Here is a 72,089-nt window from a genome sequence, read left to right as displayed (position 1 = left end):
TACTAATACCACGTGTATACTGTTATCTCGTTTTCTCTCAGCTGTTACGCCTCTTACATTGAACATTATGATGTAAATCAAGTATATAAGCTATGTATTGTCAATAAACGAGAGCGCGCTCATCTATCCCTTCTGACACCCTGTGTGGTGGTCAGAACATGATATCCTGATTCCTTTATGAGGAATAAAACCCTTAGAAACTCTTACACCACGGACTCTGTTTTCCTTCATTCTGATTGAGTTATTATTGATTAAGTACTTACCTGCATAGAAATTAAGAGAGTAAATTAATTATTTACGTCACTGCTACCTCCGCAATGCAAGCCTCCAAAGAACTATGTGATAATTTTGCAATCTTCTTTGAGGAAAAGATCAACAAGATCGAACTCTCACTAGACATCAACATCAATACCCTCAGCAAGATCCCTCCGCCCGAGATCAAGGATGCCCCATACAAACCTCCTTCAAAATCGTGGAAATCTTTCAGCCCTATACATGAAGACGAGATAGTCAACCTGATCTCCACATCTAAGCCTAGCTCACAAGCTCTTGATCCTCTGCCACTTCAATTGACCAAAAAGTTAAAACTCTCCCTTGCCCCGCTGTGGTGCAAGATCATTAACAGTTCACTCCGATCCGGCATCACCCCGGAATGCCTCAAACAGGGCCAGGTCACGCCACTGCTAAAAAAAACAGACCTAGACAAAAAAGATCAGAACAACTACAGACCAGTCTCAAACCTACCTCTTCTAGCCAAAACCCTAGAAAGATGCGTGCTCTTGCAACTTACCCAACACCCGGATAGCATCAACCTACTCAACACCAACCAATCGGGCTTTAGAAAGGTATGTAGCACGGAAACCGCGATACTCAACGTCATCGATGACATGCACAAATCATTGGATGCGGACAAATGCTGCCTTCTCATCCTCTTAGACCTATCTGCAGCTTTTGACACGGTTGATCACATCCTCCTCATTAAGGGTCTTCAAGAAAGGGCAGGTCTAGATGAGGTGGTCTTACAATGGTTCTCCTTCTTCCTCCACAACCACACTCAAAGAATAAAAATCAAAAACTGCTCGTCTGACCTACATCAAGTTGGCAAGGGAGTCCCCCAAGGATCAGTGCTCTCCCCACAACTTTTTAACATTTACAATGAACCACTCACCACCTTACTCAGAAAACCTAACATCCCCTTCCACCTTTATGCCAATGACACACAGATCTATCTGGAAACTACATCAATTGACGACATTCAGCGACTCAATGACACGCTTAGAGAAGTCCAACACTGGCTATCAAGGACCCACCTAAAACTCAATCAGGACAAGACTGAAATACTCCTCATCTCAAATAAAGAAAAGAACCCTCAAATTACAGAATGGCTATCTGTGATCGATACACTCGACGGAAACATCCCCCTGGCGGATTCTGTAAAATCATTAGGCATCACTTTAGACCCGAAACTTAATATGACCAAACACATTAAGATCTCTGCGAAGAGCGCCTTCCTGAACTTAAAGCTATTGAACAAAATAAAACCTTTCATCACAACCAAGGACCTTAAACAAGTTACCCAATCACTGGTGTTATCCAGATTAGATTTATGGGATCGAAACACTGTCAGGCTCAGCAAAGGCGCACCTGGCCCCCTTAAAACAACACTAAAGGCAGCAGCTAGAATGGTCACAAGAGTAAAGAAATTTGACCATATCTCACCCGCACTCAGAGAACTAAAATGGCTCCCAGTTGAAATGCGTGCCAGTTTCAGAACAGCCTGCCTCACCCACAAAGCCCTTCACACAGGCAAACCCGAATACTTGGCCTCTAAACTAAAAAAAGCCAGACAAACCAGGTCCCTCCGGAGCTCAAACACACTACTACTCATCCCAATGAAAGCACGCAAACAAAAAAACGCAGCCCGATCCTTCGCGGGAAACGCGCCCAAATCTGGAACGCTATCCCTCCTCATATAAGAACTATCTCCTCCTTCGCAAAATTCAAAGAGAAACTTAAAAATCTTTTCCTGGATCGGTCCCAAGCAAAGGGGCATGAGACGCAGAAGAGCTATTGACAATACCCACCGATGGGGGCAGGATACCCAGATTACGGTCATCCTGATAAGGTACTACGAGTACGTATTGACACTGGTGATTTATCCCTCTAATACGCAAAGTGTATACCCAATATTGTCTCGAGACTCTTGACACTTGTGCAGATATCTGCACTGTACTTACTGTGAACGTGTGTTTGGTCTATGCATTTGAACGGTTGTGAAGCGCTCTGATACTCCTGGGTCTGGCTAGCGCTATATAAAACTTCATAATACTACAAAAATAATAATAGGGCTCCCGAGGTTCTGCTGACAGCGTGGCAAAACAAAATTTGGTTTAATGGCGCCCTTCCTCACCCAATAACGCTGGTCCATTTAGGCCCTTCATCAATAGCTGGGGCAATGTGGCCCATTTTGGCTGGGTATACCCCACACCTGTGTTATCTAACAACTGCAATGATTGCAGAACTACTCCTATTACATACTTCTTTGATACGCGTGCATAGAGCTGTCATACAGTTCATTTCGCACAACTTCCCGGAGGGACCACCTGGCATTGCTGCGCAACCTGTGGGTCCTGGTGGTGTGACCATCAGTCCCCTTATGGTTAATTCAGTGATGGGCGGGCAAGCGTCCACAAAATAAGATGAGTTCCCTTATTGGCTTGCTGAAAAATATGGACAACTAGAGGCTGTTTTTCAAACACCACTTCTGTGGAGAAACACAGGATCTTAACTATAAGTTTGCCCAAAGACTTAATTTCGGAATTAGCTAATTGCGACACCTGGGGCAAGGTGTTTGCAGCGGTGTATTCACAGTGTTTCGGCACTCCCTCCATGACCGTACTTCCCTCTGTGATAAAACGAGTTCAAGATGAACACGGAGCTGAAGCGGCTGTAGAGTTGGAGATGAGACTGGTGGGAATGTTCGACGTGGTTGCTGACATGATCCTTGCTAATGTCAAGGGTGATGCTGTGAGCTTTCAAGTGGCAAACCGCTTGGAGGCTGTCGCGGATGCAGACAAGCCACGTGAATTGCCAAAGATTATTGCCAAGGCTTATAAATCATGGGCCACAATAGTCTGGGTGTTAAGCCTTTTACTCAAACGCAAAAGGCATGAGCTGATAAAGACAGTCGCCCGTTCTTTCCTGAAATCAACTGGAAAAATAAGAAACAAGGGCAACAGAAGCAAGGTTTGCTTGCTGGTTCACCGATACCCAAATCTTCTGAGAGTACTTATGACTTGCGCAACCGCGCAAAAATTAAGTCTCCTGATAGATTTCAAGTCCCTGATCAGCGCTCTCCTCGTTCTTTACAGGACACATCAGGCTCTCAAGCTGGTGAAGGAGAACACTAAGATCACGGCAAAGGTCCGGCCACACAACAGGGATCAGATCAACCTCGACAGTTTGACGTTAAAGCCAAACAGGAGGACCTGCCACGCTTTCGGCCCCCGTATCAAAAGAAGAAAGTTGTCGCTTTAACAGCGAGATATGCCTTAGACGGTGAGAACGCAACTCCCGGACTGGACATGGGCAGTGACTCTGCTTGATAGCGCAGCAGAGATTACCATAGTGCTGGAGGTGCTACAAACCTGTCTGGAGGCAACAGCAACTGATACATTAATTACAGTAGAAACAGCAGATATCCGGGTCCCCCCCCCGGATAGACTCTGAGATAGTCTTCCAAATTGAAGGTGATATACAGCGTACGTTCACAGCGTTATTTTGGGAGAATCTAACCTCTTCATATAACATTTTGTTAGCAGAGGCTGATTGGCCTACACCGTTTGTGCTAGCCGCTCCAAAAGGGGAAGACTTGATACTTCCGAGTTTTTCGTGTCATGTCCCTAAGCTACATGCAAAGGCTTTCGCAGCTGAGTGGGCTTTTGCCTTTGCCCCGGCGGTGTACCATAATCAGCTGGGCTGGAATAGATTCCCAGCACATGAAATCCCTTTACGGTCTATGCCACAGCCGCAGTATCCAATCAAATGAGAAGCTATGGCTCCTTTTTGTGATATTCTAACCCAGTTAGAGTATCAGGGTGTGATTGAATCCTGTGTATCCCTGATGAATAATCCTCTTTTTCCTGTATCAAAACCTGACGGATCGTATCCCATTGTCATAAATTATCGAAATTTGAATAGTCACACTGTCTTACATTTGCGGAACAAAATACGCACAGCTCTGCGTTAGTGAACACACTAATCCATAAAAAATACAAAACCACACTGGATATATCAAATGGTTTCTATAGTCACAACTTAGCTCCTGAGAGCAATGACCGGACAGCATTCACTGCCGTCCGAAATCAGAAAAGATTTACACGTTTTTCCTATGGGGTACTAGAATAGCCCCAGGGCTTCTGCAGCACGTATTTTGATCTTGCTACATAGCATGGCTCCTGATGAGTTCTTGTATGTTGATGACATTTATTTGACTGACGATGAACTGATGCCACATCTTGTCCGAGTCAACCGCAATATTTTGTCATTTGCCATCTATGGGTACAAATTCAATTTAGTAAATTCACGTATCGCACAATTTGCGACACTCTTTTTGGGCTACAAGATCAACAATGAAGGTAGGGGGTTAGCCCCCCACTTTCTGATGAAATGTGCACATTTGCGACCTCCTTCTACACTGAAAAAGCTCCAGTCTCTGCTGGGATTTTTTAATTTCGGGAGGACATACATTTCCGATTATGCCCAGCATATCAAACTGCTATATGCATTGATACAACCAAAATTCTTTACAGCCTGTTGGGTTGCGGAACATACCTCAATTCTACAGTCTTTGCAAATAGACTTACTTGCTACTAACTACTTGTTGGCACATGACAATGCCACAAACCTTGTGATATGTATAATACCAGGGACCGTGGGTTTCACATATTTGACTTTCAATGAGGGCAGGCCTGCCAAGTATCACGCATCAGGTGTGACTCTAACGCATTTCAGTGTGGTGTTCCGCATCACCGCACTGAAATGCATTTTCGTTTTTAATGCCACTCTGAAACTGGCTACCCCAGGGTGCTAGCGCGGGCTCCGGAGCCTGTGACACCTGTGCGCCAGCTCTGCTGCTCCCAGCAGACTTGCCAGCAGCTGGCTCAGTTACCAAACAGTTATAGATCTTTGCTGCTCAGCTCTGGCTGAGAGTGCTACAATGTTACAAATCTGCCCTGCTGCCTAGCTGCATATTTCCCACCCGCAGAGCGGCTGTCAGTCACTGACTGACACGGGCGGGGCCTGTCCTCAGCAGTGGTTGCTACTGACTGTGGCACCGTGGCGTGCAGGGAATTATCCGGCTGTGACCTCTGCCACCGTCACGTCCTGGAACACAGGAGGAAGGAAGTGAGGTTGGTCAGAAGCGGCAGGGGACTAGAATCTGAGAGTCGAGTCCTGGTGCGATGCTGTTTGTGCATAAATCTATACCTGATGTTGGACCGACGGGAGGCCAGCATCGACCAGTGACTCACTCTCTCAGCATGGCCGCCGCACATCATGCTGTCCTTGTTTTAATACACTTACAGAGTCTGACTCTGTTCAAACGAACTCTCTGCCCCACTGGTGAAAATCTCCCAAAGTTAAGGAGCCTACCAGGTGATGTGTCACAGTGTTCTGCTGTCAAACAAATTAATCCGATCCAGCATAAGGTGCATGCCCCCAACCTCTCATGGAACCAGGAGGTAGCGCTTTGCCTCCTTTCTGGAAAGGCCTCTACCCCACAGTGACCATGCGTGCGGTGCCCTGATTGGCCATAGACAGCCTGACAGGAAACATGAAGCTTTGATTTTCCTTGCTGAGCCAGCCGCCGCCTGCCAGAGTGGCACGTTTTAGTCAAACCAAGATAGGGTCCAGGCCCAATGGACAGGACCTAGGTAGGGCCATTTATGAATATGCAAACAAAAACAAAACCTGGGATCCTATTTCTTTTGAAAACAGTAACCACACTATATACTTTTTGTGGTTGGGTTATTTATTTACCCTATTTTTTCAGTACTTTTGTTACTCATTTTGTTAAGGAAATTCTCTTATTCTTAGAGCAACACATATATCAAACAAACGTTGTACTACATTTCACATTAATGACATTGACATATTCTGACAACATATAACATTTAAATCTTTTACCAACATCATTTGTAGCCAATATGTCAAGGACTCAAAAACAGTTATGATGCCCTACGAATATACATCACACATATATATATATATATATATATATATATATATATATATATATATATATATATATATATATATATATATATATATATATATATATATATATATATATATACATATATATATATACACACACACACACACATATGTATATATATATATATATATATATATATATATATATAGATAAGCATACGCCTCATCCTATTCGGGCAGATATATATGTACAAAAAGTTTTTGCTATCCTGATTAAATCAATTCACTTAGCCTGATTTGAAATTCAACTATTTAACATCATAGATTGATTATGCCATAGATTGATTATGCCGACGCGTTTCTAGCCTCGCTGTTTTCTTTACGGGCTTTCATCAGGGCTCCTTAGTAAAAATATATTGGACATATCTATAAAAACATAAAAAATAAACAATAAACCGTCACATTCTCAACCTCAACCTTCTAAATGACTACGGCATCTCCACCTTCTGGTATCTCATACCTTGTATTTATGTATTGAAGGCAATCCTGTAAGACCTCACAGCTCCCAAATATAATCAGCAATATGACCTGTGTACACCCTATAAACACAAAACCATTCAATTGGCTTCAGCGTATACTCATATGGATATTCCTCGCATATTCATAAAAAAATGCCCATTCTCACATACCTCAGTTCTGTGGGCTGAATGTTTATGCTGCCGGGAATTTTCTTGCCACAAGCGCGCTCTGACTTTAAGAAGTCGAATCTATTTAAAGGAAGCATTTCCATATTAAAACTTTCTTTCAACCAACTTTGTCTATAGATAGTAATTAGCTGCAAATGAAGGAACTCTCAAATTTCCCAGTTCAAATCATTTTTCCTCTGCATGTAAGATTTGTAGTTCTGTTTTTAAATAATTAGGAAAAAAATCTCATGTGTGGCAGGTTCTGGAAAACTTTGGAGCTTTCTGGCTGATAGCGTTAAAATGCTTTCAGCCGATCATGGCCTGTGCAACACATCATTTGAGTCTCTTTTTCATACTTTCTCTTTAAAAGGGGATATTTGAAAGTACACATTTAGGAAGACAATACTAGATGCTCTTTTACACTTACAAGAGGTGTCAGATATTTCCTTTATGAGAATTTAGGATTCCAGCATAAACCACACCTTTGCAGCTGGTGTGGACTGGAAGAAAAAACAAAAATTAATTTTTCCTTATGAAATGTAATTGGTGCTCGAGTAAAGCGCTCCAATAACTTAGTATCGAGTTCACAGTGTATTAAAAAATCTTGTAAAGAACAAAAAAGTGCTCCAGGCTAATTTTCGGTTGTCCCAGATGCATTGACATACTTTGTGTGGCTATTTAGAGTAAGAATTGAACTGCACGTGGGTTAGGTACCAGAACGTCCAGCTTACACTTGCTTCACCATTAAGTGCCTTCAGTCCTCATGGCGGGTTGTCCTGACTGAACCTGCCTGATGCTGTAGAAGGACAAAAGTAAAGGAATTTGCTGGCCTTATTTAGCAAGCCAGCTATGTTTTCAACTATGGTTTCAACTACTGAACAGGAAACTTTACACAATACCACCCATTCCACTATGATTTATATGCGGCGTGTTTAAGATTAAGATAAAATACTAGATGTAGACTAAGAAGAATGTAAATAAGCACATGCCAACCACACTTGGTAAAATGTAATTAATACAAGTGCAATACGTATATACACAGAAGAGCCTAATCATATTTAGCCAGTATTTGACATTGGCAGAAATGCACAGATCTTCCAACCAATGAGCCATGATATTCAGCTGCCGCATTGTGGTTGGCCTCAGTGCCATAGACTGTGCAAAAGGTTTCAGATAGAGCTTTAATTGTACAACCCATCTTGGAATACTCTTTGGATAAAGGAGCAGGTGCCAATTGGCTCTTGACCCGGCCTACTGGTGTCAGCAGTGTCATTAATAATAAGTTAGTGACCATTTCATTTGAGAAGTTTTTAACCAAAGAGGCATGTTTAAGATGTTTTTCTCTTTACATGAAAGCCATTGCTTGGTTCAACTCTTGTTAAAGTATCACACAGTCTGCTTCCGGTTAGTGCCTTTCCATTGCTGGTGCTTTACAGCAGTTTTAAGCTCTTTGAGATTCTCATTGCTCAAATGGGTGTAATTTCTGGTGTTTATATGTTTCGCTCATCTTCATTGCTTTATTTTGTTCACGAGAAAGTGTCACTCATAATCGATAAAAAGTCACTTATAATTACATTGAAATTATGAAAATGTCACACACAGCAATCTGAAACCTTAGCAGCTATGTGAGGGAAACACAGTACCTATGGCTTACAAATCACATTTAGACACATCGGCTGAAATGCGGTTTTCCAATACTGAAATTTTTTGACAGCGGTACAGATGGCGATTCTGAAAGACGCTGTCTGGTGCAAAGTAAACGCATTCTTATGGTCATGCCTCTCTATGCTTTAGAAGCAGTGACTAAGACGAGTGTACCAAACTCTAAGACTCTACATCCCCGTTGGATACAATGGGCTGCATCTTTGACATTGGCTGATGTCACGTTTATCTTTAATTTTTCTCTTCAGACACAGGAGTTCTTACAGTATGAACATGTTCATCCTCCTCTGTCCCTGCTCCCTTTGAATGAATACAAATGTATTATTTATACCGATGGCCAGCTGTCGGTTCTAAACACGCTTATTCAGCAGATTGCGCTATTGTGGCCAGTATGATTGTCAATGGAGAGTTTAAGTCTTCCATAGTGCATACCCAGGCACTTGGGGACTGTACAGCACAATTGGTGGAGCTGCATGCTCTTGCTCCTGCTCTCGAGTTTGCTGATCCAAATGTGAATACTCTTCTTGTATGCGATTCTTACTACTGTGTCCAGTCTTATAATGATAACTTATTCTTTTGGTCCCAAAATGACTATAGAAACTCTAAAGGCAGCGCAGTAAAACATAAAATGCTTTCGGTTTGATTGGCGGAACTTAAAAAACGTCTCCCACTCACACAGGTTATCCGTACTCTTGGCCATCAGCGTGTGGGAGCACAAGTAATTCTTTGGCTGATGAAGCTACCAAGTCTGCAGTAGACATGTGTTCCTTTGCAGCAGTTACAAGGTCCATGACTAAGATTGATAATGACATTTTGGCTGTTAGTGCTGCTACGAAGGATCGAACTGCTCCTCCGCAGGGCTTCCCTTCAAAGTGTTCTTGTCATTTATCTCCCGAACAAGTTCCTTATGCTATTATTCCAAATGTTGGGGATCGGCTAATTCCAAATATGGACCGCAGACCTGCTTTGATCATTGCTGCGCACAAGGGCGTGGCTTCTGCACATGCCGGAGTGTCTCCGACAGTTTCTATTATACAGCATTGTTACTGCTGGCGTGGTTTATATAAACAGACTCATAATTATGTATTTTCTTGTGACATTTGTCAACAAATTAAGCCTTTCCGGTCTCAGGTCCTCCACAAACACAGCTGTGTATATCGAAATCTTGATCATTGCGTACCTTTCTGTTCTGATACTGCATATAAATATATTTTGGTTGCAGTTGATTGATGCACCAGATTCTTTTTGGTTTGGCCACAACGCAGTGCTGACGCTCCAAATGTCACTAGAGATTTGCGTGTCTTTGCTAGGATGTTTACCTTTGGCACCTTCCACTCTAACCAAGGTCCAGCGTTCGCCTCTAAGGCGTACAAGGATGCAATGATGTCAATGGGGGTGCAGGTACAGTTTTCGTCTCCATATAGGCCTGAATGCAATTCAATTGCGGAGCGAATGAACCGTGACTTAAAGAAATCTTTGACAGCTAGAGTCTTAGGTACTGGCAGGAACTGGCTGGCCCACTTGTATAGGGTTCAACATGCACTTAATAATCTCCCTAGAAGATCTCTGGGTGGGCGGACCCCATACAAAATACTCGTTGGCATTAAAATGTTTGTGCCAGACCTTGATGGTCTAGACATTGTGAACGCTGCTGCAACCTTTGACGTAGATAATCATTCTACTATGTTGCAGGACCTACAAGAGACCCATGACAGCTACGCAACTGAACATGTGCCCTCTTCCAATGATGCAGCACTGCTGAATCCAGTAGCCGGCTAGCTTCTGAAGATTGGAGATCTGGTACGAGAAAAGCAAGAAAACAAAAAAAGAATTTGGTTCTTCTTATCATGCACCGTTTCCAGTGCTTGGATTGAAGGGTACTCGTACAGTCATTTTACCTCCTTTACCTGGTCGTAAAGAAAACCGATACATCTCAGTGGACAATGTCAAGTTACACCGTCTGGCCGATTCTGAATAGTGTCACCCCTGCCGTTTTGTGCAGTGCCATTTCTTTGAATCCACTGACTTCATCCTATTCCACTAATGCTTGTGTAGCTGAGGACCTGATGGATACTGTTATTGACCTTTCACCTGTCATGCCTCCATCTTCCAATACAGATGTCGAGTACACTTATCCTACAGATGAGTCCACTCGTGAGGTGCCGCTCAGTCCTCGACAACATCACGCTGATCTAGTACTACCACCTCTAATTAACAGATCTGCAAGCGGTTACTTTGGAGATCATGCCAGCTTCTCTTCTGACTCATCCTCTTTGTTTTCCAATTTGACACTTCCACCGACAAAGTTGTGCTTTTTTATCTCTTGGTTTAAAATGACTTACCTGGTCTCACCCTGGACCTACATATGGTTGGTGCTTATCCTGATTTTCGTCTTCATGTCGATTGGATTTGTGACTGTGTTTTTCTTACTGATCAATGGTCATTATTTGCCAGAACACTCTGCTGTGAAGTTCTGGCACCTCATACATCTTCTCAAATCGTGAAACGTGATCAAGCTCTTGTTAACATTTTGGCTTTCCCAGTTGCAGATGGCATCATATGGGATAAAGTAGATTTTGAAGTCCATGGTCCGACGGAAGTGCTTAAGATACCATACGTATTTTGCGTCTCCTTAGGACATACATTCTGATGATTGGGATGTGCAAGCTGTACATTCATTATTTTCTGATTTGAAATATTATGCTGCGTTTGATGCTGAAGATTTGTATTTAAATTCTGCTAATTATGCTGATTTATTTTGTTATCGACATTATGGGCATCATTACTTTTTTTTTTTTTTTTTTAAACCTTTAATGGGCATCATTACTTACATAAAACAAGCACAGTATGACCTGTTTTTAATTATACCTAATGGTAACATTGTCCAACTCCCATCCAAGGGAGTTCTAAAACACTTAGGGATAAGTTTGCATATTTTACGGATTTCAACACGTCTAATCCAGAGTCACATATTTTTAAATTGCATTCAACATTAAAGCCTAAATTTATTCTTACACACACTAAATTGATGTATTCCAAGTCCTTTAGAGCTGAATTGGTGAAACATGGTTATGATCACTGGAAAGATACCATTGATTTAAAATCAATTTGGGGTACTAAAGCTTGGCAGGTTCAGGGAACTGAAGCTCTGCATCGTCCATGCCTGATTCCGACTCAAATTTTATTTTTCCACTGCCTATATATAATGACATCCCCCTTCATATTCTATGGTATTGTAACAATGCTAACTGTGCAAGGTTTATGCATTTTGCTGCTGGTAGTGACGTGTATACTGCATTATAGAGCGCAATAGTTAAAAAAAACATTTTGAACTATGCAGTGACTCTGACTATCCTTATTGTGGACAAGTACGAGTGAGTGAGCGAAATGTTATGTCTTGCTCCCGTGATTCCTGAGAGAGTCAGGAGTGTTGTGTTCTGGGTTGTCTAATCATTTGTAGCTTCGTGATTTTGTCGGAGAATGAATGAGACACTATTGGTAGTCTCTTTTGGGATTTTGGGTGCTATGGTGGTAGGAAGGTAAAACCCCTATACACCTTGGTCCTTTTTCCTGAGCATAGTTCTGTGTATGTGCAGAATTCCCGCAACAATAGGACTTAGTGAAATAATGTTAAGATCGAGACTCTCCATAAATTCCATTAATTGATTCAGTAAAACATCTAATCTCAAGGCAGTTCGTGACATTAAGACAGTCTTTGCCAACTTTAATCAATGATTTTTCAAAGCTAATGATGTATGAAGTAAACAAAACCAGAGCAAAATGCAGCCATGGCGGACTCCACAATTAAGTTTAACACGGTCAGTTCATTCTCCACCATCCCCGAATCTCACTGATGGTGCCAAACTGCAGTGTAGATTACGGAAAAAAACTGCTAGGTGCTATTTTTTTTCCTGGCTTTTCAGCATTGAAGTCTGCACATTGACCTGGCTTGTGACAGCTTCATGTGTATGATATGTATTAGTAAGGCATAGAGACTTCTAGCCACAGATTCCTTACCTTAGAATTATCCCCAGGCATCAGACTGGATCCGGAATCTTTTTTGTGAGCAGTAGCCTGAGTGCCTGTAGGTAGCATTGTTTGGCTCCACGCAGCATTGTGAGGACATATTGTTTGGGGTCAAGGGCAACAAGTTTTCATGTGTATTTTGTCCTTGGGACAAAATAGGCTCAACTCTGACTGCACCACTGACAGTGGTTCCAGTATAAAAATATTTACACACAATTTCAAACTTTAGCAATATGAGGATATGTATAATGCTCCCAGAATGCTCTCTGATTTGATGCAAATATTTGCAGAAGCTTCAAAGCAAGATTGATGGTTTGTTGCTTTCAAAATACAATTTTCATTAAAAAAATGAAAGCAGGAAAAAAGCACTTCACTAAACTACTGTAAAATTTCAGGTACCATTTCTTTGCAGCATCATTTAGTAATGTGTTGATGCATTCTAGTATTTCCCAAACATATTCATAATGGAAAATTAGTGTAACCAGTTTCAATACGATTATGGGAAACAAAAATAAACAAGTATTGGCAAAGCCCGTAGGTCAGTTTTTTAGTTTTGTCAATGTGTGAATTGTTTTGGCGTGGTTTTTATAAAACCTTATTGATGTGGGAGCCGCTGGCCACTCACCATTAATATACTAATAACAAACATTGGCAAAAGCAAAAATAGTTTTTGGTCTCAAAAAGCACACACTGCTACAGGAGTTACTCTCAATGAACAAAACTACTTTGTGTGCCACTATGCTCCTTGTGAAAGAGCAGAATGCTGTCACTCAGTTCGGTTCATAAGCTTTATTCGATTATTCAATAAACAATCATAAAAGCACACAGAATTAAAAGTGTCACATTAAAATTGTTACAAGGTAAAGGAATTACAATGTATTACAAGAATTGGGACAACTCAAATGGGGCCAATACCATGGACCTAGCAGCAAATAATGATACAAAAGGCAATGTTAAAATTCCAGGCTTTTTCTAATGGACACTGATTTTAAAATAAAGGTTGCAGTAAAAAAACAGATATCCGAGGTAGCAAGTGCAAAAAGTAATCTCATGGCAGTAGCAGTTGTAAACACAGAGTATTTCTTAAAAAGAGGTTTGAGGTAACAAATACGAAGGTGCATATACAGTGGGCAAATTAGCATAAAGTGCAACGTGCTCTGTTTGGTGGTACCATCACACGGGCATGGAGTTGAAGTATAGGTTTTCATCCTTGGGAATGCCACCAGGTTATGAACAATGCTTATTCTCAGCCTTGTAAGAACAAACTGGTGTGACTGTTTGGTAATTACTTTTAAATACTTAGGCATGCCATAACCTTCCTCCTTGTTGGATAAATAAAAAACGTGAGTTGTAAAGTGGCTACATTGATCTTTACGCCTATTAGATTTGTTCCCCAAAAAAACACTTTTGACCTCCTGTTTGGGTATATTGATGGCACATAAGGGGTCACTGTGAACATCCAAATCAAAAATTTCCTTATAGGATTTTAAAACATATTTTAACCAGGGGATCTGGCGGACTTTGTCCAAGCGAAGACAGTCTTGAATTATTCGCCTGGTAAATCCAGTTTCGTCTTTAGCCCAGATTGACCTCCATGCCATAAGGGGTCTCAATCCTGTTAGGTCAGTCAAGTATTCCAGCCCCACCTCTTTATGGATTAGTTCTGTGGATGCTGAGGGAGGGAGACAGAGGAGTCTCTAAAGGAATAAGTTTTCAGCTACTTGCTGTTCCCCTTGGTTCCAATATCCCCACACTCCTGAGCCGTAGAGGGCAATTGAAGCACATCTGTGCCGGTAGACATTCGACATATCAGGGTTGCGGCGACTGCCTAGTTTAGAAGCAAAACAAATTACTCCTGAGGACCCCTTTCCCATCTTGGCCTTGACATTGAGTAGCTCCGGGGCCCACGACCCACTGTTACTAAAAGTTATACCTAGATAACAAAATTTGTCCACAACCTCAATTCGATGTTCCTTGAACTGGAATGATTTAAGTTGATTCACCTTTTTCCCACAAGCCATGATAAAAGTTTTAGAATTATTGATTTTTAATTTCCTCCCCTGAATAAAATCATAAAAGTGATTCATAAGTTTTTGAAGACCTATTGGAGTTCTCGAAAGTAGGACAGTATCGTCTGCATAAAGCAGTACCGGTACTGGTTGGCCCTCAACTTGAAGAGCGTCGGCTTGGACCCTTTTCAAGTCGGACTCCATAGAATTTATAAAAAGGGAGAAAAGTAGCGGGGCCAAGACGCAACCTTGCCTAATGCCGGATTTAACCTTGATCTTCTTCGTGCATTCCCCCGCTTGCCCATAGCAGATCTGTGCTGACAACTTGTTATAAAGTCTAGCCAGGAAATATATTATAGCTGCCGGGGCTCCCATTGCGAGTAAGGTGGACCACAAGAGAGTGTGATCCACCAGATCAAAGGCGCTGGAGAGGTCTGCAAAGCAAAGAAATAAAGAGCCCTGTTTAGCTTTGGTGTATTTCCCTATGATAAGATCTAAATGAATACTCTGCTCGATTGTGCCGAGACCCTTCCGGAAACCATATAAGGATATTATTGGCTTCAGCCCAATCCTCCAGTCGTAACAGTAGGACCCTACTCATAATTTTTAACGAGGAATCCAGAAGGGAGATAGGGCGGTAGTTCTTAGCCTCTCCTCTATCTTCCTTCTTATAAATCGGCAAAATTATGGATTCACTCCAGGTAGAGGGAGTACTATCGTTGACGGAGGCATTAAACACCTGGGTCAGGAGGGGGCTCCATAGTGCCAGATCAGTTTTATACAGGTCGACCGGAACTCCGTCCGGTCCTGGGGCCTTCCCCCCCTTGCTGTTACGGATGGCATTATCTACTTCTTGTAGTGTAATACCCAGGGGTTGTTTGAATCCTATAATATCAGCACTAAGACAAGCCTGATTCTCCCTGGCCGGATCAAAGATTCCTGTAAAATATTGGACCCAGCTATCTTCACTAACATGGGCAGTTAAAACTGGGAATTCCTCCTTTTGGAGGAATGGGCTGTTGACAGTACTCCAGAATAACTTACTGTCACGCAACTCGGCCGCTTTGGTCAGGTTGTCCCAGGCTTGCTCCCTAAGCTCCTATTTTCTACGGGTCATCTGGTGTTTATAGGTCGCCCTAAGAAGTGTAACGGCATCCCTGTCTCTAGGGTGGCTTGACAATACCCTCTTTAGTTCTTGTAACGAGTTTGTGCAGGCTGTGTCGAACCAACCTCTTAGATATAACCTTTGTAATAGTGAGGGACCTTTTAATTATATCGCTGAGATTCTCAAAATCGGCGATAATCAACCAGGGGGCTGCATCGTCGTCAAGACAGCGGAGTAGCTCTTCAGAACCTGCTCCCACTATTTTCCGCAGCAGTTTATCAGAATTGTCCCCACACCATTTAATCCTAATACCATTTTGCCTGCAAGGGGTGATCTCATCAACAATCCTGCACTTAGGACTAGACATAGTCCCCCAGATGGAAGTCGACATAGCAATGGCATTGCGATCACTAATACCAAAATCAACAATGATAGGGACCGTACAGAGTGGGGCAATATGTACCGATATCAGCAAGTGATCAATGACGGAGGCTGAATTCCTCCCAACAAAAGTCGGTGCAATATTACCCTCTTTATCCGCGGCAGGTTGGTGGATTAGCAAATCAATATTTAACAAAAGGGTATTAAGGGAGTCGCCATAAGGAGTGTGGATAAAATGGGCCCGGTTCTCCCCGTTATCCCCATCAAACCCACATACATTTGTAAAAGAGTAGGGACAAATCCGGATATTGAAATCACCTCCCCATATGATATCGCATGGCTTATGGGTCTCTCTACAGATCTTCTTAACAGCTGTCTCAAGTTCATCTACAACACGAGTACTCGTGGAATCAAACATATTGTTGTAGTGATTGATTAACAAAGTATCACGACCCCCTCTTTGTTCCAACCTTAGAATTTGTGAATGGAATCCTACAGTAGAATGGGATTTCACACGTACTGGGAAGTTCACAGACAGTAGAATTACAAGCCCACCTTTTGGCCTACCCATAGTGGACTCTTGCGCTAAACAGTTGTAGGACAAAAAGCCGTCAAAATGGATATCTGTCGCAGACCAGGTCTCCTGTAAACAGAGGATGTCAAACTTGGAGATGGATTCCATCCAGCCCAGAGACGACACCTTCTGTCGCCAACCAGCAATATTCCAGCTCACAATTTTGAAACCAGGTGGACAAGAGACAAGCTCTGCGAATCCAAGATCACTTGGTAGCACTGCGGTTGGTAGCGGCTCCTCTGATATATCCAAAGAGACTAATGTGAGGTGGGTATCCGCTGGGTCTGCTTCCAAGGGTAGCTCCAGGAGTTTAATAGTGGTAGGAGAAGGTAACTTCATAGGGGCTACAGCCATTAGCAAGCACTCTACGGGGGACATTTCATTTATCTCAACCTCTCCGGCCAATAAACCATTATCAGTGTCAGGGAGGAAAAATCTTGAGATAGTCAGTCAACTCCATCTAGACCATCTAGACAACTGAACCGATTAAAATCACAAAAGGGAGCATACTGGGGCGGCATAGCCGGTCTTACATCGTATCTTCTTTGTCTACCCCTCCGCTCAACCCTGGTCCAGTCATCTCTACCTCTACCATGATTCATGTAATTAGGTGGAAAGAAAAAGGACACTGGAAGGGTCTGGAAGGTGGAGTCAAAGGATCTATTAAAGCCCGCACAGATATGCGAGACGGTTCTGGGGTCTCTGAAACTGACCGTTATGCAATCTCCATTTATGGTCTTAACAGTTTTACCCAGCCAAGGCACCCTTCTTACCATAATAATTTCGTTGTGGAGGTGGGCCGGGAGCGGTCTATTCCAGTTGAGCCACCTAACAACTTTGCTTTTTAGGGAATTAAAGGTTTCGGCTTCTCCGGCTTCCAGGGTAGGAGCTCCTGCTAAGACTACCATAAAACGATTTACTTCAGGTGGAAGGTCTGGCAAACGTGGTCTAGGGGCTCTAAGTTCTTTGGATGGGGAACTTATTTGACCATCGACCGTTAACCCATTTGTATTAGCATTAATTGGTTGCAGCCCAGATGTTTGTTGCGAGGGTACATTATTAACCTGGTTGGGGTCCTGGGGGCCTACGGGAGGGCAGGTTAGATTTAAGGCCTCTTTAACTAGTGAGGGACCAGGGATAGTAAGGGTAGTTGGCAAGGTACTCGGGTTACTGGGCTTGTTGGAATTAGCCAGTATGGCCACTGTGACTTTCTCTATATTTGACAGTCTGAGTTCTATTCGCTCCATTTTGGCCTCTAGGGGGAATAGGATCGATTTGAATAGGGCACCCAAACTTTCAATTGATACCTCGTTGCTAAGCAGGGTTAGGGTTGAACTAGTTGGAGGGGGGATAGTGTCATGTTGTAACTTCGCTGTTTTAGACTTTCTACCGGCTTTCTTATTGTAGGTCCTCTTGCGTTTTGAGGATGCCCCTTCTTTAACCCCCTGTGACAGAGTGTTATTAATAATATCGTCAAGTTCAGAAGAAATGGATACATTATTATCAAGGACTAAATCAATTTCAGGAAGAATTTCATTAACCAAGATGTCCAAGTCCAGTGAAGCCTGTTTGTCAACTTCAGATATGGAAGCTTGGCCAGCCACGTCGCTGGTAACGGTATTGATGGGCCTTTCAGGGGTTTTGGCATTAGCTATTGTTCCCAGGGAGGATCTCTTGATAGCCGACAGTTCTTTGGACAGGCGTTTTTCAAGGACATTAATTTCAGTGTCTATGATTGTATTAGCTCTAATGAGAAATTTTTCCATACCTCCGACAGCAGAACCTCCGGCTAGCGCGGTTCTGCTCCTCGTTTCACGTCCAGCCATGTGAAGCCGATGAAGCTGGCAGGGGTTTGGGACAAATGCAAGAGGAGGGGCCCGGTCCGGTCAAGATCGGTCACGAACGGGCACAAACGGGCCCGCCCTTGGCCCGGGCTTCGCCTGGCGCACGCCCGCGCGCGTCCCGCTGTAGCTTTAAGGGCGTTCCTTATATGGAGGAAGAGGAGGAGGAGCGGGAAGAGGCACCAGGTGCGCGCGATGACACAAGCGCAAGGAAGCCTGGGCCTCGCAGTCCCGCACCCCAATGTCCTAAAATCAATTTGCACCTTCAATGCAGGGTCCGGTTTTCAGCTCACCAGCAATCCCACAGAAGACGGGAGTAACTTTTAAATGCCCGGTGCAGGAGGCACCTGGTGCGCGCGATGACACAAGCGCAAGGAAGCCTGGGCCTCGCAGTCCCGCACCCCAATGTCCTAAAACCAATTAGCACCTTCAATGCAGGGTCCGGTTTTCAGCACTGGCTGTCACTCACAGTGAAGCCAGCCAATACAGAGAGAGAGACAGAATTTTAATAAACGCAAAAGGTCATGGTCAACGCCAGACCAAATGAGAGGGCCAATTATTAAAGAAAGTCTCAAAAGTGTACCCATGGTTTATGTCCTTGCATTAAGTGCAGCTATATGATTTACATGAATTTCCAAGAATTTACAGAAGTAGGATAAGAAATAGTACCCCATGAAAATATTTGTGAGCTACATTTTAGCATGAGCAAATATGCATGTGTAGATTTGGTCATGTGAAAATCTGAGTGTTTGCATGTTCACTTTCCCTTCAACCACTACCAACTCTGGAAGAAGGTTTACGTCTGCTATTGTCAAGAGTAAATTTCCAACATTTCTCAATATGGGAAAGGGATTATAGAAGAGTTGTTGAAAATCTTTAAAACATGTAAGTTAGTAGGTTTGCACAGACTCAAAAGGGCATTCAACCCTGGAACTATTGCTTACCACTACCTTCAGCCCCAGTGTGTAGATCTGCAGAAGCATGGCAACATAAGGGGATTGCAAGTATTCAAACATTACTATGGTATGAGCCTGGGTATAATCAGAGAGCCTATATCAGAGCTCTTATATTATGAGATTGCTGCCATAATTTGTCGCTGCACCACATGGCACCAAATGATCAAGTGGATTTTGGTACAGGACAGGTAGATTTATGAAGCAATCTGCCCCATGGACAAGTAGATATTTTATTCAATTCCAGACCCCTGCACCCAAGTGCGCTGACATCACTGCTTTCTTTCCATGCCAGTCAGTGCAGATCCGGGAAGAGCTGCCGCTTAGTCCAGTTATGACTAACTTTTGATGCAGTTTTTGAGTTTTCCCCCCCCTGGTGTGGCAGGGATGTCAAAGAAGCCGGGCTTCAAACCTTGCTGCGCCTGTCATTGCTCGATGTCGGAGACAGACGTACACCCTGTTTGTGTTTGGTGCCTTGAGTGCGACTACAACCCAAAGGCCTGCTCCAATTGCTGCGCCATGCACCCGAAGGTCTTGATGGAGCGATTCCTCAAGCTCCTGGAAGCTTGATGTGCAATGAAGCAATGATCCAGATCCCAGTCGAGAGGAAGGTCCCGGTTACGCTTGAAGAGTCCAAGATCCTCGTCACTCTTGTAGTCGTTGGGCAATTCAGATAAGTCCCGCTCTCAAGAAGAAGAAGTTGAAGCATACTTCAACTTCACCTCGTCTGTCCGCCGATGAGGGAGGGTTTTTACTCGAAGCCTGGCCCTGTGGTTGAGCCAGCGCCTGGGCTGACTCTGCACCTTCCTGATTTTCTGGGAGCCGGAGCGACCCCTTCCCAGTTATGAGAATTTTATAAGGCTATGCTGCATACAGGGAAGCAATAGAAACCTACAAAAATGAAATTACAGCCTCTCAATCAACCTTCTACGTAGAAAAAATGAAAGCAGCCACTTTCATGCACAGTGAAATCTATCGAATTGCAAAAACGCTCCTCAAACTCCCTGAGAAACCGCCAAACCCTATTGACGCCCAAACTCACTGCAACAACATGACAGATTTCTTATTCAAGAAAATACAAACAATTTACACCTCCTTTCCCCCCATCCAGCCCTACACATTTTCTGCCAACTTCTCAAGCGCAGGACCCCGATCTCCGGCCACCCTGGATACCCTCCCCTCTCTCAATTGCACCACTTTAGAATCCATTATGCACCAGGTGAAATATGGCTCCCCCCAAGACCCGGTAACCCCACACACCCTGCTGCCAGCGATTGGCAACATTCTCCCTACCACACTGGACCTACTCAATGCCTCTATCTCCTCCTGCATTGTCCCTCCCCCTGGAAGAGCACCATGGTTAAGGCTCTTTTAAAAAAGCCTAACCTAGACCAAGACAATCCCAGCAATTACCAGCCAATTTCCCTGTTGCCATGGCTGCGCAAGATCCTGGAGAAATATGTAAACTCGTTACTAGTAGAGTTCCTGGAGAACAACCATTTACTTGATCTCTCCCAGACAGGATTCCGTCCCATGCATGGGACCGAAACCACTCTCCTCACAGTAACTGAGGAAGCCAGGAAGATCCTTTTTTTTAAGTTCAAAAAGAAATTTTATTGGTCAAAAAATAAGGCAACAATACATGGTATATAAGAGGAAGAGGGGAGATAGGGGAGGAGGGAGGGGAAGCAAAGAAAGAACAATCAGGATATACATTGCAAGGATTAAGTTACGAAAAATAATCATGGGCGATAAAATTAAATATTGGGGGTACAGTGGTTATACATTAAAGTCAGGTACGGAAAAGAACACATCAGGTAATAATGTAGAAGAGAATGGAAATGCAAAGGGTATCAGGGCGGTTTGGAGACCTCCTGCTGGGCAGGTTGCGGGCAAAACGAGCGAGTTGCACAGTTGTCTAGATACATTGTAATAGGAAGCCATTGTTCTGCGTGTTTTGCCACCAGTTGAGCAGGAAAGACAAAAGCATTACCAAGCCTATGGTTATGACAAACATTATACCACCACGATTTAAGAGAAATGTTTGATGAAGTCTTCCAATTGATGGTAATCTGTTGAAACGCAACAGCCGACAACAAATCAACAATACGTACGTTTAGGTCAGTACCCTCCCAACAAGGTGACAGACTCCATAGAAAGAGATGGGTATGAGACAAGGGGACATGTGTGTGGAAAATTACATTAATCTGAGCCCAAACCTGCAGCCTAAAATCATGTATGGGTTTGCAGAGAAATAACATGTGGAACAGGGTAGCGTGTGACAAGGAACAAGTCCAACAAGCGTCTGAAACAGTGGGAAACCGCTTGTTAAGGGTAAAGGGGGTGTATAACAGTATGTTGTAACTGAAAAACATGGATGGCGTCAAGGACGCTGCTCTAGACGTTTTGCGGACCTTTGTCCATATCTTGTCCCATAAGGATTCCGGCCACGATGTGGCAAGGTCATGTTCCTATTGCTCTTCCACCTTAGACTTTGGTCGAACGGATGTATTGGCATGAAGGTATTTGTAAATAGCAGAGGCTTTGAGAGTAGTGTGTAGAAGAGAGTGAAGTCGTGAGGCAGGGGTGAGAGGAGTGGGGGAAAGGTGTGTGTGGGAGAGTTGAGTGTAGACTTCCATCACCGCAGTTTTAAGTAGAAGGTACTTGGGGGCAAAGGATGGGGGCAGTCCAAAGGAGGCGCAAAGAGTGGGAAAAGGGAGAAAAGTGGAATGTGAGAAGAGCTGCGAGATCCAGACCAATCCTCTGTGCCTCCAGGATTTCCAGTAAAAGGGTTTACCATGGATTAAAAGATATTTGTTATGCCAGATGGTGGATAAAAGGAAGTCAGCAATGGTCACAGAGGGGGAAGAATTAAAGGACAAAAGGAGCTTGGCAGTTAACCTGTGAATAGGGGTGGGGATCATGGATGGTTTGCGTGAGAAAGAAAGATATTCAGCTAAGGAAAACGGGGAGAGGAATAGGCGTTCAACCTTAGCCCATAAAGGACAAGGGGAAAAGGGATCTTGCAACCAAAAGGAAGATTGGCGCAGCAGAAAGATCTTCTGGTAGATTGGAAAGTCCGGAAAATTAACTCCTCCTTCAGAAGGAGGGCAAATTAATCTGGTGAGAGACATTCTGGGTTTCTTGTTATGCCACAAAAAGGAGGAGAAAACCGAATTAATTTTCTTGAAAAATTTAGCTGGGACAGGTACAGGAAAATTAGAAATTGTGTATAGAATAATGGGGGATAACATCATCTTGATGGTGTCAAGACGTCCCCACCATGATAAATAGAGGGGATGCCACCTAGCCGTTAGATCAGATATTTTTTGAGTGCACTTATTCAAACATAAGGAAACGGTGTCTGAAATAGAATGGGTGATGTGCAAACATAAATATTTAATGTGGGAGGGACTCCAGGTGAAATTGGAGGCGCTGAAGTCGGGTTTAAAAGTGAACTTCGTAAGGGGCAGAATCTCACATTTGTCGTTGTTAAGCTTATAGCCAGAGATCAAGGAATAGTTCCTCACTTCCTCCAAGAAAGCGGGAATGGAATCTGTAGGGTTAGAGACGAAAAGTAAAATATCGTTCGCATAGGCAGCAAGTTTAATGTGGGACTCCACAGTTTGGAAACCCTGTATGTTGGGATTCTGGCGAAGCTTGGACAGAAAAGGTTCCAAAGCTAGGTTGAAAAGGAAAGGAGATAGAGGACAGCCTTGGCGAACACCTCTGCCCAGAGCAAAGTAGGAGGAAATCTGACCATTCGCGCACACTGCAGCGCGCAGATGAGAATACAACAGTGTGACACGGGGGACCCGGACGAGGGCCCCCCTGGTATGCCTAGTAATGTGTCTGTTTTCTTTTCCCAGCATACAGAGGCGTGGAACACCCCTGACGTCACACGGAGACGACCTGAAGCGGAGCACCTACGGGACTACACCTTTAAAGGGGCGGAGTCGGATTGGCGCCGCGCCCTCCCTGACGACGTAAAGCCCATCCCGGAGTCCAGCCAGGTGTGCGAGACACCCGGAGGCGGAGTTGGAGGTTGGTGGAGCGAGTGGAGAGACAGCGGAGCGGAGTGGACGGAGGAGGAAGAGGACGAGCGGAGGACGGAGGAAGATCGGAGGACGGAGGACGAGGAGGACGGAGAGAGTAGGACGGAGCTGGAGGAGGAGCAGCAATATCATCCCAGGCACGGCGGGGAAAGCGGAGAGAGACCTCGAAGGTGGAGCCGGACGGAACCTGAGGCGAGGCAGAGCTACGGGACGACTCCAGAAGGGAAGGCGGCGGCAGGACCAGACAACGAACCTGAGGGTGACTACCGCGGGAAGCCAGGGGGCTCTGCGGGACGCGCATCGCCCAGCCACACTAACACGGAAGTGTGGCTCACCCAGGTACGGTCCAAAAACACAGCGTGGGGAGGCAGTAGACGAGGGAAGCCCTCATAACAACGAGCACACCCCTTCACACCCTTGTTGATTTTCACAAGGGCTCACATCCCGAAGTCAGGGTAGAAGGTTGCACGTGTGTTTCCCCTCACTCCCTTCCCTGAGAGACGTTTTATCCAGCACCTGTACTGAGACGGGCTTTTCTCTCTCCTTTTTCTTTGGTGTACCGGCGCAACGAGACCAGCGAGACGGCGGGGAAAAGGCCTACGACTCCCAGGAGACCTTGGGACCGACGACCAACAGCAGGAAGATCCAGGACGGAGGAGGCAGACCCGCCATTACCATTCTATAGAGTGCCTATACAAAAACGTCGATTATATAAAGCAATAAAACCTGCATTACCCAGACAGCCCGTGTGTGCGAATCTTTTCGAGACCCCCGCAGTACAGACACCAACCCCATCCAAACTCTCACAAACAGTGAGACCAAGGAAATGATTTTGGGTCCGAAGCCAAACCATCCAAGAGTGTGGAAAAGATACGGCCATTCGACCCTATCAAACGCCTTTTCGGCATCTAGGGCGATCGCTGCAAGGGAGTGTTGTAAATGAGATGACTTTGATAATATATTAAATAAAAGCCTAGTGTTATCGGTGATGTACCTCCCCTTAACAAAACCAGACTGCTCTTCGCCTAAAAGGTCAGGAAGGAGGCGTGGCCAAGATGGCGGTGTGAGCAGACGTGCCTCGCCGAGCTCCCGCCGCTGGCCACCACTCTATAGCCTCTAAAGCACCCCTTTTGGCCCCGGGCGAAGTCACGGGGTCCCCGGACCTGACACCAGCACAGCGAGATCCCTGTGGGGCGGTGTTGCAGTCCAGCGACACCGGGCTCGGGCCGAATCCGGACGGGAACGGCACGGCACATTGCGGCCTGTGGGAGCTGGAGCCGCGAAGACGAGGCCGCGAGAGGCGGGACTAAAAGGCCGGTGCTGGGGCCTCCCCGACGTACAGCGCCAGGTCCGACCCGCGCGACGGAGCGCGAGGCCTCCCGCGGCTTCTACGCGGAGGCTTCTGCGGACCTGCCGCCCTCCACGCAGACACAGTCTGAGTCCCGGAGCCGCGCACAGAACTATTGGAGTGCGGTGGCGGGGGAAGGAGCGGCGCCATGCTTCACAAGCGAGCCGCCTGAGGTGAGGAGAACGGAGCGATTGGGGCGATCCCCCAGGTGGCTCGCCACTACGGACTGAGGCACCGGGGCAGCCAGGGGGAGCTGAGGACAGCGCCGACACCTCCTCGAGGGTGTACCACGCCTGGAGCCCTCTCCGGTCCCGGCGGTGCTTGATGTGCCTGTGAGCCGCCATTTTGGGAACGGGTACTTGCGGCGGCAACGCCCGCGCTGGGCCTGCCCTTTGCCCCCATCTGGTCGGGACCCCCGTGCCTTCGCTGCAGCGACGCTTCCACCCTTCTGCGCCCACGGGGCGGGAGACGAGACTTTGCACCCGCTGCAGCCCCGGACATTGGAGGAGTGCAGGGGGGTCCCCAGCCTGCGCGGCAGACAGCGTGGGGAGGCGAGGGGCAGTGTGGAGATTCCAGGGTGGTGCGGTTGCCTCGGAGGCCCCCCGCGCGCACCGCCCCATCCATTGCCTGAGTGGTGGTGGGCTGCCCCGTGGACTCCGTGGTTCTGTGGCCTGGGGGCCGCCATTTTGTGACTTTGCCCGGCCCTGCACCTGGCCTTCCCGCACGGGCCGCACTGCTTCGGCCTGGCCTTCGACCACCGTCGCAGAGGGGGGGAAACCGGCACTCGTGCCCTGGCGGTGAGAATATGGGGCGTTAAGGGGACCAACAGCGGTCCACTGAGGCTGGACTCTTCACCCCCACGATCCGGTGCTTGCCTATTGGATCCAAGACGTGCTGTTGGCCCGTTCCACCCTGTCCTGCCTCGTGCTACTGGCAGGCCTGAGGGATATGGCAGCTGGCAGGGTGCGCAAGGACAGGACCATTAAGGACTTGCTCACTCCCATCACCATGGGGAGGAAAACCGATCTCCACAGTGCTGGACCCCACGCGGCATCCGCTAAGTCAACGACTGGCTCACCGGGCAAAAGCTCCCAAAGCACAGACGAGCCTGTCACGAGGTCCTTCTTAGAATCTCTGTTTGGCGGCCTGAGGGAGGATCTCCAACTCCTTAAAACGGAACTGAAGAGAGAGATTAGGGAGCTGCGGCGAGACACGGACGCCATTGGCGAGCGGGTAGCCGACCTCGAGACGAAGAGCGATGGCCGGGATGTCGAGATGGATGCTCTCCAACAAGAAATTATCTGCATTCACGACCAGCAGGTCGACTTACAGTCGCATGTTGAGGACTTGGAAAACCGCTCTCAGAGGCATAATATTCGAATCCGGGGGGTGAAGCCCACCCCGGACACGGCGGACCTCTTCAAGTTCACCCAGGGCCTCTTCAACCATATCCTGGGTCGGTCGGCTGACTCCGCCATCGCCCTGGACAGGGCACATCGGACTGGACCGCCGAGGGCCGCAAGTGCCTTGCCAGTAGATATCCTGGTGTGTGTTCAGGACTTTCGCACCAAAGAAGAAATTCTCAACAAGGCGCGACAGCTGGGCTCCATCACTTATGGAGACCACTCACCAAAACTCTTTCAGGACCTAGCAGCTATCACCCTGGAGAAGCGTAGATCATTCAGGCCAGTCACCGCTGAACTCCGACGCCTTGGTGTTACATATAATTGGGGGCATCCGTTCCGAATAGTGTTCAAATGGGACAACAAAGTGCACCAGCTGCGATCCCTCACTGATGCCTGCCGGTTGCTGGGCATTGAGGAACCTGAACCGGAGGGAGGCTCGCAACCTGGGAACAACTCTGAGACTAGCTCCACCGGCCAATGGCGGCAGCAGAGACGGCGGCGTAGGCCGCGTCGCCCGCCCCAGGAGGAGATTCATGAAGTTCAACAGGCGGCAGTCGAGACAGCGGCACTGGAGCTGGCGGCAACGGCTGATGGCTGATAGATGAGAGCCGGGGACCCGGGTTCCCTCGGGATAGTCATGAATCGCCTAGGCGGTCAGCGGCGGGAGCGGCTCGGGGGAGCCGGACACATTCCCCTGCTTTTCCCACTCATCTGTGAAAGATGAGGGACAATGACCTACTTTTGTGGTGCTTTATTTTGTGGCTCCTTGTTCGGGGATGTTGGGGGGGGTGGGGCGAAGTGGGGGTGTTGTGGTTCTCAATTTGGGGATGTTGGGGGGGTGGCGGGGAGTGGGGAGGGGGGAACGTGGCGGTCTGAGTTCACTTTGGGGAGGCTGGGGGGGGAGGGAAACGGGGGGGAAGGGGGCAGAGTACGGGTAGTTTTCGTTGTGGGTGGGCGAAGGGGGGGTTCCAGGTCCAGGGGGTTCTGCAATGACGGGCAACTGGGCATCTCAGGTGGTAAGGGGCTGGCCCTCGCTGGGCGCGACTCAGCCCGGTTCCGGAGACCGGTCGGGAGGGATGGAGTGCATCAGGGGTCAATGTGGGTGATCGGGAGTGAGGGGTACGGATGATGATTTATGGCTTCTACTGAAGTACGCATCCTCTCGCTGAACGTGAGAGGTCTCAACAACCCTATCAAACGCAAGGCTGTGCTGTCGTGCCTTGAGCATTCACAGGCTGACATCTGTCTCCTCCAAGAGACGCACTTACTGCAGAAGGACTGCATACGCATGAACTCACACGTCTTTCCACACCAGTTTTTCTCGTCCACACCACACAAGAAGGCGGGGGTTGCTATACTAGGCGAGAAGGTTCCAGGGGCGGGTCCCGAGACAGGGAGCGGAGATCAAGGGGAGACTCTTATCATGCCACTTCACACTGGGGGGGCGCTGATTTTACGGTTTGTTCGGCCTACGCCCCTAATGAGGGACAGGAGAACTTCTTTCATGACGCGCTTAGCATGCTAGCAGCCTTGGCGGATAGACACATACTGCTGGGAGGGGATCTTCACCTGGTGTTCGACACTGCCCTAGATAGGTCAGCACAGCCTCCACACAGGCCGGGTCCTTGTCGGAGGGAGGGTTGGCACGCCTGAAAGAACTAGGCATGGTGGATCGTTGGTGCAGTTTACATCCGGGCGCCAGGGCTTACTCATACTTTTCGAATGCACACCACACATACGCCAGGCTAGACTACTTCTTGGCCTCCACTTCCTTACATACCCTCATCTCCGCGGTAGAGATAGGAGTTGCATCTCTTTCTGATCATGCTCCCCTGTTAGCCACTTTCCTCTTCCCGCCGGTGCAGCGGCCGCCTCGGTGCTGGCGCCTGGGAGACACACTGCTGCACCGCAAAGAAGTACCGGGGAAACTTATTGAGGCGATACAAGACTACCTGCTACACAATACCACGGCGGACACATCCCCGACCACACACTGGGCGGCCTTAAAAGTAGTTCTCAGGGGGAATGAATAGCCTTAGCTGCAGCGGAGAACAAAGCGCGAGCGGAGAAGAGAGATGAATTGACTCAGAAAGTCAGGGAGCTAGAGGGTATGCATCAGAGGACATGCGCACCGAGGATATGGAGGCAGTTGAACCTGGCTAGGAAACAGCTGAGTGCGCTAGATCAAGACAGAGCGGAATTTGCGGCACTGAGGGTGCGCCACATGTACTACACCGGTTGGGACAGGTGCGGGCGCCTTTTGGGACGGGCTCTCAGGGAGAAACGTCAGCACCAGACAGTGCAAGGAATCAGAATGCCCGGGGGTGGCCTGGCCACGGAAGATAGAGAAATCGCAGCCGCATTCGGCGCATTCTACGCCTCATTGTACTCAGGGGAAACGCTGGACCTAGCGGCGAGTGACCCTTTTTTGGACTCTGCCCAATTGCCAGCGTTTACCGCGGAGCAGGCGGTGACCCTTGATAGCAACATAAGGCCATCTATCGGCTCCGACTGGGGAAGGCACCGGGGCCGATGGCTTCACGGCTCTCTTTTATAAGAAATTCTGCATCCAGTCGGTGCCGTTACTTACCAATCTATTCAATTATCTCTCGGAATCCGGGGCTATCTCCGGGGATTTGTTAGATGCCCACATTTCCGTAATCCCTAAACCAGGAAAGGACAAAACGAGCTGCACAGCATATAGGCCCATCTCGCTTCTCAATATAGACTTGAAGCTCTATACCAGTATCCTTGCTGCGAGACTCGGCCCACTGATGCCGAAACTGATAGACCCGGACCAGACTGGGTTCATCACAGAACGCCAGACCATCGACAACACCAAACGGGCTTTACACCTTATAGAAAAAGCCACGCGTACGGAGGGGGAATATATGCTGCTGTCCATCGATGCAGAGAAGGCCTTTGACCGCGTTCACTGGCCGTATTTAGAGCGGGTGCTGATGCGGGCCGGTTTAGTCGACCGTTTCCGGGCCTGGGTGCTCAATTGCTACTCTAGGCCCTCAGCGACGGTACGGGTTAACGGGTACTCGTCGCCCCGCTTCCCTATAGAACAGGGCACAAGGCAGGGTTGTCCCCTCTCCCCCTTGTTATTCGCCCTGTATATGGAACCCCTGGCACAGGTGATACGACTTTCCCCGGAGATCCGCGGCATCAAGATGGGAGCCTTTACACACACCATCAGCCTGTACGCGGATGATGTCCTGCTTTCCCACTCCTCCCCTCGAGAGTCCCTCCCTGCCTGTGTAGAGGTACTTGATGCCTTTGCAGGGGTGGCTGGTTTTAAGGTTAACCTGGGCAAATCCGTGGCGCTTGACCTCTCCCTAGAGGAGTCCACGAAGACGTTCCTAGAGGGCTTCTTCCCCTTCCCCTGGGCATCGGAGGCGGTCCAGTATCTGGGCATACAACTGGCGCCGACCTTGCAAGATACGGTCCGCATGAACTATGCGACACTGAGAGCCACGATACGATCGGAGCTGGGTAGGTGGAAACACCTTCCCCTGTCGTGGCTAGGCAAAGTGGCAGCGATAAAAATGACAATTCTGCCGCAAATACTGTATTTATTCAGAGCTGTCCCTATGCGGCCGCCAGAGGGGTGGATACGTCAAACGCAGGCGGAACTGGCCAACTTCATTTGGAATGGGCGGCGTCCACGCATGAAGCTGCGCCTGGCCATGCTGCCTCCTGAACAAGGAGGGTTGGGCCTGCCAGACCTGCGCCTATACTTCCAAGCAGCACAGCTACGGACTCTAGTGGAATGGAGTAAATGGGAGTCGGAGAAGCACTGGCTCTTCCAAGACCAGGCGGTGGCGGGTCGCACTTTACAGGAAGTGCCCTTCTTGCGGCGGCACCACCGACCCCCGAATCTCTATGCCTCCTTCATTACAAGGACGCCTCTGGAAGTCTGGGACCAAGTGAACGTAACGCATGACCTAACGTCCTTCCCATCCCCGCTGACACCTCTAGTGTCCAATCCGGACTTTGGTCCCGGCATGGATGCGAAGGCTTTTGCGAAGTGGGGCCCTGCGGGTTGCAAAGTATTGTCCCACATTTATGCCGAGAAGGGAGCTATCCCCTTTGATGCCCTCCGCCGGGAATTTGGTCTACCGGAGGAAGAACGTCTTCGCTATTTCCAGGTGAGACACTGGGTGCTCCAGCCCACCGTCAGAGCAGGGGCTGACCGTAGACTCAGCGACTACGAATAGTGGTTGCTCTCTCGGAAGAATGACCGTGGCTTAATATCGGATCTGTACCACATGCTCCTGGGCAGATACGCTCATATTCATAATGCAGGATGGGCGAGGTGGGAGAGAGACTTAGAACGCACGCTGAGTAATAAAGAATGGGAAGGCATATGTTATAGGGCCCGTCACTCCGCGCACCACATGGGACTGACGGACACTCTCACTAAATTGGCCACATATTGGTATTATACCCCTGAAAAACTACACGCGATAGACCACACAAGGGATGCGCTCTGCTGGCGGGGCTGCGGGGAAAAGGGTACACTGGTACAGTTACTGTGGGGCTGTTCCCACCTACAGGCTTACTGGAATCAGGTGCTAGATGAAGTGGATTTACACTTGGACACCACCATCCCGAGGTACCCCGCTTATGTGTTGCTGGGCTCCCCCAATCCCATCACTTATCCCCTGCGATCCCACAGAGGACGACTGATAGCTATAGCCTTGGGATCGGCGACACAGAATATCCTCACTTACTGGCGCACCACACATATCCCCACTTTTCAGGGCTGGCTGCATCGTCTCTGGTACGTTCTGGGGATGGAGAAATTGTCCCTGATCGCTAAGGGGGAGGGCGACAAGTATCCGGAACTGTGGCAGCCCTTCTTGACGCTTTTGGCCTCTGAATTTAGAGAAGTGACCTGCCCTAGATACCTACGCCTGTTGCGGCTGTCCCAGCCGGTTGCCACGAACACTGAGGCCTGAGAGACCATCATCACGAGTTAGGAACACGGACCTGGAACCGGGGTGGGGGGTGGGTAGGCTGGGGGGGAGGGGACGGGGACGTTTTGTTGAGTCTTGGTTTCTTTTACCCTGTTTGGACACTACTAAGCCTCTTGGACACGAACTCAACTGCAGGAGTCGTTCCCTGGAAACGATGCTCTACTATTCGATGTTCCCGTTGTTGGTGCCTCAAAGACGCTCTAATGGCACTGGGGCATCGAGACAGGGTCCACAACGTGCATATGTCCAAGCTCTCCTTTCTCCCTTTCCCCTGTTTTGACTTTTTCTTAAAAGCTGTATTGACGCTGGCCGAGCTGAATGTTGATGCCAAGCCAGCCTGTGAAGCACTTTGGTATGATGTACTGTCTTTGCAGCGCAATAAACATAGTTTATACATAAAAGGTCAGGAAGCAAATGGTCCAACCGTATCGCCAATGATTTGGCGAAGATTTTATAGTCAATATTTACAAGGGAGATAGGCCTATAATTTTGGCAATGCTTCGGGTCCTTGCCTTCTTTAGGTATCAAGCAAATGTGTGCATTGGAGAAAGTCCCTGAGGAGTTGCCTAGAGCAGCAAAGTGTCCAGGAGGAAGTGAAGTTTGGGGATCAGTAACTTTGAAAAGTGGAGATAAAATTCAATGGTAAAACCATCTGGACCAGGGGCTTTGTTGAGTTTGAGATGGCGGACCACAGTGAGCAATTCTTTCTGCGAGATGTCAGTCTAGAAAAGGGAAAGATCAAGAGGGAAGTGTTCAGGCTTTTGAATAGTAGAGAAGAAGTGTGTGAGGGAAGAGAGCGAGGGTGGGGTTTCAAGGTATAAAGAGTTTGATAAAAGCGGGAGAACTCTGTGAGGATGTCGGCGTCCTTGTGCTGAAGGTTAGAATTGGCGAAAAAATGGATTCAATGTTCAGCTTGTTGTGTTTGACCTTCAAGTAGTTGGCAAGAATTTTCCCAGCCTTATTCTTGCCTCCATAAAACTTGGCACTTGACTTTAGCAGATACAAGGAAGCATCTTCCGTAGATTTCTCATTAAATTTCATCTTGGCGATGACAAGAGCTGTCAGGCTGTCTTTCAAATGTGAAGTGAAATTGGCGTGTTCCAATTTCTTAATGTCAGAAAGAAGATTCTTAGTAAGTTGACGTGCAATTTTACGCTTCTTTGCGACATAACCAATAATAAAGTTGCGTGCTGCTGCCTTGAAATCATCCCAAATGATATGTTTTGGGGTAGGAACAGCATCATTAAACAAGAAAAATTCATCAAAAAATTCAGTGAAAGAAGCGGTGGATTTGGGATCCAGAAGTAGGGCATTATTAAAGCGCCACCTCTTGGGACCAGTGATCCTAGGAAGCACGTCAACACTAATTACAACAGGAGCATAAGCCGATAATAAAATCGGACCTATTTCAGCGACAGTAAGTGTTTGGGCGAGAGTGTGAGAAACAAAAATATAGTCAATCCGCGACTGGGATCGGTGGGAAGGAGAGTAGAAAGTAAACTCTCGCAGGGTCGGATTACAAATTCTCCAGGAGTCAACAAGCTTATGTTGGGAGATGGCCTGAGTGAAAAGTCTGTGTGATTTGTTAGGAATATAAGCAGCATCAGACTTTCTGTCAACAAAGGGATCTAGGGGTTGGTTGCAGTCACCAGCAAGAATGAAATTTTCATCCATAAATTGGGTGATACGTTGAGAGAATTCAGCCCAAAAAGAGGTTTGCCATTGGTGGGAGCGTAGACATTAAGGACAGAAATTGGAACACCTCTAAGAGACAGCCTGACATGCGTCCATCTACCATTAATGTCCGACTCTTGAGAAAGGATTGTGAGAGGGAGAGATCTGCGACACAAAATTGCTACACCATTATGTTTACCATCACCCTGTGAATAGAAAACCTCACCCACTCAGCCTCTTTTAAGCTTGGCAGACTCTGTGTCAGAAAGGTGGGTTTCCTGAAGAAACGCCACATCAACATTCAATTTGGCTAAGTGTGACAAAATTCTCTCGCGCTTAATTGGGGAATTAATACCCTTAACATTCCATTAAACTATATTCAATGACATAATATACAAAATAAACCAGAAGTAATGTGATAGGTAAAATCAGAATAAAAAACCCATGAATGAGAATATATAAAAGAAGAGAGATACGTAATAGGGATTAAAAAAGAAAGAGAGATAAAAGAGCAGAGAGAGTAGAGAAGTAGACAAAAGGATATAACAAGATGGAAATAAGAAAGAAGCCTAGAAGGGTCAATGTGAGAAGAGAAAAGGCATAGACGTAAATACAACCTGAAAAGAAAAAGTTACCACTTCTGCACAAACAAGAAACATGAAGTACAGGAGGCGGGGTGGAAAACAAAAAAAGGGAGAAGAAGGGGATACAGAGGAGGATACAAGGGTAAAACATACCTACAAAAGGAGAAAACGAGAAGGAACCTAGGGGGATGGGACCACATGAGTGAGGCAACACATCCAGGGTCAGCTGGGCAAGAAGCCAGGGAGACATCATCAGACGGAGAGGAATTCCTGTGGAGGGAGAGAGGGTAAACATAGATTGAAACCATAAACATAGGGCAAACCAGAACATGAAACAACCAACATCAATGCAGCATAACAATCGAAAGGGTAAAACATTACAGAGTGGGAAAACGAGACTCAAAACAAGAACATTATGAAGGCAAACAAGACTTCAGCTCAGCCAGGGCAAGAGGAGGAGGAAGGTCCAGAAGAATCCATGGCGGTAGACTTATGTGCGTTGATGAAGCTCTGCAGTCATACTGGATCCTTGTAAGTCGTCGTCTTGTTATTATAGGTAACTTTAAACAGACAGGGATGGTAAAGGCCGTATCTAGCACTCATGGAACAAAGATTGTCTCTAATGCCTAAGAAGGCCTCCCGACGGTTTGCAGTCGCCTTTGCATAATCCTGAGCGAAGAATAAGGAAGAGCCAGACCATGTTAATGTTGGAGAAGCTTTGGCAGCCGCCAGAACCTTCAGAAGGTCAGTGTACTTCAAAAAGTATAGAATGATGCCCCGTGGATGTTGTGATGCGGAGGCAGAAGTAGGCGGACGACCTAGTCGATGGGCACGCTGAATGTTGAGATTCGTACCTTCAGGTAAACGAAGTAGTTTAGGGAGGAAAGACTTGAAAAAAGCAAGCGAGTCCAAGCCCTCAAGACCTTCCACCAGGCCGTAGATGCGAAGATTATTCAGTCTCTTTCTATTTTCCAACTCCTCTACCTGCTTCTGGAGTGTGTCCACCTGTGACTTCAGATGAGAAACCGTGGAGCAAGTTTCCTGAAATGATGCAACGGACTGCTCTACCGAGGAGACTCTTGTGTCAATCTGTGACCAATTGTCCGTAAGAGCTTGGAGTTTGACATTGGTTTCCTCCATGAAGGGACGCAGTGTCCTGATTTCATCCAGAAAGGGGCGGAAAGATCTTATCTCTTCCAGCAAGAGTTCCATTGAGACAGGCGCTGACTGCTTGACTGGCGAAGGAGGATCCTTTTTCTGTCGTTTGACATTGGTTTTTACTGGTGCCGTCTGAGAGGGCTCCATGGCTGTGTCCAAGCCAGATGAGGTAAGAGAGTCCCCTAACTTAGAAAGAGCAGAAAATACTTAGGAATTTTTGACAAAGGCAACCTTTGTTGGTGTTGCAGAAGGTAGGCGCAACATGGACTTGAGCCGTCCCATAAAGGAGCAAGTTCGAATGTATCGGCTGCGCAGCGAACGCCGCTAGCGTAAGGGGACGGACAACGTCCTAGACAGGTGCGATATAACTATGAGGAGAATCTTTGGAGAAAGAAGGCAGGCATGAAGAACGTTGAAGAAAAACACTTGCTGGCGGTATAAGGCACAAGGTGCAGATAGGCGACTAACAAGATGGAGACTTAGACTGAGAGAAGGAACTTATGTCGCCAAGTTGAGCCATATGAAGCCAATGAGAGGAGTGTATCCAGAGTTGAAGTTGTTGAAATAAACACAGAAAACTGCGTAGTTGGGGAACCTGGTGTCCCTCAAATGGAAAAAAGCGTATTGCCCCAGAAAGCTGAAGAAAGGTAGGAAGACCAAGAGGTACTGCTAGCAGCCAGAAGTGAAATGTCCAAGTCACACTCCAAGTATGCAAAGAGTCATAGCGGCAACCAGTTACACCCTTGAAAGCACTAGAATCTTATCCACCATAAACACCAGGAGAAAAGTGCATTCCCATGCTGTAAATCGAAGTTGTCATTCACCGCGAGGTCAGCAGGGTCAGAAGTAGAGTTAACCAGTATTACTGGGGCAAGAAAAAAAAGGAAAAACCATGTCCTAATGGCATATGAGCGTATGCAGCAGCATCATAAATGTGGCAGAAGACGTCTGAGAGAGTACAAAACGACGGCCATTATAGCTGTGAGGTGAGGATAATTTGCTGTGTTATTGAAGTAATGAGGAATTGAAAAAAGTCTCAAAAGGCCGACTTAGATGCGGCCATAACTAGAGATGAAATACAGTTGGCTATACGAGCGCTCAAACCTGGCAAAGCTCTTAGACCAAATGGCATTCCAGTAGAATGGTATCAGTCTCAGTCAGAGGAGCTCAGTGCATATTTACTCGACATGTATGAGGAATGCCTAGAGAGGGGTGAACTTCCACTCGTTCAGAGAACTGCCACTATAGTAGCGATTCCCAAACCCGGGAAACCGCAAGAGGATTGCTCCTCGTACCGCCCTATCTCTCTGCTGAACGCGGAAGGTAAAATTTTGGCCAAGCTCCTAGCCAACCGGTTGATGACACATCTATCTGATCTCATACATCCAGATCAATCTGGGTTTATGCCCCATAGGAACACGGCACTGAACCTTCGCTGGGTTCATGGGGTACTGGCGAGAGCGGCTTGATCCACGATCAAGCAGTAATACTGGCCCTAGACGCGAAAATGGCATTTGATCTAGTGGAATGGAGCTACCTGTTCGAGGTTCTGGTCTGTCTGGGCTTCGGCTCGAAATTTATATCATGGATCAGACTGCTATACACGAAACCAATGGCATATGTGGTAGCAAATGGCCACATTTCCCGAACATTCCCATTGGGGAGAGGCACCCGCCTGGGCTGCCCCCTCTCACCTTTGCTTTTCACGCTCTCCCTGGAGCCACTAGCTAATTTGATAAGGCAAACACCCTTACTTAAAGGGATACAATGGAAGGAAGACTGGGAAGACCGGCTGTCCCTTTACGCGGACGACATGCTGGTGTACTTAACTGACCCCGAGCGTGGTGTACCGGTGCTCTTGAACCTGTGTGATGACCATGGTAAAATTTCAGGTTACACGATCAACTGGAACAAATCAGAAATGTATGTTCTGAAAGGCCCGGTCCCGGTGCTGGGCCCCGACTGACCCTTAAGGCTAGCTGGCTCCTCTTTTAAATATTTGGGGATCCATGTTACAATGGACCCAACGGAATTCATACAATTGAATCTGGCACCACCCTTGGAACGGCTTAAACAAGACGTCAAGTTCTGGGCGGGGTTGCCCTTGACAATGCTGGGAAAAGCAGCGCTATATAAAATGATGTCCTCACCCCGCTTCCTATACATACTAGAAAACACACCATTTCCAGTGGCGCCAGGGTACTTCAAAAATGTGGCAGCAGTAGTTTCTGGTCTGCTGTGGAGCAATCGCCCGACGCGTATTGCGCAAGCCAAATTACACAGGGGTTGGTATGATGGTGGAATCGCGTTGCCGAATCTTAACCTGCATTACTGGGCGACTCACCTTAAGCTCATTAACCAGTGGATACATGCTCCACAGACTGACCCAGCTTTCCAAGCAGATAGGGCACAACTGGGTACCAACACTGTGCTGGCCCCACTCTACTACCAGCGTCGAGTGCGAAAATTAACGGGACCTACTAGACTTACCGCAGCGCTGTGGCATACGGCACTAGCGGCGCTGGGCTGGAAGGGGAAAATTACCAAACTCACCCCGCTCTGGGATACCCGTGCCTTGGGAAACTTGAGATACAGCAGGGGCTTCTCTCACTGGGACACCATTGGGATATCCACGGTGGGTGACATGTGGGAAAGGGGAGAGGTTATTACATTTGACCGCCTGAGGGAATTGTACGAACTAGGGCCACAAGAATCATACCGCTATGTCCAGATACGCCATGCATTACTCACGGCTAATCCCTGCGAGGCGGATATACCAGAATCATCCCCGCTGGAGGATCGACTTCTAACTGACTTCATGATTGAACGAGCGACATCATTGACATACCGCAAGCTCCTCAATAATTTACCCGACCCGCTGACCTCATTGAAGAAAAATGGGAAGGGGAAGTGGACGCCCTGGACGAACACGAATGGAATGAGGCACTAGCGTCCCCAAAAGAGGTAGGCATCTCAGCCAGGCTGAGACTCGTACAGCTTAAGGTCCTACACAGAGTGTACTACACAAGGACACTATTACATCGCATCCACAGAATACAACATCCTTACTGTCTCCGTGGCTGTGGGGAGGAGGGGTCCTTCTTCCATACAATCTGGGACTGCCCACGTATCCAAGACTATTGGAGACAAATAATGCGCACTGTGTCACAGACTCTGGAGACCTCTCTACTTCCAGAACCGCGGCAATGTCTCTTAAATGTGTGGGGACCGAATGACCTGTCCAGATGTGGCCAACTTTGGGTTACGTTAGGCATGATAGTGGCCAAGAAAGATATCGCTCAGCGCTGGGGGGCGGCAGAACTACCGACGAAGTCGCAGTGGTGCATGAATTTGGATAAGATAATGGTGACAGAGAGGGCGGTATACTTGAGTCGTGCATGCCCGGGGAAGTGGAACAAGATATGGACCCCATGGAATGTGTACCGAGGTGAAATTTGTGCTCCTCTGCCAGAGGACGACCCATTGGAGTCAGATGAAGAGAGGGAGGTAGGCTGAGGGGTCAAGAGAGGGTTGCAGAGGGGAGAGGATATTGTGAGTGGGAGGGGGCCCGGGCCCCGAGGAGTTGGCAGTATGGATAGACAGGGTTGGGACTGCTATACAGTTACACATAGGTACATGGGTGTTACTGCCCGTCACCTTGGGCTTGAATCCGTGACATTAAATAGTAACACATACTGTCGGGTAGACTTTCAATACAGCTATACAGCAGTAATTACATTTGGATGACCGCAATGTGATTTCCTCATTGTTATTTTTTGTTATTTTCATAAAAAACAGAAAACCAAAACCATTATTGATTAGCAACATAACGTCAGTTCTGTACCTTTTACTTTGCCGTGTGATGAACCTTTTATTTTTCAGCAACGTGATCAAAATATGGACTTATCCTCATGCACGACATCCAATGCTCAATTATTAGCGGCCGGCCCTTCGGGTTGTAGGCGAATGGCTGTGTAATTATGTGAAGGTACAATAAAGGCTTAAAAAAAAAAAGTCTCAAAAGTAGTTGCAAGGCAGGGTCTTACATATGAGAACAAAACTTGGCTGAGAAGAGAGCCCCGCTAGCAAGAAGCGATTTGTGCGCATGCAGAGAGTGAAGCGCGGCCGGCATCGCAAAAGATCGTCAGAGAGACTTACTGCGGCGAAAATGTCCACTATGCTTCCAGGAAAAGCAGTGCCAAGAGCCTCAGAGGTGTCCTGGAGCGTTCCGATGCAGCAACATGCCGTCCAAGCAGGAAAAGACGGTCTACAAAAGGCGTGTCTCCCAGAGCTTCCACGGAGCTTCACCCAAGTGCCACCATCACCGCCGGGCACCAAGCCACGCCCCAGCTAGGAAGATCCTTGATTAAGGAGGCTCTGCAGCAATCCTCCTCCTTGACTTAAGTGCCGCATTCGACACTGTAAATTATTACCTACTAATACACCGATTCACCAACTTAAGAGTTTCAGGAAATGCCATCACTTGGTTCAGATCCTTCTTGGCAGACCATTCCTTACAGGTTTTTGAGGGCAATATCTCCTTCCCCAGCAAGGCACACACCTGTGGTGTGCCTCAGGGCTCCTCCCTGAGTCCCATACTATTTAACGTTTATATGAGCCCCCTAGCTGAGATTGTCCGTCCTTTCGGCATAAAAATCATCACTTATGCCGACGACACTCAGCTAGTGGTGGCCCTTAACCAATCAAACACTCTCTTTAACAACCTGAGTGAATATCTTGAGGAGGTGGCCAAAAAGATGACACTCTCCTGCTTAAAATTGAACTGGGACAAAACTGAGCTTATGCTCGTAGGTAAAACCCCAAGCTTAATATAAACTCACTATGGCCCTTCTGCCTAGGTTCTGTCCCAGTGCCAAAGGAAAGAATCAAGAGCCTGGGCATCTGGCTGGATAACTCCCTCAACTTTAACCATCAAGCAGCCAAACTCTCAGCCACCTGCTATGGTCTACTAAGGCTACTTCGGAACATTCTCCCCCTACTTCCGTTCCAGGCAAAACAGATTATGGTCCAGGGTCTCATCCTATCACGCCTGGAGTTTGGGAATGCCCTCTATCTAGGGGCCCCTCAATCCACCTTGCAAAAATTCCAGGTCCTCCAAAACTGCACAGCCCGAACACTCCTTCAGATCCCCCACCGACTCCCAATCAAACCCAGACTAAGGAGCCTTCATTGGCTCCCAGTTAGGGAAATAATCGAATTCAAGGCCCTGTCATTGCCCACAGGGCCTTCTGGAAGACTGGCCTCGTTATTAGCCAATCGCTGATTACCCCCTACCAGCCGAACAAACAGCTCAGATCAGCATCCTCCCTCCTCACCCTAGTACCCAAGATCAAAAAAACTAGATGTGGCCACTCCTTTGCTTATAACTCGGCCAAACTCTGGAACTCTCTCCCCATCCACTTGCGGGCAGAGCCCAATCTGCTCCCCTTCCGTAAGCTTTTAAAAACGCTGCTCTTCAACAAATCTGCATAGTTCCTGGTTATCTTCTTGCACGCGTTTGTCCACAGCGCTAGGACGCCTTAGGATAGCTATCGCGCTTAAGAAATGGTCTTTTCATTTCATTTATGCACCTCACATTTGGTAAGCCTGTTCCCCTCCAGCATGCCGTCGGGCCCCGTGGGTTCAGGAGGGGTCCCTACTGGATCCACTCCAGTGGGTTTGGCAGCTGTTGGGCCCAAGGGATCTACAGATGGATCCAGATCAGCGCCAGTCATGCCATCTCGATCTTCCCAGGTGCCACTCCCAAGGGGATGCCACTGGCGCCCACCAGAAGCCAACCCCAGTTATATTCATGACACAGAGCCGGAGGGGCGTCACCCTTCTCCAGAGCCATGCCTCCGAGGCCAGAGCCTGAGCCCTCTTCTTTTGGGCTAGGACTTGGGGATGAATGAGAGGGGTCACTGGACCCAGAAGAATTCCAGCCATATGATACTAACATGGACCGGTGTTAGCATTTGGCGGACACCAGATAACTGGATACTCCACCAGATACTGGCATGCTTTCTCTCTCTACCGTGGCTACAGACGAGGGAGCTTCAATCGCAATGATGGTGAGGAGGGCGGCCGAGGTCCTAGACCTTAGCTTGCCCTTGGTGGGAGTCAAGACTAACGTCTTGACAGAAGTACTTCAGCTGAGCGTGTCCCCCTCAGAACCACTTCTCATGTTTAACAAAGCATTTACTGGTGTCCTGTTTGGGACCTGGTCCAAGCTCAATAAAGGGGCTTCTATGAACGGGACAGTAGCTAACTGCCCCATTCCAGGGGACCCCGAATTCCCTACAAAACACCCTATCCCAGAGTGCTTGATGGTCCAAGCCTCCACTTCTCACATGGCGCAGTCCCTACCGCACCACTGGATAGGGAATCCAAGAGACTGGACAACATAGGCAAGAAAATGTTTGCCTTTGCGGTTCGTGAAAACATATGCCTTTTGGCCCGCTAGTCCCACGCTCTGTAGGATACGGTTTTTGCAGGTGCTGTCAACAGTTCCGGAGGAGGCCAGAGCCATGCTCTCCCAGGCTGTTAGCGACTGTAAAGATGCAGCTTAGTACACCATTAGATGTTGACTGGACATCAGCAGCTCACTGGGCAGAGAGGTTTTCTCAATGGAGGTCCTATACCTATACCTGTTTGAGTTGTACTGGCTTTTCTGGAGATGTCCAAACATCACTTATGGACATGCAGTTTCATGGCTTTCGTCTCTTCGGATACAAGGCGGATTCAGCGCTGGAGCCCTTTAAGGCAACAGGGCTACGGCCAGGTCCTTGGACCTTTCCATGGCCCCTTGTCACCCCCAATCCACCTTTCACAGCCACAGAAGGGGTTTCCAGCTTTGTCCTTACCTGCCCAGCCACTGCGGTGTGCAAGATTCACAGCCTCTGCGTTGCCTTGGATGCGGTACCTACCAAACCATAGGTCGGCCAGCCAGCAGTCTAGTCAGTCCACCACCCCCCAGGTAGCCGTAGCCTCCAAACCTTCCTAATCTGCCCTCTTACTATCACATGCATTCAGTTGGCAGCAGGATTTGCCATCACCTACTCCACTGCCAGTCCATAACACCAGGCGGATTTCCAGATCGTCGGAAGGAGCTACTCCCTCCCTTTCGTAAATAAACCTCTCCTCATGGCACCAACATGCGACAGCATGACTGAGGATCACCTATCTCTTCTTGCTAGGGAGTGATGGCTCTCTTGAGCTATAGAGAACGTGCATATGCCAGAAGTATTCCCGCTACTTTCTGGTGCCCAAAAAGGACAGAGGCCTTCGTCCTATCCTAGACTTGCTCTCTCTCAATTTCTTCCTTAAAAAGGCAAAATTCAGAAATCTCAAGTCCTGTCTGCCCTGGACCCAGTAGACTCTATGGTATTGTTGGACTTGCAGTACATATTTTCAGATCCTCATCCTACCTTCCCACAGTAGTCTGCCGTTCAAGGAAGGCCATAAGCACTTTTAGTTCGCTGTGCTCCATTTTGGCCTTACCAGCTCCTCTAACATGTTCACCAAGGTGATGGCTATGGTTGCACCTCACTTGCGGTGATCAGGGGAGCCCCTCTTTCCTATCTCGTCGACTGGCTCTTGAAGGCGGGCTCACCCCAGGCTGTTGTCTCCAACCTCCAGATTACAGCGATCCTCTTGCATTCGCTGCATTTCACTATCAATGTGCCAAAGTCACACCTGACTCCCTCTCAGACGCTCCATTTCATTTGAGCTGTTCTGGACATCGTGCAGTTACAGGTCTATCCTCTATAATGACTAGTTTAGGATATTATATTGATATTTCCACCTTTATTTTGGATTTCGGAGATACTGTCTTTGAGGCTGCTGGGCCTCATGATCTCCTGCGTCCTGCTTGTGACAGATGCCCGCTGGCATATGTTGGCTCTGCAATGGGACCTGAAGTTTCAGTGCGCGCAGCATCAGGGAGATCTTTCCAACATGGTCCAGATCTCGGAGAGAACTGTCCAAGATCTGCAGTGGTGGTTAACGAACAGCTATTGGGTCAGCGGGAAACCCTTCTCTCTTCTCCAACTAGATCTGATAGTAGTGCCAGATGCGTTCCTCCTGGAATAGAGAGGCCATCTGGGAGAGATGGAGATCAGAGGTCTCAGCCGTAATCCGAACTTCATATCAGCCAGTTGGCGCTCCGGGCAATCCAGCTGGCATTGAAAGCCTTTCTGCACTCCAACAAGGGAAGGCTAGTTTAGGTATTCACGGACAACAACACTGTGATATACTACTGCAGCAAGTAGGGTAGGGTGGGGTCATGGACCCATTGTCAAGAGGCCGTGCGACTCTGTAATGGCTGGAACAACAGAGCATTTTCCTGGTGGTTCAACATCAGGCAGGCTCTCAAAACGCCAGAGCGAACAAACTCAATAAAAAATGCCACATCACGAAGGGCATCTACATCCGGAGGTGGTACAAGGTCTCTTTCAGCAGTGGGGACAGAAGTGGTTCAATCTGTTTGCCACCACTGAGAATGCGCAATGTCAGCAGTTCTGCTTGCTGGAGTTTTCAAGGCAGCTCTCGCTCTCTGCCCATACCACTCCTGCCCAGAGTTCTCAAGATCAGGAATGACTGGGCCCAAGTCATCCGTGTGGCTCTGAACTGGGCACGGAGAGTCTGGTATCCCAAACTGTTGAGCATGGCCATCGGTCCTCCGATCAGGCTGCCCCTTCGGGAGGACCTTCTGTTGCAGCAGCAGGGAGGGTTCTCCATCCTAACTTTCCTGCATGCCGATTGAGCAGCAACAGTTGACAGCTTTGAACCTTTGGCCCAAAGTCTGTGACTTTATCTTGGCAGCCAGGCGTCCCTCCACCAAGACTGTATATGCCTGCTGTTGGAGTCAATTTGTGGCATGGTGTACAGAAAGATAGATTGATCCCCTTCCTGCCCCTCTTTATCAGGTTCTCTCTTACCCAGTAGGGCTCTGATTTGGACACTCTCAAAGGCTCTCTTTCTTCTATTTCAGCTTTTCTGTGGTTTCCTGACCAGCCATCCCTCTTCAACTCTCCTATTGTAAATAGGTTTCTGAAAGATTTACAAACATTTTTCTCACCTTCTCATTTTATTATGCCCCAGTGGGACTCCATCTCATATTACTTTGCTTATGTTCGCTTCCCTTTGAGCCCGTGCACAAATGCCCACTCAGGCTCCGTACCATCAATATGGCCTTTCTCATGGCTATAACATCTGCCCAGAGGTCAGTGAGCTCCAGGCATTACCATCCAAGCCTCCTTACTTCACCAACTACGCAGACAAACTGGTGCTTCGGAGGGGAGCTTCCTTTCTTCTGAAAGTGGTCAGTCCCTTTCACATAGGCAAATCCATTGTAGCAGGGATTTCTGCTCATATACAGAACTGTCCCAGAAGAACTCTGGGTATCCTATGGAATCTTCCACTGGTTGTGGGACACCATCCTTGCAGCACCTGCTCAGTTTGCCCCCAGACTAAATATTCTACTCAGATTGACATAGGTACTGACAGGCCCTGGTCACAGCTGCATTTCAGCAACTGTAACAGCTATAACTTGATTTATTTGCTAACATGTTCATGCTCCATTAGATATGTGGGCATGACTACCCGCAAGGTACGAACACGCATGTTAGAACATAAAAGCTCCTTTCGCTGCAAAAAATCTATGACAAAGCTGACCAGACGCTTTCTAGATAAGCAGCATGGGGAAGGAGACTTTCAGTGGACTGTTTTAGAAAAGCCATTCATACCATCACATACGAGCGATGTCTCCAGATACCTGTTCCTGAGAGAACAAAAATGGATTTATAAGTTGCATACAGATATTGAGGGATTAAACGATGACATTCCTTGGACTTCACTCTAAGATCCATCACTGACTAATTATGACAAGCGGACGATACAGATAAGGACATACATGATTATGTACAGCAGTATCCATCTATCTTCCTGGCACTTGTATCTTGACATCAGACATTGAGTAGACCCATGTACGGTGCATTCATGATACACTATTAGTCATTTTTGACACAGAACAATAACAAGGGCTCAATACTTTCCTGGGTTTCCAATTCAAATTTAAGAGCACAATAGATATAGGGACGATGTAATATGCTTCCCGGAGACATGTCTGATGCCTACTGCACTGGTCTAATTTATTAATTGATCTGGGTATTCATTTCCCGCCTTACTTGTTTTTAATAAAACGAATATGGGGCAGTTATTATTGACCAAGATTAGAAGTATGTCTTTATTTGACATTTCTAACACAGCTAAGAAGTAGCCTAGGGGGAGACAGCACCTCATTGAGAATAGATGGCATCTATTTTTCTGATGGTGCACTAGGTTACAATTACATTGCGTGGACAACTATTTGATTAGCTCTTGTCCCTATTTTTTCAATATTTTTTCATGCTCACAATATGGACTTTTGTAGAACTACAGACGGAAACGTTCTGACGTCATTCTGTAGTTCCACTATTAAAGTATAGACCCGCGATGCAGCGATACGTTCGTGAATGTGGTTAACGGTCCGCAAAAGAAAGATACAAGAGCATCTATTTATTTTTAACATTGCTGGAGTTCTTGACTACAATTAATTCTTTGGGGTGACCATATGATCATTTGAGTGTCCCCGCTTTGACATTCAACAAATCCGGACCTTCACGGAACTACAAAAATAGACGTACTGACGTAATTTTGTAGTTCTCGTGATAGAGTGTAGCTCCGCGATTCAGTGGCATTTTCCCTGAATGGCGGCTGATTTTTTCGAAGGAAGACTTACTTTGCTGATAGGCACATAAAATACAGATGCACCAGATATGTGAACCAACAACGGGAGTGTATGAAGGTATAATTATGGATTGGAAGTGGGCGGATGCATATAAACACCACGTGTGTGCTTGTTGAAATGTAGTTCGTGACACTGATTGAGGATAAATACGCCGACCCCTCTCCGTTCGGTGTCTCCCCCAAGTCTCAGGAGTGAGCTTGAGGTACCGACGGAGAGGTAAGGCTCTATTAAAGTTATTAAGGAACTAGTGCGCTATATTGATTTATGGGAGCAGATCTCTAGGGCAATGCAAATGTATGATCATGAAAGGCATATAATAAGATGAGGTCCCCAAGTATATTATTTACAGGTGTAATGAGATAAGTTAAAATGTGTGTTTTTAATGATTGGATATTACACTCAGGAAACCATGTCCAGGTGGACACTTTGAGACTAAAGGGGGTGTTTTTTGTGACAGTATTTATAAATGGAGGAAGATGACATAATTAACAGAGGGGATTTGTTGACACTTCGAGGAACTACTGATATAGTAGCCGTATGATGTCTCTTCTTTCTGTTTGAATTTTTCCAATCCATAGAGCGGGGCCTCGAAGACCTGAGCATGGTCCAGGTGAGGTGAGGTCCTTTCCCCTGTCATATCGGGTGAGCAACATTGAGTAAATTATTTAACAATGTGTACTTGGGAGCACTTTTGTTTGGGAACTAGTGAACACAGGGACATTACATTAACTACAATGATTATATTGTTTCCATAGATTTATGAATTTGCATTGACACTGAGGAGTTGTGTACTATGGTTGGTACAGGTTGTATTGTTTCCAACCTCCTTTTTTGTTATTGTTTGTGATTATGATTTGATCACATTATTTGTTAACAGTTGCAACATTTTGAGAGCAGAGGCCCTGATGAAAGCCAAGGGATTGATTGTCCATTAGGCAGAAAAATGTTGGCCCTTTTTTAACAGATATTTGCTAATACTGTCTTTTTGCACTGTTCTGGTTTTTAACTAAGGGATGTGCCCTGCGATAGAATAAAGTTTGATTGAGGACACACCATCCTATTTTAACTCACCACTTTTATTTATGTTGCACTAGCATTTTCACTATCGTCATAACCATCAAAGATTAGCCATCATAAGGTGGTCCATAGATATTCATGGACCAGATCTAATACTATTTTTTTTTAAACGTTTTTATTAAATTATCAACAAATCGGCAATGAAGACAATACATAGAGAATCATATAGTAAAATCAGCATATGGGAGTTCGCAGTCATGTCCAGTTCAAGCCAGCCATACATTATGCAAAGATGTGACAATCCGATCCTTGATGCTATCCTCTGCATACCTCCCCCTATTAATCTTCATCTGAACTATCTCCATCAGGTTCTGGCAGTGGGTCACATATGTCCCCGCGGTATGATTTCCAGGCTGTCCAAATCTTTGTCCATTTACGGGGGCTACCTCGTCTAGCATATACTGTGCGCTCTGCTACCATAGTCAGGTCCATGTCTCGACACCATGTTGTCAGTGAGGGCAACTCCGACGCACCCCATTTCTGTGCGATGTTCCGTTTTGCCACCATTAGTCCTAGTGTGACCCACATTTGTCCATGACGGGAGAGATCGTTAGGTTTCCATATGTTAAGTAGGCACCTACGCGGTTCTGGCATCAGGGACACTTCCATGACTTGGGATACTGTTCGCATTACCTGCCTCCAATATTCTGCCAACGCTGCACATTCTCATATGGTATGTATGAATGACCCCTCCTCTCCACACCTTCTAAGGCAATATGGGCCTTGTGCCCTGTGTATTTTATGCATGAAAAGTCTGGTGTAATAGATTTGATGTAGGATTTTAAGTTGTATAAGTCGGAGACGCGCGAGGATCCCCACCTCCCTGGGTAATGCCAGGGCTTCCTACCATTCTGAGTCCTCAATGTCTGCCGCCCACTTGCCCCGTAAAGAGGTCGTCGGGTCTGGTAGATTATTGATCATTTTTCGATAGGTGAGAGATGTGGCTTTCTTTTGCATGTACTCGGTCAGCAGTCGATCTTCTAGTGGGGAGGCCTCGGGGACTTCAGTATCTGGCGGGATCACAGCTAGTAATGCGTGCCTAATCTGCACATATCGATAGGTCTCGGTTGGGCCCAGTCCATATTGTTGGTGAAGCTGGGTAAAAGATATCACTGTGCCCCTGTCCCATAAATCTCCCACTGTGGAAATCCCTATGTTGTCCCACTGTGTAAATCCTTTTGCTGTGTCTCAGTTGTCCCAGTGTTTTGTTGTCCCAAAGTGGGGTGAGTTTGGTTATAACCCCTCTCCAACCCAGTCGTTTGTGTGCTGTGTGCCATAGGACAGCTGTGTGTCGCGTGGGGCCTATTAGTTTCAGCGTTAATCCTTTATTATAGAGGACTGCTAGTATGTTATGGTCCCCCAACTGCGCTCTGCCTGCCTTATATGCTGATGTTAACATATAATAGAGCCACCCAATATTCCCAAAGGGACTGGGTATTATCAATAACAATTAAACAAATGTCCCTGACGGAATTATTTCAATTCTATTCAGTAGATTAACAATATTGCCACAAAAGTGGTCAACAGTTTAAACTAGAGCAAGGAGAAAAGAAAACAGATTTAAACTGTTTTTTATTACTCAAAATTTTTTTTCTTTGTTAGATCTTTTTTCATACACAAATCTAAAATATGGCAACAAAAATACTACTATGTAAGCGACAAAATTCTCAGTAGTATCAGGCAACTTTTGCTATATACATGAAAAAATGAATATCATGTCAAAAACAGTACTTAAAGCTATACAATCATTTGGTACTCAAATAATGCAACAGTAATAAGCAAAGCGTTGCCAGGCGTCGACGTTTCGGTCCTTAGTTGGTTAAAACAATCCATAGGACCATCTTCAGGACCATGCGCTGCACATATTAATCCAGGACCTCCAGCCGGAAGTCATAAGGTTATGCACTGCATAAAGCTAATGTCTATAAATGTAGATGTTATCTCCCAATATTCAAATTCTAAATCCAGTAATTCATATATTCTGTAGAACTCGATATAGACCAAGGGCGAGATTTAGGCATTAATCCAAGTCACTCGCAACACTAAATGGCGTGAGTGAGAAAGCCGTCGCTCAGGAGCTGCCGATACGGAGCGGTCATGTATACTGTGTTGAGTTGCAGTCAGGTTAAGTCTCGCCCTCTCTTGCAGATCCAATACTATTAAATGATTGTCCGGCTATCAGTCTTGATGATCAAGGGACTAGCCTATTCACAAGGTGGATAGCCAGATAATATGACTGATCACTAAGGGCCAGATGTAGGTAGCAAATACCGGTTGGTAACGGCCGATTTCGGTATTTGGCTTTTGAGATGTAGGTGGGTCAGAATTTACAGAATCGGTATATTTACCGATTCAGTAAATTTACCACTTCGGTATTTTACCGAATCGGTAAATATACTGATTCTGTAAATCCATATGTAGGTGGCACAGTTTGCAGTGCCACAGAACCCTTAGGATTTCTTATTTTACCACCCAATCCTATTGGTCTTCAAGGCCCATAGGAATCAATGGGTAATACAGATTCGGTATTTACAGAATCGGTAAATACCGACTCTTACAGAATCGGTAATTTTTTACCTACATCTGCCTCCTTCCAATTTACCGACTCTTAAATACCGATTCGGTATGAGTCGGTATTTAAGAGTCGGTAAATCGGAATTACCTACATCTGGCCCTAAGTCTTTTTGATGGTAATCCACTATTTGATGGTATGGATTTTGGTCACCAATTTTGAATTTATTCTGAGTTTGTTGAGTGTTTCATGGATTTCCAAATGGGGAGTTGTTCCTTATTTTAGGCTGGTCTGTGGTGACTTGGGCACCTTTCTACTTGACTTTACAGTCTTCAAGGATAGCCTACCAGATTAACTGGCATTTAGACCCCCTGTGTTCTTTGGTGTTGATTATATAGTGTAGCTGGGGATTTGAACCAGGTAAGGGTCTTTAAACTGTATATCCCTTTGGCCCTCTCTCCACTGTTTGTTGTGATACATATACAGAACTGTGCATAGAGACTTAGAACCTCAGTGAGTTAGGGTGTGCCAAAACTCACCTCAGCATCCAAAATCCCCTACCAGACTAGCTATCAGTGTCTCATTGGTACTTACAAAACCTCAATGATTTAGACAACCCAGAACATGGACTTAGAACACCTCAGGTAATGTGGAACACATGAACACTCTTTCGTTATGCTAACATATCAATCCAGAACGAGAAGTCAATGAGGACACGTGCGAGTTTGAAATATTTATTTCTAATGCAGTGTTCTCAAACGCAGTATCTTAGCTAATACAAGCAAACATATTATAAAGATCAAGGTTAACAGCATGGTTACTATTCCATAAAATACAAAGGGTGAAAGCATGTTAAAATGCTACAGGAAACCGGTCCAATAGAACCTCGGTTTACCCTCCCTATCTAGTATATTATATTATATCTACAGAAGGTCTCTTTGGGTTTAGAAGGGCAGGCCCATACCTTTGGGTTCAGTGGAAATGGATCACATCATCTCCTGCACCAACACTCTGCATACGGATATTCATCAAGTGTGTGTCTCCTGCCTTGTGCAGTGCATTATTATTTGTGCCTAAAACCAAAGTTGGTCACAGCTGCATCCATATTATGTCTACTCTGTGCACTGATCAATCCAAACAATAAGCACTGTGTTGTAATAACCTTGAAGACCTCGGCACTCACTGTACAGACATAGCTTACCAAGCAAGACTGATATTATAAGCAAACATGTTATTTTCGTGTAAACCAAAATACCTACCTGGGCGAAAAGCATTAATAACAAAATGTGTTGTGTGCAGAGGCAGCAGGAAAGGAAAAAGGGCGTTTAACTTCTAACCAGCACATGCTAACTTAACACAGTGCAAAGGTGAAACCAATACACAAGACACCCTCCCTTTGATCCGAGCACTGATAGGACAAGTATGAAGGGACAAATTTAGGAACGCAGAGTTCAAGTTCGATAGTTCAAACACAAGTCTCTAATTTGGCACTTAAAAAATCTAAGAGGAAAAAAAATGTAATAGTTGTGAAAAAAACACAACATTGGACTTTGATAAAGTCAATAGGCAAGCCTTTCAAAAACAGTCTGAGAGTCCAAAAAAACTAAATGCAACGAGATGTTTTAGACTGCAAACACAAATCATCCTAATAATGAATATGCAAACTATGCAGCATCAGCCTCCAACAGGAAGTCACTATTATCATCCGAAAATAGATCAGCCATCCAATTTAACAAAGGGAAAGAACATACATGCTCTTCGATGACCAGAGCCTCTTGCACCATCAGAGGACAACTCGGTGGGATCTCGAGAAAACTGTGAGCCAAGAAATCTTGCGCCGCTGCGAACACATTCCAACGACCCAATATACCATGCATCGCTGCAAAGGTCATAATCCCTCCATCAGAACAAAACAATTCATGAGTAACTAAGGGACTCATAAGTTGATTATAATCCACATTGGGAGACACCATATTGCAGAGACAGAAATCCAGGGCCCATTCGAAGTCGCAATTCAGGCAATGGAAAACAGGCTGAACGCATGTAAAGAAGGAAAATCTAAACGATAATCCATAAGCCGCACTCAGTGTAGCAAGAGGTAGCGCACCATAGTACTCAAGCATCCGGGCGCGAAGGAGTCCTAGCCGAGACAGCCCGTCTTGCAACACAGGATGTGCATCCATTTTGAAATAGACAGAACAGCAATAGCACGCCAGCAGCAAGAGCCAGTAGCAATTGAAATCCACCAAACAGGCTGGAGAAAATAGAATGAAAGAAAGCTGGAATGACTCCGAAAATCTTTTGGAAGGAAGTCACCAAGCCATTGCTTACAACTTTAAAAAAGTGAGCCAGCCACGAAGTGGAGGACGCGTTGAAGATAGTGTGAATTAATTCACCGAAGTGCAAATCAGTATTTAATAAGGCATGCACTTCTGTGCGGGTGTTTGCCACGTGAAGGACAAATGTTTCACGAGCAGATGTGAGGGCAACTTCTTTCTGGGACAATAGAGCGTATGCGACTCATCTTATTGAACTCTGCTTTCAAGGTCGGAATCTTAGGCCAGATGGAAACATCAAGTTTCCCATGCGGGGTGGATACATTACATTCTTGCAACAAACTACACGTTCACTAACTGTAACAACATAAGCAATCCCTTTCATTAACCCACAACAATCCTCATTGTTTAAAAGCAACTAACTCCCGCTAGCCAGCAATGTGAATGTGGGAACTATTTAGGCACGGGTGAACCTTTCAAAACACAGGCTAAATTAGGCTTGTTTTGGTTGCAAGAGCCATGTAACTGGATATGTCGACACATTAAGGAATGATCCGGTGTTTCAGTGCATTCTTCACCATTCAAATAAACTTCTCTTCCCTCCCTAAGACATCTATATGTAAAAGGAAGCGACCAGGCTTCATGGAGATAAGAACTTCCCAGAGGCTCGTATCTGCCAATGGCAAAGTACTTCACACAATTTTTAAATGCAAATAAAGGAAACGGCAGAGTTATTAATCCATGAATAAGTCACGTAGCAGCATTGGCTTCCGCCACAGAAAACGGTAAAGGCTCTAACTTCTCAATGTGTAACATGAAAAAGAAGCATCCTTCATTGATAGTAAGCGTTGCTTGTCAGTCAAATTGAAAGGGGCAAATAAGGATGACATATTCCTGTAATGCTACGGCACTTTTCCCGCCTTAAGGGTCTGCAATGTCCATGCAAATTGCATAATGGAACGGAACTGATTCTGACCGTGGTACAAAGTGGACTCTTCATCCTGCACAATATCAACAACAGATGACACAATATTATCTAATGTGTAAATGCGAGAAGAGAGTGTGTTAATGCTGTTATCTACAACTGCTAGCACTCTTTCTAAATTAGCTTGATCTATAGCCCTAAGGCGAGTAGCAGCCTCAACCTGGGAAGCTTTCCAGATTTCGTTATAAACAGCATATATCCATCTTTTTGATCTACCTTTAGCCGGGCCTTTAATAAAATCATTCAGATCAACATCATCAGTCAGTTTAGATAAATGCAGTTTAACTGACGCCAAGGTATGTCTGAGCCAGTTCTGACACATTTTGCCTACGGAATAGGTAGTCACAGAATGGCCACTTTCAAAACGGGGATCCACCCTGACCTGTGTAAAGCCATGAGCTAAACCCAGAAAACAATGCTGGCATGAATCAGCACTTCTGTGCCAGAGAAACCAGCCTTCGGGATCCAAACTGGATATGTTAAAGGAGGAATTCAATAATAGAGTTTGTAACTCACTCATGGAAAATTTAGTAAAATTACCCCAACCGGAATATTCCTCTAAATCAGGAAAAGAAGGAGCATTTAATCTTTTAGGAGTAGCCAATCCAAAGCATGTTGTCTGTGAAATTGTAGAATTCAAAAACAACATATGGTTTGGTATGAGGCATGCAGGGTGCAAAGCCCCAGTGCCTTGCACTTGCCAACTTTTAGAACCCCAAACTGATTTAAGGTCAATTGTATCCTTCAAGCAATAAACAGGTAGTTGGGACCAAAGGGAATTTTAAAGACCACGCTCCAACATGTTCCCTACATACATATTACAACAAATATATTGGAGGGTCTGACACACAATGTATCCTAACAGGGTGCCCTATAGCAACTTCAAACCAGGTGTATCAAAAACAAGAGAGTCATCCCCATGATGATCAAGGAGGGATGCCCATCAGTCACCACACGGAACTGCCCTTCATCATTTGGGATTCCACCAAGACCACTGCTGGGATAGCCAATCAACTATCACGGTCGGGGGTCCTGATGTAGGAAGGAGCTCCACCGCCGATCAGTGAGGTCTAACTGGGGTCTTGCTTCTCAAGTTCTGAGGATAAGAATATCAAAACTTAGGGACTGATGTTGCAGTGCTCAAAAAGTGTTAAAATAAGAAAAAACTAGTGAATATAAAATAGGATAGGGGAGTACTTATAACTTTATTCCGGTGTTACCCTGCCTTCCAATGTTAAAAAGTAGTAGTTAGTGACAGTCAAAAAATATAAAGACCGTCTAGATGTTTAATGTGGTCGACATGTTTCAGCAAATTAAAGACATATTCGTCATTGCTTTCTTCAGGACCATGTTAACTAATAGCTACTGCAAACTAAGTGATAGTGAATACTACTAAGTGCTCAAAATCAAAATAAGATACAGAGGTCACCTGATGTCACTAGGTGTTCTGCTCCCTCTTAACATGAATTCTGAAAAAAGAGGAAACAGAAAGGTTTGAAGGATGCAGTCAAGGTTGGTCTGTTAGAAAAACAGTTTAACATTAAATTCATAGTTATGATTAATAATGAGTAACAACGCAGTATACTGAATGCCTCTAATAATGAAGTGCATACATATAATCATTGGGCCTAATCTGTTGACTACCAATGAAGAAATTTAGCCCCATCTTACCATTTTTGTAAGAGGTATAGACCTCACCCCACCTGGCCACGGCTCAGGAAAGAGGAGAATCACCGCTCTGAGATAGAAAGAGATGTAAATATGCAAGCATTAATACACTCAAGCTGCCGTTTTGCTCCAAGAGTCGAAGTAGCGCATGTCAAGCCAGGGGATTGCTCACTCTCAAAACATATACATAACAGCATATAGTCAGTCAGTCAAAGATCTTTATTCAGAATAAAACATCCATAAAAGTGCATTTACAAGATACAATAGCAGGGAATACAATACAATGATATATTAAACAAACAAGGATATAGTCTGACCAATTCTACAAAAGATACAAGTACATGTTAAAAACAGTAAGTACGATTAAAAAAAATAATTTCTTGAATCATTTAAAACATTTAAAAACATTTAAAATGGCGACAGCAAAAAGTAGAATCAGAGCAAATATATGTGCAAAATACAAATACACCATTTATTAGAGATACAAAGTGCGAAGTGCAATGTGCAAATATTATTCATCGATGTGCAAAGTAGCTCGTGAGCGAACTGCGACTTTGAGAAAACAGCTTACTCTAAATATTATTTCATCTGAGCCTAGCATTAATAGATTCCTCAATGCTATATTAAAATCCGACAGGTCATATTTCCGACAGTAAGGCATTAAATAATGGACAGTAAACAGTTTATAAAAATCACAAAAGAACAAAAAATGCATAAGGCTCTGTTTCATATTTGGGTTACACGGACAACTTAAAGTTTCCAAATGTTTCTTGTATCCCAGAGGGAAATTTAATACATTCACAATGCTCCCTTCCCGAAAACGGAACAGTAAACTCCTGTTCCATCTACCAAGATGTAAACGTAGATATTTCTGAGGCGGGGCAGGGTGACTGTTAGGGGGCTCGTAATGACCCATATATTTTATAACTGTACACTTTGAAAAATGTTTCCTTTCCCGCTCCTCTCTATATTGGTTATAGAGAGCCCTTTGAATCAAGGTCTTGTGTGAACGATCTATAAGATTAGGAGATGTAAACAAATGTCCTTGCCCTACACTTATTAAACATTCTTTTACGGCTTTCAACCATGGTATACAATGTGCCTTGTCACATTTTAAACAGTCTGAGATTATGTTGCGTGTCAATATGGCTGCGGGGTTCGTCCATATCTTTAGCCAAAAAAGGGGGGGTCTTGATCTAACAAAGTCCTCTATGTAAGGGATATTTAGTTCACTATGGCATATATAGTTTGGGGAACAAATAACTCCGCCCAACACCTTCCGACATAATCTATTTTCCTCTGTCTGGATATGGATACAGTTAGTATGTCCCCATACCTCTGCACCATAAGTACCTGTCGGGATGCATTGAGTTTGATAAATCTTTACTATTGGCATGATCACATCTGCATGATTAGGTTGGCGCAAGGAAATTATCGAATTAATCGCTTTACCTAATTTGTTCCTCGCATAAGAAACATGTGGTTGCCAGGAACCAGTGTTGGAGAACAACAGCCCCAGATATGGGAAGGTACAGGTACTTTTTAAAACGTTTTCCCCTGACTTAATCTCAGTAACTTTATACTTTTTTGGGCCACTACTCATAATGAGGGTTTTTTTAAAATTAGTGGTTAAACCTAAGTCGGCCATAAAACTAACAAAACCTGAAATTAAGATACGCAGTGCCTTTGGGGTGCGGCCCATTAGGCCCGCATCATCTGCGTAAAGAAGGGTAGATATGGGGGTACCGTTTACATACGGTACATCTTTTGTTAAAATACTCAGTGAACTACTCAGCTCATTAATGTATAGAATAAAAAGCAGGGGGGCCAGAACAAATCCCTGTCTGACCCCCCTGCCAATAAAAATATTGCCAGAAACTTTGCCAGTGTGGTTAATACGCACACGCGCTCTTAAGTCGCTATGGAGGTAGGATAAAAAATAAACCAAATAGTCATCTAAACCATAATTAAGAAGGACGGACCATAAACGGGAATGATTTACAAAATCAAAGGCAGAACTTAAATCCATGAAACCAAAGTATAAGGGAGATTTTTTTGCAATGTTATATTTAGCCATTATTAAATTGAGGTTCAAACTTTGTTCTACCGTGCCCACACTACTACGGAAACCTAGCTGGCACGGGTGTAAAATATTACTTTCCTCTGCCCAAGTTCTAATTCTTTTAAAAATTACCCTGCCCAAAACTTTCAGGATGTTATCAATTAATGATATTGGGCGGTAGCACCCAGGATCCAGCCTGTCGCCTTTTTTAAAAATAGGTACAATGGTACTACTGGACCATGTTTCAGGGATTGGTTCATTTGTTAGGTTGTTAAAAACATTACACAACAATTGTGCCCAAAAGTTAATTTCACATTTTAATTGGTCAATCGAAAGGCCGTCAGGACCAGGGGCTTTATTACCAGCACTTTCTAGGATGGCGTCCTCTACCTCGAATAATGATATATTCAGTGGGGTTGGAGGGGGAAGGGTTGCTGCGTGGTTGCCAGAAGCGGCATAGATCTTTGAAAAATGGTCAACCCACACAGGCCCAATGATGTTACAATTAATTGGTGTTATGTTTGAACCAAAAGATCTTAGGTTCTTTACCTCCCTCCAAAACCCTGGGGTTTCTTTAAGTCAGCCATACGTACGAGGGATTCCCAATGATCTTTAACTAATTCATTTGATCTGATGTGTAAGGTGGATTTATACCTTGCTCTCAGTAACCTTACCTGGGAAATGTCCCGCAGTTTGGACATAAGTGCAGCCCTTAAATTCCGGTTTGCTTTAGAGCAAGAGGCATCAAACCATCTTGGGACTTCCTCAGTTTTCCTAGACACTGGTTTGGAAATCTCGCTCTTTATTGCGGAGCAAAGTTCACTAAAAGATTTAATCATGTTGCCCCGCAACTGTCAATAGTGAGGCAATTCGTGATCAATGCTGGATGTTTCTTAATTACTCTTGCCAAGACTCCCCTGTTATCCACTCCCCTCCAAACAACCCTTAAACTATCCGTCGACGCTTCCAAGTTTGTTACCCCGATTTTAATATGTGATTTTTTACCCCCTAGTGACTTCAGATAAATCTCAATGGGATAGTGATCACTGTATACATTACACACTACCTCAGCTTTTAATAAAACATCAGCAAGGGAAGGTGAAACAAATATATAATCAATTGTTGTTGCACTCCCATGGCCGGTGAACGTGGGGACCGGGGCAGTGCTTATACCAGTGCCAACAAATTCCATGGAATTTACAAGTTCTCTAGTTGCAAGGAGATCAGACAATTCTACACCTCTCCTGCAAGGGGGATTACTTGAATGTATATGTGCGTTGAAATCCCCTCCTAAACAAATGCCATCAAACTTCCCGTATTTCTGTCCTTCCACTATTTCATCTATAAAATCAAACAAATCTAAAAAATTACGATTGGGATGAGATATAAAATCATTATTGTAGAAGTTAATCAGACATAGTTTTACCTTCTTTGTATATATCAGCGCCATAAAACTTGGATTATTAATTTGTATTGTTTCAGTTTTCACCTCTGCCGTTATTTTTACCCAGATCGATAAACCCCTGCTAGGACGGCCCAAAGGGGGGGCTGCCACAATTCTATTATGGCAACTATACCCCTCAAGTAGCAAATGGGTTGTACACCAGGTTTCTTGGAACATTAGGACATCGTGATAGTTTACCCAATCCTTCCAAGTTTTAATTTCCATTTTTGCCTTCAGCCCAGCAATGTTCCAACTTATAATTGACAAGTTCTCATCGGGCCGTGAACAGGCATCCTGAGTAGGCACCTGGGCAGTTACTATTTGATTTTCCAATGGATTACATTGTAAGTTGGAAGGTGCGGAAAAGTCAGGTGGTGTCAAAGATACCTCGGGCAATACTGTCTGTACAAAAACAACCTCAGGGACCACTGCAACTAGATCTTCCTGAGTAGTTTGCAGTCAGTCCAAGGTGCCCTGGTCACAAAGTGCCGAAAATCTATTATGTAAAGGAAAGAAGGGGGGTGGTTGCAACATTCTATGTGGCGGTCTGTAAAAGTAACTCAGCGGTAAGGGGGTCACCCCAGTAGTTGGGCCGTGCCGGGTGAAATTCTTATTTAGTAAGAATTTTACAGTTACAGGGTTCCTAAAATTAATTGTAATACAATCCCCGTTGATGTTTTTAAACCGAGGTCCGACCCAAGTCACCCGACGTGTGGAAAGAATTTATTTAGATATATCGTAGCCGACCCCCTTATGTTTAGTTAACCAGTCAATGCATTTGTTGTGTAACTGGACCCAAGATTCTCCTTGACCTTCCCTAAGCGGTGGTATACCAGCCAGAACCAAGACATAGGGGCAAGCCTCAGGGGGAAGATGTAGGGCAGGACCTTGATGTTTTATTGGCCTGTTATCCTCAGATTGACCCCTGTGCTGGCCAGGATTGGAAGGTACCTTTGGCTTGGCTATTCCTCTGGCGGGGTTGCTCTTCTGATTATTCTTTGTGACGCTGGGTAAGGTGGAGGATGGTAAAGGAATGGATGACGTAGTTGAGACAGAAGGGTTTTGCCTTGTATTCACATCCACTGGTGGTGATGTAGATGGAGATGGACTGCTAGCATTGAATACTTCTTTGGCCCCTTCAGTTGGAGCTGAATTACAGTTTTTGATAAAATCTCCGCTAGAGAGGGCGCTAGTAATACACTCTAGGTCTTTTAACAGGCGTTCACCTCTAATTTTATCTAAGTAAACCATACCCTTTCTCTTAGCTTCGTCATTTTTCACAAGGGTTTCCAGTCTATCAAGTCTTTTAAAAATTATATCAAACTGTTTGATCATTTGACCTTCTAGTTAAATTGTATCAGCGATGGTCTCTATAAGATTTCCCTTTGGTTTGGATTGAAGGCTGCTTTCATTTGGGAAATCTGTCTGTGTAGAGATGGAATTTATGTCATCATTTATAATAACAGTACCACAATGATCTCCTGAGTCAGAGCAAACTATCAAGGGCCCTGTTGATGTTTCCTTCCCCCTAGTCCACATGCTCTGTGGAGTTGGCTGGTTGTTACTCCTAGGTGGCTGCTTCCTCTTATTTATTGTGGTCTTAGCTGGTCCCCTTTTACGCTTGGCTCCGATATTCTCGGTGGTGTCAGTATTCGTAGCTGTTGTTAAAGATGTTAGTTGCAAGCCAGGATCAGAAACAACCCCAAGGACTGTATTAGGGATATTTCCCTCATGTGATAAATCAGGCAAGCTGACCACAGGAATAGATTTCACCACAATTACTTCAGGGGATAATGGCGTGGTGTGTTTAGAACTGACTGTTATAGTAGATTGGCTGATATTAATTTTGCCCGAAGAGAGCCTCCTCTCAGTCTCTGCAATCTCATTAAAGGCAGTGTTGATCAAACTCTCAAAGGAGAGTTGAAAAGATGCAGGAACTACAGTAGCCTGTGAGTCTGTATTGGTAATGTTACTGGTAGCGTTGCGTTTTCCCATTATAAAGACAAACGGGCTCACCTTCGAATAGGGATTAGATATGTGGCCCGCCCGACCACTGTTGACCTCTGAGGGCCTCAGAGGGCCCGCCCTTGTCCCGGGCTTCTCCCGGTCGCTCCCGCGCGCGACTCGCGGTGGCGAGAGGCGTTCCTCTAGATAAGGCGCCTCCTGGCGCGTGAAGAGCGTCAGTCCTGTGAGCCCCGGGGCAGCTGGGAGTTGTGGTTTCCCAGCTGCGTGAGGCACCGGGTGACTGGCGGCGGTCGTAGGAGCCGTTTCCCTCACGGCAGGATGTCAGGGTGAGGAGCAGGGTGCAGACGCCGTTTCCCTCACGGCCTGCCAGCGATTTGAAATGGCATTTTTGTTATAAATATCGCCAAAAGATTCTATTGGATGTATAACAGTCTAATTTATTCCTTGACAATCCAATATAGACAGTTATTTGCTATGTAAAGCCTTTTCAAAATTTGTCCAAGTTTTCTAGCTTTTTAGCTTTATGACAAGAAACCCTGGTCTTTCTGCCGAGGTGTTTCTATATTTACTCGGGAGATCGTGGACTTTAACACCTCCAAAATGATAAGCATTCAATCTTGCCTTGAAGTTTGATTGTGTTTTCAGTCCTCAGAGATTCTAACTAATAAAGTTATTTAGAGTTTGTATGCACGGCAGTGTTTACAAATTGCAGTATGCCTTCCGATAAATATGGCATCCTGATTGGCCATTAGTCCGTTCTCTTCAGCCAATTAGAAGAGAACTCACATCCTGGCTATGAGAAACCATTATGTGAGCACTGATGGACCAATCAGACGACACAATATAACGGGTTCCAGACCTTCCACTGGTACCTCCCCGATCGGCTTGGATGCCGACGCTGTAGTACTGACGGACAGGTGAGGAGTATACACCGGGTCATCTTGCGGTCTGGAAATGCTTTTTCCTTATGCGTGTGTGTGGCACGCTGAATGGGGGAGATAATGTGTGTGTCAGTGACAAGACACGGACAACGGACCACACGTGACTTGAATGAATTTGCCATCTTGAGCGGTTCAACGGGTCATCTTGCGGTCTACAAATGCTTTTTACCTTATGTGTGTGTGTGACCCGCTCAATGGGGGACATAATGTGTGTGCCAGTGATAAGACACGGACAACGGGCCACACGTGACTTGAATGAATTTGCCATTTCGAGCGGTTTAACCACACAGTACAGGCTTGATTCTTGAAGACATAGATATATAAACAGTGTGTGGGCTTCGTTTTCTCCATTCTCTTTGGTAGCAACAATAACACTATGGAGCCCTATTCACTTAAGCATTTACTTTGTGATGGCACATTTCTAGCCATTTATGTATATGCTGTTATGTATATGTTTTGAGAGTGAGCAATCCCCTGGCTTGACATGCGCTACTTCGACTCTTGGAGCAAAACGGTAGCTTGAGTGTATTAATGCTTGCATATTTACATCTCTTTCTATCTCAGAGCGGTGCTTCTCCTCATTCCTGAGCCGTGGCCAGGTGGAGTGAGGTCTATACCTCTTACAAAAATGGTAAAATGGGGCTAAATTTCTTCATTGGTAGTCAACAGATTAGGCCCAATGATTATATGTATGCGCTTCATTATTAGAGGCATTCAGTATACTGTGTTGTTACTCATTATCAATCATAACTATGAATTTAATGTTAAACTGTTTTTCTAACAGACCAACCTTGACTGCATCCTTCAAACCTTTCTGTTTCCTCTTTTTTCAGAATTCATGTTAAGAGGGAGCAGAACACCTAGTGACATCAGGTGACCTCTGTATCTTATTTTGATTTTGAGCACTTAGTAGTATTCACTATCACTTAGTTTGCAGTAGCTATTAGTTAACATGGTCCTGAAGAAAGCAATGACGAATATGTCTTTAATTTGCTGAAACATGTTGATCACATTAAACATCTAGACGGTCTTTATAATTTTTGACTGTCACTAACTACTACTTTTTAACATTGGAAGGCAGAGTAACACTGGAATAAAGTTATAAGTACCCCCCTATCCTATTTTATATTCACTAGTTTTTTCTTATTTTAACACTTTTTGAGCACTGCAACATCAGTCCCTAAGTTTTGATATTCTCATCCTCAGAACTTGAGAAGCAAGACCCCAGTTAGACCTCACTGATCGGCGGTGGAGCTCCTTCCTACATCAGGACCCCCAACCGTGATAGTTGATTGGCTATCCCAGCAGTGGTCTTGGTGGAATACTGTTAGAACCGGCTGTCTCTAGTTGGCAGAGGTATGCACTTCTGACAAATAGGGACACACCTTTTCTAGTCAGGCAAAGGGGATCACACCCTTGGATAACCCCTGCTCACCCCCTTGGTAGCTTGGCAGAGCAGACAGGCTTATCTCAGAGGCTGTGTGTTAACCATTTATGACCACATACAGTAATAAAGTGAATACACTACAAATGGACACGACACAGTAGTATTATAAAAATAAGGATTTTTATATAAGGTTTAGCACAAGACCAAATAACGACAAAAATATACCACAATCTTAATAAATACTCTTGGATGGAAAAATAATAGTTTAAGTGTAGTTTCTTCTTAGCACAAAAGTCTTTAGTATCAAAAGTAACTCTTCTTCTTGGAAACACAGTTCTTGGCAACAATGCAACCCACACGGGAGTTACACGACGTCGAGGCAAAGTTAATCCAAAGGTTCAGCGTCGACCGTGAGGAGCACTACGTCGAGCCCGGAGTCACACGGACCCCCAACAACACAGTACCTTAGGAAAATGAAGCAAACGATGATCAGCGGCGTCGAGCAATCCGGCGTCGCGTCTTCGGTGTCGATCAGGCCTCAGCAGGCGTCGATGATGCTGTTGCAAGAGTGAGCAGCGCTCACTGCATTGAGAGGGCATGAAGTCGATGTGATCAGCAGCGGTGCAGACACGAGGTCCCTTGGAGCTGGAGCCGAACTCACTTCTCACTCGCGTTGCTGCTGGTGTCGATCAGGCCCGGCAGCCGGCGTCGAGGAAGCGGGACACTTGAGCCGTCACTCACGGTGTCGAGCTGGATTCGGCGACGTTCGTCGGCGTCGAGAGTGCTGGTGTCTTTCAGAGGCGCTGGATTCACAGGTTCCAGCAAATAGCACTTGTAGCAGATGAAGTCCTTTAGCCCTGTGACTTCAGCAGGAGACTGGCACTCTTCCAGTCCTTGAAGATTTTCTTAGCAAGCGTGAGAGTACACACACAGTTCCTCTCTCCTGGTTCCTTGGCAAAAATAAAGAAGCAATGCAGGATTCCCCCCAGCAAACAGCACACTGGCAGAAGGGGTAGGCAAGTCCTTGGATCAGCAGGCTTCTTGTCCTTGGTTTCAGGGTTCCTTGTCAGAAGTGATCTAAAGTCTTGGTTCAGGGGTCCTTCTCTTATACCCCTTTTTGGCTTTGATCCCTTTGTCCATGCAGGGGATTTCCCAACATCCTGGGTCTGTTGTGGGTGGAGCCAGGCAGAGGCACCTGGCCTATTCACTGAGCAGGGCTGGGTCCTCAGACGCCCAGCAGGAGGTGGAGCCAGCATTGTCACCGGCAGGAGCAGAGCTATCGGCCTCCTGGTAGGAGGTGGGGCTAGGATCGTCCATGGCAGGCACCGAGCCATCAGCCGCTTGGCAGGAGGTGGAGCCAGCATTGTATCAGGCAGGGCAGGCTATCAGCAACTACTCTCCCCCTACTCTCAACGCAAATGTCACACTCATCCCACACTGACTCACTCAGACCTCTGGAGCCACCCAGCTCCTGTCACACACACGCAAGACCAGCAGAAACCAGGAATGGTTAGACAAGAAAATAGACACTTTCTAAAAGTGCTATTTTCAAACCCAGAGTCCAAAAACCATCCACACCAACTGATGCGTAATTAAACCCCGAGTTCAGGGATACCAAACTCGACATTGCACCATGCTCCCCGAGCCAGCTAGGATCATAGCATTAATAATCCCGGCGGCCCATTCTAACTAACGGAGAGCGGGTTACCTCCCAATAGTGAAGAACGAAGATGGCTGTCATTCACTATTTAGGACATGCCAACTTGGTCAGGCTTGTCCTACTTTATACTTACAATGCACCCTGCCCGCGGGCCTACCATAGGAGTGACTAACATGAAGTTAAGGGAAGGTTTGAGGGGCTGGCAAGTAGGTATACTTGCGCAGCCCGCGTGACAGTACCAGACTGCACGTAGGTCTCGCAATGACCGACCCGTAGACATTCTTTTACGAGGCCGCTCTTGTGGGTGGCACAACACGTGCTGCAAGCCCACGAGCGGCATTTGGATTTACAAGCCCCGGCACTCCTGGTGCACTAGACTAGGGACTGACAGTAAACCAAATAAGCCAAACATGGAATACAATCGATACATCAATTTAACATAGGGAGCACTTGCGCTGTGGCACTGATCAGCAGCGGCACAGCGCCCAAAGCATTATCCAGCAAAACTTTGTAAAACAGTGGAGGCAAACAGAAAAAATGGAGGAGAGACTCAAGCCAATGATGTCAGGTCTAACAGATACATTGTGTGTCAGACCCTCCAATATATTTGTTGCAATTGTATCCTTCCACACCTCGTAGCCCCCAACAGCTAACTGGTCTAGAAAGGACTTTGAATATAATAATTTAGTATTGGTAAGTCTAACTTTGGAAATGGATTTTTCAGTCATTTTAAAATAAAAGGCATTAGGATTAGATTGATTAAAATCTGTAAAGTAAGTGAACCTTTTCAAAAAGGTAGCAGAACTGCCTTGTATAGGAGCAGAACAGTGTTCCCACTGGGTGTAATTTACAGTGAGCCTCCTGGTATTAGCTTTATGTAGGTAGTGATTGCCAAAATGTTGATAACAATACAAATCACCGTAATTAGCAGACTCCAAGTACAAATCTTCAGCATCAAAGGCAGCATAATATTTCAAATCAGAAAGCAATGATTCAACGGCCTGAACATCCCAATCATCAGATCGTATATTTTGTTTAACTACATTCCCCCATAGACACTCTAAGCACATTAGGGACATTTATAACCTCAGTGGGCCCATGAATTTGAAATCGAACAGCATCCCATACAATCCCATCTAAGACAGGCCAAGCAGTGATGTTAACTAAAGCCAGGTCTCTTTGCACTCTGTGTGATGAGGAATGGGGTGCCAAAGTTCCATTGAGATGTCGAATGCTAGTTCTCTCCTCGACATAGTGTCCATTGACGAGATGGAAAAAATAAAACACAAAACCAATTAACATAAAAAGGTCAATCGAAAAAAGCACCATCCAAATATAAGTCCAAGAGGGAATCGAAAAATGTTTTTTAAACAGTCTTGCCAAAACCGAAATCTTCGAGGGCTTTTTAGATGTGTGGGAAACAGTGTCAAATGAAAATCTGGATTCTGTAGCAAAGCGAGTTTGCAAATCAGGCATCGATAAGTTATTTGGGTAAGTATAGTCAGTTTCATCATGTTGAGTACCAGGCAGTATACTCAATAAAGGACTGGAAATTGCAGGCAACTCCAGAGCAACATCAGGCACTGGATTGGAAACCGGGGCCAAAACAGAATTTCTCAAAATCGAAGGACATGAGACTGCCGGTGTCATACTATGAAGAATCGGCCACTCTGTGTATCTTGACATTGTCAATGGAGATATACCTGTTCTCCTTACGACCTGGAAGTGGTGGTAAAATGACTGTTCTTGTGTCCTTCACTCCAGGCACTGGAACCAGAGCTCGATAAGATGGACCAAATTCTTTCTTGTTATCGATCTTCTCACAAACTAGTTCTCCAACTTGGGGTAGCCAGCCAACTACCGGGATCTGCAACGCATCATCCGAAGTGGAGGGCAAATGTTCCTTTGCAAGACTGTCTCTTGTCTTTTGTAGATCCTGTAAAACATTGCAATGTTCATCTACGTGAAAGGAGGCACCTTGGGCCACCGAGTCTAGACCGTCAAGGTCCGGTACATACATCTTGATACCAAAGAGCATTTCGTATGGGGTCCGCCCACCCAGAGACCTTCTAGGGAGATTATTAAGAGCAGGCTGCATGCCATTGAGATGGGCCAGCCAGTTCCTGCCTGTGCCTATAACTCGAGCCGTCAAAGAATTTGTACCGCGCACGGTTACCCGCTGCTTTAAATCTTGGTTCATCCGTTCCACAACACTATTATCCTCAGGTCTGTATGGAAATTAAAACTTGACTTGGATCCTCAACCAAGTCATGGCATCCTTATACGCCTTAGAGGCGAAAGCGGGACCCTGATCCGAATGGAAGGTACCACAGGCAAAAATCCCTAAAAAGATACGCAAGTCTCTTATGACAGTCCGTGAATCAGCGCTGCGGTGAGGCCAGACCCACACAAAGCGTGTGCATGAATCAACTGCTACTAAGATGTACTTATACGCAGTATCAGAAGAAAAGGGACCGCAGTGATCTAAATAAACACACCCAAGGGGTTTATTAGAAATGTACAACTGTGTCTGGCGCAGACGAGCAGCAGTAGAAGGCTTAATCTACTGGCAAATGTCTCATTGAAGGACATAGTCTCGTGTCTGTTTGTACAGCCCCCGACACCAGAAACATTGTTGTAACTGAGCTACAGTAGCCGAAGCGCCCGCATGCGCAGATGGAACACCTTCATGGGCTGCGGTAATCAGAGTAGGCCTGTGGTCCGCGTTGGGAAGTAACCTCTCACCAACATCAGGAATTTTCACATAAGGAACTTTATCAGGACTTAAGTGGTATGAATACTTCGAAGGGAACCCTTTTGGATATTTACCTCCCTTCTCAGTTGCAGCAACAGCTGCCAAGATATCATCATCAATCTTACTTTTGGAACGCGTAACTACTGCAACCAAATATGTCGATACCGCTGATTTTGCTGCCTCATCGGCAAGCGAATTGCCAACAACGTGGACACCCACGCGCTGATGACCGAGAGTATGAATCACAAACACGAGGGGCAACTGCTCTTTAAGCTCAGCCACTCGGACCCAGATCATTTTATGTTTTATTGTGCTACCCTTGGAATCACGAAAATCATTCTGAATCCAACAGAACAGGGTTTCATTGTAAGACTGGACACAGTAGTAAGAATCACTCACAATAAGAGTTGACACACCAGGATCAGCGTACTCCAATGCAACGATCAGAGCATGACGCTCTGCCAATTGTGCGGTGATGTCCCCAAGAGTCTGCGTGTGCACGACTCTGGACTTGAACTCATCATTCGCCATGGCACCTACCACAATAGCGCAAGCGGAAACGTATGCGTGCTTAAACCCATGCGCAACCTGCGCTGAACCATCAGTGTACTTGATGCAATGGTAGTCCGCCAAAGGCCTCATAGCCAAAGGGGCAGGATGAACAAATTCATACTGCAAAAACTCCTGCGACCCTAAGGAGGTATCAAAAATAAACGTGACATCCGGAGACGTCAATGATGCTGCCCATTGTATCCACCGAGGGTGCAAAGCTTTAGAATTTGGCACACTGGCTTATGGCCGGGATGCCCGTCACCCCCTCCCAACACAATCCCCAAGGATGGGAAGTCGGACGCAGTTCTGAACTTTTGGAAGGCGGGAGGGAGTCACCCTCCCGGCCGTATTTATTAAAATATGAAACAAAATTTAAAACATTAAATAAAAGTTTCATAATCATGTACAATTTTACATTTATTACATTTCGATGAAGACATGTTCTTTGGCTAACCTTAACAAATCTCTAATACAAAGGTTTCCTAGCCGAGTCTAACATCCTGCAAATGCATACACTCTAAATTAAAATTGTACATCCTAGCATTAAGGGCCAACGGCAAGGTCTTAACCGATGTCATATCCCTACTACCAAAACTCTCGCCCTCACGGTGTGAGTGGCGGCGCATGCGCAGAGGACTGTACCCTCATTGCCAACTGTAATTTCCCTTGTCTTGTTCGGGGCCCCCCTTTCCGCTCGATGCCATCTTAAAGGTCGTCCGAGCTTCCGTGTGAGGTATCTGTAGGAAGGACAGCGTGGACTCCCCCCCATCCCCACACTCTCTATCCGCCGTCGCGGATATCCGGGCCCCGGAAAATTAGTAGGAGGGGCATATAGCCACCTCCTCCCTTGGAAGGGGCCTATGGCCGTCTCCCCTTAGGCGACCCATCCTTAGTGGGTGCCGCCTCCCAGTGGGAGGGGCCAATGGCCGCCTCCCCCGGGCGCTCCCATCCATAGTGGGTGGCGCCCCCCTCTAGGGACCTTGAAATTACTGCTCACCGATCATGACCTTACCGCCCGACCAAAAAATAAATACGACAGTTGTTCACCTACTAAGGGAGCAAATATCAGCATGTCTAATTGTATCAAGCCTGTTGACTCCTAAAAGAAAAACAGAATCCTACAGACAGAAGGCACATCCTCAACCTAAACATTCATTTACTTTTAAACAGAGGAAAAAAGGGGCCTATCACAGCAAAACTTTATTGCAAAACAAACATTGCCATAAGGGGCTGGTGGGTGGGTCAAAATTGCTCCTTGTTCCGTCGAGGGCTCACGAGCAACGAGTGGGTGCAGCCTTCAGAGCACAGGAACAAGAGGACGCTTCTTCGGATTCCCGCTCTATTTATTCTTCTTCGGGAGGGCGTGTACCCTCCTCTGGTACGCCTACTGGGCGTGGCCATCGGTGTAGGTGTCTAGGACAACCCCTCTTGGGCGGGAAAAGGTGCGCCCCGGCTACGCCGCTTCGGGCATACCAGCCGAGACACGCCCCCCGCCCAAAATGGTTTCCCGGGAGGATCGGGGCACCCAACCATACGTTCGGGGGGACCGAGTGGTCACCCCTTTCCATATGGCCGGGATGCCCGTCACCCCCTCCCAACACAATCCCCAAGGATGGGAAGTCGGACGCAGTTCTGAACTTTTGGAAGGTGGGAGGGAGTCACCCTCCCGGCCGTATTTATTAAAATATGAAACAAAATTTAAAACATTAAATAAAAGTTTCATAATCATGTACAATTTTACATTTATTACATTTCGATGAAGACATGTTCTTTGGCTAACCTTAACAAATCTCTAATACAAAGGTTTCCTAGCCGAGTCTAACATCCTGCAAATGCATACATTCTAAATTAAAATTGTACATCCTAGCATTAAGGGCCAACGGCAAGATCTTAACCGGTGTCAGATCCCTACTACCAAAACTCTCGCCCTCACGGTGTGAGTGGCGGCGCATGCGCAGAGGACTGTACCCTCATTGCCAACTGTAATTTCCCTTGTCTTGTTGGGGGCCCCCCTTTCCGCTCGACGCCATCTTAAAGGTCGTCCGAGCTCCCGTGTGAGGTATCTGTAGGAAGGACAGCGTGGACTCCCCCCCCATCCCCACACTCTCTATCCGCCGTCGCGGATATCCGGGCCCCGGCAAATTAGTAAGAGGGGCATATAGCCACCTCCTCCCTTGGAAGGGGCCTATGGTCCCCTTAGGCGACCCATCCTTAGTGGGTGCCGCCTCCCAGTGGGAGGGGCCAATGGCCGCCTCCCCCCGGGCGCTCCCATCCATAGTGGGTGGCGCCCCCCTCTAGGGACCTTGAAATTACTGCTCACCGATCATGACCTTACCGCCACAGGCCGGATAGTTGACTGGCTATCCGGCCCCCCCAAACTCCTCCTAAAGGTCATGCTTCCTCAAACCCCTTAGCCATGCTATGAAGTCTCCTATGAATAAAACATTCCCCTCCCGGGACAGGTGAACCCCATCATTCAGATACATATGATCACCCCGAATACACCCATGAGGAATACTATGCAACTGCGCAGAGCGAAACAATCTACCAATTTTATTGTTAACCTTCTTCACCGAATGGTTCAGTGCTGACACCGAAAGGCCCCCCCGCCATACTTTCCTGGGAATCATGTGGGACCAGGCAATCGTGCACCCCGGGATTCGTTTTGCCAACCAGCTAACGGCAGACAAAACTTGCTCGAACAATACTCGCCTACCCAGTGTCACCAAGTCATTGCCCCCCAGGTGTACTATGACTACAGATGGCGGTGACCTTTGCCGCCCTAAGAGACCCTCAACAAAAGATTCGAATTGGTCAATACAGAGCCCGCCCCTTCCGTGGAAGGCCACTCTGTACCCGTATTCCCCAGCTGCGCGAGTCGCGTCACCTGCTTTGAATACGTCCCCGGCACGCCTCACGTATGAGTGGCCCACGACCCACACCACTCTCTCCTCAGACGGTGGTCCATGACCGCTGGTCTCCTGGTACTGGGTCGACTGCAAATTCCGCCCCGCATGACATGCTCGCGAAACTGTAATCCAAACAAAAGACAAGAAGCGTGAGTGCATGTCAATTGACTTACAACATGTGCAATCGCACATACCTTTTGAAGCAGTTCGAGGACCATCGTCCCAACTGTTTCACTTCATCCGCACTTTGACCCCTGGCTGTAGCCTCAGTAGCCGCCCCTATCCTAAAGGAGTGGTTCCCGAAATCTCTCGGGTCCATGCCCGCGGCAGCGATTGTCAGTGCCAGCAGCCTCTGAAACTGAAACCTCGTCAGTGGGGTGCCATCCTTGTGCCTCAGCAAACCCCCCCCCCCCCACGTAGCAGCCCTCAGTGCCAAGTAATCCTCTATACACAGTATCGGGCACGTGGGGGACCCTCGCATGCGCTGCATAATAACACTGTTTCCCGTAGCCCCCTGGTCGGTCTTGGACCTGGCTATCGTCACTATCATTGAATCACCCCTAATTAGGACGTGATTCCTGCACAGGCCTCCCTCAACGTCTTTTTTTATTCCTAGCAACCAGTTCACTCACCCGCATCGCCCCATGGAATGCTAACGCGAAAGCTGCTCGGAACAAAACCGCCTCGAATTGGGAAGAGCATGTCTCGACTAGTTTCGCCATGATTAGGGACAACCTTTCTAAGCCAATCGGGCGCCTCTCATCTTGCTTGCGACCCTCAAGGCGCTGCCAGCCGCGAAGGGCTTTTCTCGCCAAAAAGGAACTCGTTGGGTCTTTTATGCCATGCCCCTGTGCCATAAATGAAATGGCCGCCCTGTGCCTATTGGCCGTTGCCGCTGATCGGCCTTCTCGGTGTAGAGCTACCAAGAACCCCAGGAAGGACTCCTCCTGACCCCAGTTCTGACTCCCTGTCGGACCCAAAAATGTGCAATAGGAACGAAACGCTCCTTCGTATGCTTTCCTTGTCCTGGGGGCTAAGCTTGCTGCCACGAGGTCTTGTAATCCGGGGCATCGATTAGCCAAAGTGCTTCGGGGAATGGTGCCGCCACTAGGTCCGCTGTAGGTAGATAACCCCTGAACGCCTGCATATGTGAACGAGAGAGTGCATCAGCTGCATGATTCAGTACGCCCGGCACATGTTTCGCCCTGAACTGTACATTCAGTCTCATGCAAAGCAGCACAACTTCCTTCAACAATCTCAAGATCCATTTGCAGCGTGCTGCCTGTTTGTTAATGCATTCGACAACAGTCATATTATCAGACCAAAATACCACAGAGCGGTCTCTGAAATCGTCTGGCCATGTCATCAGAGCAACAAAAATAGGGAATAGCTCCAGGAACCCAATGTTACTTGTGAGACCGCAGGAGTGCCACCACGCCGGCCATGTTTGCGCCGACCATCGGTTACCAAAGATGGCGCCAAATCCCACGCTCCATGCTGAGTCAGTCCACAAACCTAGCTCGTCCGAAGACGCTGGCGGCTTGTTCCACACTACTAGACCGTTGAAGTCCGCCAGAAATGCCAACCAAATGCGCATATCCTGGCGAACCTCTGCAGACAGTCTCGTGCGGTGGTGTCCTTCTTTTAGACCAACCATAGCTTGTGCAATAGAGCGTGAAAAGGTGCGGGCCATTGGTATAACTCTCAAGGCAAAGTTAAGCTGACCCACTGTTTGCTGTAACTGGTGCAGGGTCACTTTCTCCTTACTAAGGCAAAGTTCCAGGGAAGCCCTAAATTTAGCTACCTTTCCCACCGGCAAACGGAAACATCCCTCCACAGAATCGAGCTCAATTCCCAGAAACTCCAGTGAAGTAGATGGTCCAACCGTCTTACCTGGTGCCAATGGGACTCCAAACTCCCTCATGAGGATGCAAAAGTCCTGTAGCGCCTGCGCACATTTCGTGTCGCCGGCTGCTCCCAAGAACAGAAAGTCATCTAGATAATGCATAACATGCCTATGCCCTGTGGCCTCAGTGAATGCCCACTCTAAAAAGCAGCTGAATGTTTCAAAATAGGCACAAGAAATGGAGCAACCCATCGGCATGCATTTATCCATGAAATAACTCCCTTGAAATGCAAAACCTAGCAAACGCTGATCCTGTGGGTGTACCGGGAGCAACCGGAACACTGATTCGATATGTGATTTCGCCATCAGCGCCCCGGGGCCCAGGCGATTTAACATGGCGACGGCATCATCGAATGATGCGTACCGCACCGAACAAACTTCTGGGTCAATAGCCTCATTCACCGAAAAACCCCTTGGAGCAGACAGGTTATGGATCAGCCTAAACTCCCCAGGGTCCTTCTTCGGGACCACCCCTAATGGGGAACAGATGAAATCCACCACTGGCGGGCGCTGAAAAGGCCCTGCCACTCGCCCTAGA

Source organism: Lissotriton vulgaris, chromosome 11 (assembly GCF_964263255.1).
Source record: "Lissotriton vulgaris chromosome 11, aLisVul1.2, whole genome shotgun sequence".
Classification (NCBI taxonomy): Eukaryota; Metazoa; Chordata; class Amphibia; order Caudata; family Salamandridae; genus Lissotriton; species Lissotriton vulgaris.
This window is presented reverse-complemented; position numbering follows the sequence as displayed.